Below are 71,608 nucleotides of genomic sequence, written 5' to 3'. Positions count from 1 at the left end.
TAGCCAGGAGTAACCCCTGAGTATCAAACAGGTGTGGCCCAAAAAAAATAAATAAATAAAGAGGTGGAGAATCTGCCAAAAAACAGAACTATAGGGGCCGGGCGGTGGCGCTGAAGGTAAGGTGCCTGTCTTGCCTGTGCTAGCCTTGGACGGACTGCAGTTCGATTCCCCTGGTGTCCCATATGGTCCCCCAAGCCAGGAGCAACTTCTGAGCACATAGCCAGGAGTAACCCCTGAGCGTTACCGGGTGTGGCCCAAAAACCAAAAAAAAAAAAAAAAAAAAACAGAACCATAGCCATTGCCAAGGAGTTCTGGGAGAGATGAACTGCTAATCACTGAAAGGGACCCCTAATGGCTTCCTAAATCATCTCATTCAATTTGGGGGTGCTGTCGGCCTCAGGATCCGTGTCTTGCTGGGAAGGCCGTTAGGTTAATCCGAATCCACAGACAGTTGACCAGCTCCTCTGAAGGAACCGACCAGACCCCGCTGCCGTCTCAGCATAGGCCCTTGAGCAGACCCCAGGGCCTCCCTGGCCCCATCAAGATGGCCTGTCAGAGCGTCCAGGAGGACAGATGGGCAGGGTGGAGGGTAGGGGGCACCTGGGCAGGAAAATTATAGCCCAGCTCCATGCTGCCATGTCTGCTGTATGCTCTCTCTATGTTCGACAGCTACTCTGCCATGGTCCAGACAGACATGGCACATGACCATGTATATATAAGACCCCTGAAAACACTACCAACCCCAACGCAACTTGGTCAATGTGTATGGGAGCACCACAGTTGGGCCTGTGTGACCCCAAGTCACTGAATGCAATAACCACAACAAAGGGAGGGAAAGATGAACGAATGAATGAATGAGGATTCATGAATGGCTAAGTAAATGAATGAGCAGGGAAATGAATAGTGAATGAAAAGGAGGCTGTGAATGAAACTGTAAAGGAGTGAGTTCCCCCCCCTCCCTCTCTCTCACAAGGTAACGAATGCTAACACCTTTGGCAAGTACACACATACACTCACACACACCACGGAGCCTCTTGTTCTTCCAAAGGAAAAAGATTATGTCCTGAGTATGAATCAGCAAATTTTTTTTTGACTGTTTTGTGCCCATACCCAACTGTGCTCAGGGCCGACTCCTGCCTCTGTGCCAGGAATCTCTCCTGGAAGGGCTTGGGAACCCATCAAGGGGAAAATGGGGATGGAACCCGGATCAACCACATGCAAAGCAAGCGCCCTCCCCACTGTACTATTATTGCTCCAGCCCCCTGCCTAATTCTAATGGTACATGGGATGTACCATAATTTATTTGTTCTTCACCCGATTTTTTTTTTTCCAGGGCAAACCACATATTGAATATCTCTGCCCACAAGCCCTGCAGGACTAGGAGTGCAGCTTGTAAAAAATTCCTAATGGGGCCGGAGAGATAGCATGGAGGTAAGGCATTTGCCTTTCATGCAGGAGGTCATCGGTTCGAATCCCGGCGCCCCATATGGTCCCCCGTGCCTGCCAGGAGCAATTTCTGAGCCTGGAGCCAGGAATAACTCCTGAGCACCGCCGGGTGTGACCCAAAAACCACAAAAAAAAAAAAAAAAAAAAAAAATTCCTAAGAGTTGGGGATACAGTTCATTGTCATATAAGCAAACATTGGAGCTTGTAAAAACCAAGCAGAGAAAAAGTCATCTTCAGAGCTCCCAGTGAGATTAAATCTCAGAACCCCACAGCTCTACCTACCAGGATCTCTCTCTCTCTCTCTCTCTCTCTCTCTCTCTCTCTCTCTCTCTCTCTCTCTCTCTCTCTCTCTCTCTCTCACACACACACACACACACACACACACACACACACACACACACACCATTTTTTTTTTTTTTTTTGGTTTTTGGGCCACACCCGGCATTGCTCAGGGGTTCCTCCTGGCTGTCTGCTCAGAAATACCTCCTGGCAGGCACGGGGGACCATATGGGACACCGGGATTCGAACCAACCACCTTAGGTCCTGGATCAGCTGCTTGCAAGGCAAACACCGCTGTGCTATCTCTCCGGGCCCATTCACACCATTTTTTAGCGGTGATGTACTTCGGGCACTGATTATCCTCTGGGTTTGCAGACAATATAGACAGTGTGATTTCCTACTGTGGGAAAAAGTGAGGGAACGGTGGAGAGGTCCCAGCAACAGGCTCGGGGTGCCCACTCTTCATCTAGGTCTTTCTATCAGCAAATGTGTAATTTTCCTTTCTTTTGGAACCTGCTGGGAAAGGAGAGGTCACCTGAATTTTACAGAAGAGGACTGGGGGTCAGAGGGAGGAGGTCATGAGAAGGCAAGAGAGGTGGCTCAGGGACATAAGTGATATTCCAGACATAAGTGATGTTCCAGAAAGAAAAAAAGTAAAAACTAAAAGGAGCCAGATAGTGCAGCAGGTAGGGTGCTTGGCTTGCATGTGAATGACCCAGATTCAATTCCCATCACTGCCTTGTGGTCCCATGAGCACTGCCAGGCGTTATCCCTGAGCACAGAGACAGGAATAAACCCTGAGCACCACCAAGTATGATCCCTTTGTGCAAAGTCATGTATAAACCCCGAGAACCACCAGGAATAATCCCTGAGCACAAAGCCAGGAATAACCCGTGAGTACCTCCAGGAATAATCCTTGATCAAGGGCAGAGCTAGGAATAAGCCTCGAGCACACCCAGGTGTGAACCTGGGCTTGCTGACCTGGAATCACTCTCTCTTTCGAGTTTTCACCTGATCTATACTGCAGTCATGTGGGAATCTTTGAAACGCATGAGTGCTTGTCTCTCACCCAAAGCAGCTGCTGTCATAAGCTAAAATAAATCACATAGGGAGGGCCTAAGAGATAGCACAGCGGTAGGGCATTTGCTTTGCAAAGCACCCAGGACAGATGGTGGTTCGATTCCCAGCATATGGTCCCCCAAGCCTGCCAAGAGCCATTTCTGAGCACAGAGCCAGAAGTAACCCTTGAGAGCCGCCAGGGTGACCCAAAAATAAATAAATAAATAAATAAATAAATAAATGAATAAATGAATAAAAATAAATCATATATATCATCAATCCAGGCTTCTAAACTCTGGGTGAGGGGTTGGAATGACAGGACAGCAGGAAGGATAGTACATGATGTGCCTTGCATGCAGTCAAGTCAGATTAGATCCTCAGTACCCCAATTGGTCACAAGTTTGCCAGGAGTAATTACTGAGTGCAGAGCCAGGAGAAAATCCTGAGCATCACTGGATGTGACCCAAAAAAAAAAAAAAAAAAAAAAAAAAAAAAAAGATAAAAATTTACAAACCTGAGTGATAGCACAGTGGATAGGGCATTTGCCTTTCATGCAGCCAACCTGGATTCAATCTCCAACATCCCATATGGTCCCCAAGCCTGCCAGGAGTCATTTCTGAGCACAGAGTCAGGAGTAACTGCGTGTGGCCCCCCCAAAAAAAGACTGTTATTTGTGGTACTCACTTGAGGGGGGGTTTAGGCCACACCCAGTAATGCTCCGGGGTTACTCTTAGCACTGTGTTCAAAAATCACTCCTGGCAAGTTTGGGGGACCTCCTGGATAGCAGGGATTGAACCCAGGTTAGCCGCATGCACAGTAAATGTCCTACCTGCTGTGCTATCGCTCTGGCCTTGTTCATAGGTAGTCAAACCCCAGCCTTGCCCATCTGATTTCTCTCTCTCTCCTCTCCACTTGGGTTGCTTCCAGATGTTTAGATATTGTGGCTAATGCCACAGGAATAGAGACCTGAAACCCAATCATGAATGACTTTGTCGTTTTGCCATTTATTCAATATAAAACAAAATAAAAGGTTAAAAAAAAATAAATACACAAACCGGAGCAAAGACTCCCCGCCAGGAGAGTCTTGCCCTCCCCGCTCCAGCTGGGGGAGCCTAGGTGAGACACAAGGCTAAGGAGAAGACGGTCTCTCAACGCCCCCAGCTGGCGGAGACGGGAACGGCCGAGACGTCAGTGCTGAGGAAATTCTAGGCAGTGGGCAGGTCTCTCGATCTCTCTGTCTCTCTCTGTCTCTATTTCTGTCTCTCTCTAGATCTCTTGGTCTCCCCCTTCCTGTCTCCCTCGGTCTCTATTTCTGTCTCTCTGTCAATCTCGGTCTCTTGGTCTCTCCCTTTCTCTCTGTCTCTATTCCTGTCTCTGTCTCTCTCAGTCTCTGTAACTGGGTCTGTCTCTGTCTCTCTCCATCTTTATCTCTCTATCTCTCTCAGTTTCTTCTCGATCTCTTGGTTTCTGTTTCCCGATCTCTGTCTCAGTCTCTCGGTCTCTGTCTCTCAATATCTGTCTCTCTGTCTCTCAATCTCTCTAGGTCTCTCTGTCTCCCGGTCTCCGTCTCATGGTCTCTGTCTCTCTCGGTCTCTGTCTCTCTCAGACTTGGTGTCTTCTCGATCTCTCGATCTCTATCTCTCGATCTGTCTCTCTCGGTCTCTTGGTCTCTCTGTCTCTTTGTCTCTCACACTCTTGGTCTCTCTGTCTCTCTCTCTTTGTCTCTGTCTTGGTCTCTGTCTCTGTTAGTCTCTTCTAGATCTCTCAGTCTTGGTCTCTCTCAGTCTCTCTCAGTCTCTCTTGGTCTCTCTGTCTCTCTCAGTCTTGGTCTCTCTCGGTCTCTCTCTGTCTCTCTCAGTCTCTGTCTCTGTCTCTGTCTCTCTCGGTCTCTGTCTCTCTCTCCCCAGTTTTCCACCCACCACCTCTGCCCGCACCCTTCCAGACACACTTATTTTATATTGTTGGTTGCTATATATGAAAACATTTCCATAAGATTATTATCATACTGATCCTACCCTAATCAATTATTGTGCCCACCCTAGGGTGTGATCTGGTCACAGTATATTGGGTTATCCCTTACTTGGTATTCTGCTCCCACCCTAGGGTGGGACCTGATTCTTGTCCATAAAAGCAAGGGTCTGAGGAAGGTGAGGGGATTCTACAGCCTTATCCACTGAATAAAGCTCATCTCCTGAAGCCTGACTGCCTGTGAGTTTTCTACCAGCCGCTATCCTGAATTCTCAGACTCGCCGGCTGAACAGGGTGGCAGACACATGGTCCGAGCTGGAGGAGAAAGACCTCATCCTCCATTCCACCATCTTCCAGCCCCATTCAGGGCTGACCTGCAACAGTTGGTTACAACGCAATGGAATTATCAAGTCTCATCAAGAAACGCCAATTAGTGATCATTGATCTCTGTCCCTGGTGTCACTAAAGTTATTGAGGATTTACTGGGGCGCAGTTTGTGCTAGCTGAGCCTTCTGTGTTACTGTTTAGGCTCACTGAGCTTGATGGGCTTCTGTGCAACTTCCCCATCAGATTTTCTGTGTCCTACTGGGCTGAGCAAAATTAAAAAAATTTGGAGGGTGCCTGAGCTAAGGGGCTGGAATGACCTGGTGGCTTGGCAGCTAAATGAGGTTCAGTTGCGGAGCTGGGCCTTTTCTGCATCAGAGGGTGTCAGGTGTGGCTGTGGGCTGCTCGGCCTTCAGGCAGAAAAGGGGAATCTCTCTGCCCTATTCCAAGAAGATCCCAAGGTTTTCAGCATGGACCAATCTTACCTGGGAAGAGTTGGAGGCATAGTTGTGGAGCTGGACCATTTTCCTGCTGGCAAGATGGCAGGGAGAGAGGGGTGCAGAAGTTTTTCATTTGAAAATGTTCTTTAAGAGGCCGGAGTGAGGAGCCAGAAGGACGGTGGTTTGAATCCCGGCATCCCATATGGTCCCCCGTGCCTGTCAGGAGCGATTTCTGAGCGTAGAACCAGGAGGAACGCCTGAGCACTGCCGGATGTGACCCAAAAAACAAAAAAAGAAAAAGAAAAAGAAAAAAAGAGGCCAGAGTGATAACAGCAGTTGGGCATTTGCCTTGCACACAGCTGAAGCCAACCTGGGACGAACCCAGGTTCGAACCCCAGCATCCTATATGGTTCTCCGAGCCTGCCAATAGCAATTTCTGAGTTCAGAGCCAGGAGTAACTCCAAAGCACCGCTGGGTGTGGCTCAAAAACAAACAAAAAATAAAATGTTTTTTAAGAGCCTGGGAAAACTGGAGAGATCGTACAATGGGGATGGTGTTTGCCATATACATGGCAGACCTGGGTTTGATCCCTGCCAGCCTTTATGGTCCTAGAGCCAGGAGAAAGCCCTAAGTATCACCAGATGTAGCCCAATAACCAAAAAATAATTTTTATTAAAATATAAAATAAATATATGTTATCCTGCTACTAATGAGCTCAAACAAGCCTTGAGGGCTCGTATGGGAAATGTTATGTTACTCTCCCACAGAAAATATTACTCTTTCCAATTCACCTACAAACATTTCAAGGGGCTTTTATGGTATGTTTGTTTTGTTGGTTTTGTTTTGTTGAAGATTTTGGGGCATTTGGGTCATACCCAGAGGTCCTCAGAGGTTACTCCTGGCTCTGCATTCAAGAATTACTCCTCCAGGGGCAAGAGAGATATCATGGAGGTAGGGCGTCTGTCTTGCATGCAGGACAGTGGTTCGAATCCTGGCATCCCATATGGTCTCTGAACCTGCCAGGAGCAATTTCTGAGCATAGAGCCAGGAGTAACCCCTGAGCACTGCCGGGTGTGACCCCAAAACAAAAAAACAAACAAGAATTACTCCTGGGGCCAGAGAGATAGCATGGAGGTAAAGCGTTTGCCTTTCATGCAGAAGGACGGTGGTTGGAATCCCGGCATCTCATATGGTTCCCCGTGCCTGCCAGGAGCAATTTCTGAGCATAGAGCCAGTAGAAACCCCTGAGCACTGCCGGGTGTGACCCAAAAACAAAACAAAACGAAAAGAATTACTCCTGGCAGGCTCTGGAGGACTGCTGGGTTGGCGATCCAACTCAGGTCAGTCATGTACAAGGCAAACACCCTCCCCACTGTACTATGACTCTGGCCCCAACATAATGATCTCAATCCCTTCTTTCTTTTTATCCCTTGTGATTCTACCTTGTAGCCATTTTCTTTTTCACTCTCTTTTTCCTTAGGATCCCTTAGGAATTAGGGAGACAGGCAATATCTTATAGAATAAGGGAGCTTGAGAGTGAAACAGGATCTTAAAGGTTATTGAAGGCTGGGGCCGGAAAGATAGCATAGCAGTAGGGCATTTGCCTTGCAAGTGGCTGACCCAGGACGGATGGTGGTTTAAATGCCAGCATCTCAGATGGTCTCCCATGCCCACCAGGAGCGATTTCTGAGCAGAGAGCCAGGAGTAACCCCTGAGCGCTGCCAGGTGTGGCCCAAAAACAAAAAACAAACTAACAAACAAAGGTTATTGAGGGCTCAGAGACAGCTTCATGTTAGTGCTCTTGCCTGGCAGACACAAGGCTGAGACTTTGATTCTCAGCATCTATACATATCAAGTGCAGTCCAGAGGCACTGCGGGGATTCAGGCACCACAACTAAAATCTGTGACCGATAAGTCTTCACAATAACAACAACAAAGAGAGGAAGGAGAGGGAAAGAACACAGGCACAAAGTTTAAGTATGCCTCTATAAAAATAAAAATAGTAAAGTCAACCCGTGTAAATCAGACACAGAGTGTATCATCGTTCGGAGATGACAAAGCAGGAACTTGAGCTGGGTGGAGCCACTGAAGAATGTTCCAGATGGAAACAGCTACGGGAGACAATGTGCCCGGATGCTTTGGAAAGGCCGGGTTGAAAATGTGGAATGATTGAGCAATGTTTCTGCAAAAGAGCTGAGTCACAGAATGGGGGCACAGGGTTTAGAGATGACGCAAGGTTTGGGGCTCCTGCCTGGCATGTGGCTGACCACAGGTTGATCACCAGCACTGCAGAGGGTCCTCGGAGCCCTGCCAGGACTGACTCCTGAGCACAGAGCCAGGAGGAAGTCCTGAAAGAATGACAGGGCCTGAGTGATAGCACAGTGGTAAGATGTTTGCCTTGCAAGTGGCCGACCTGGGATGGACCCAGGTTGATCCCTGCCATCCCATATGTCCCTCGAGCCTGCCAGGAGTGATTTCTGAACACAGAGCCAGGAGTAACCCCTGAGCACACACCGTCAGGTGAGGCCAAAACAAAACAAAAAACGAATGTATAACATCATTTAGTTAAAATATTCTGTAGCAGTGGTCCTCAAACTATAGCCTGCGGGCCACATATTGTAGTTGTTTCCCATTTTGTTTCTTCACTTCAAAATAAAATATATGCCAGTGTGCATAGAAATTTGCTCCTACTTTTTGGGGGTATTTTTGGGGAGAGGTTAGTTTTTGGGTCACACCCAGCAGTGCTCAGGAGTTACTCCTGGTTCTACACTCAAAGATCTCTCCTGGCAGTCTTGGGGGACCATATGGGATGCCGGGATTTGAATCACCATCCTTCTGCATGCAAGACAAAGCCCTGCCTCCATGCTATCTCTCCAGCCGCCTAGATTTTGTTTTACTATAGTCTGGCCCTCCAATGGACTGAGGGACAGTGAAATGGCCCTCTGTTTAAAAAGTTTGGGGACCACTGCCAGGGGCCGAAGTGGCAGTACAATGGATAATGTGTTTGCCTTGCATGTGACCAATTCGGGTTCAGTCCTTGGTATCTCACAGAATCCCCACACCCATTATACTAGTCTTTTTATGAGACATGTACGTTTGGTGCTTCTCTATCAAGTTTTACCCAGACAGAAAGTTTTCCTGGGGCCGGAGCTATAGCACAGCAGTAGGGCATTTGCCTTGCATGAGGCCGACCCAGGATGGACAGTGATTTGATTCCCAGCATTCCATATGGTCCCTTGAGAATGCCAGGAGCGATTTCTTTTTTTTTTTTTTTTTTTTTTTTTTTTTTTTTGGTTTTTGGGCCACACCCGTTTGACGCTCAGGGGTTACTCCTGGCTATGCGCTCAGAAATCGCCCCTGGCTTGGGGAGACCATATGGGACGCCGGGGGATCGAACCGCGGTCCGTCCTACGCTAGCGCTTGTAAGGCAGACACCTTACCTCTAGCGCCACCTTCCCGGCCCCATCCAGGAGCGATTTCTGAGCAAAGAGCCAGAGTAACCGGAGTGGCACCAAAACCTAAAACCAAAAGAAAAAGTTTCCCTAACACTCCTAGTTGACTAATTCATCCCTTCCTTAACATCCTATGCTATTCCTGGATATTATATGAAGATCCATACATAAACCAAGGTATTTTTCTGGAGTACCTCTCCTGTTTCAGTGTTTGAGTTCGTACCTAACTTTGCATTACTACTAACTCACAATAAGCTTTCATTTCATTTCGACAAATTTTCATTATTTCTAAATGTCCTTGGCTGTTGTCACTGTGACTTCTTCCAGAACTTCAACACTTCCTATCTGCTTCCCAAAAAAATTCCTTTGAAGGCCAGAGAGATAGTACAGTGGATAGAGCTATTTTGCTTTGCAGGAGTCAAAGTCAGGAGTTAGTACAAAGAGAAGAGTAAGCCCTAAGCTCTGCTGAGTGTGGACCAAAAACCAAAAACCAAAAACCAAAAAAAAAAAAATCCCTTTGGACTATTATTTTAAGAATTATAAATTCATGAATAAATCAATATGGAAATAATCTATACTCAAGTGGGGAATGGGCACTTGTTGGGGGTAGTGTATGTTGACCTTGGGGAAAATATAGTCTTTTTAAAGGGCAGAGGGTAAGGCCAAGCCTAGTTAGATCCCAGGCACCCCATATGGTTCTCAAGTTCCACCCACCACAAGTGATCCCAGAGCCAGAAGTAAGCCCTGAGCCCAAGTGTGCTCCCCACATGCTTTGATCCGGAATGTCTACTTGCACATCTCATGCACTATGTACAAAAGACTTCCCTATATCCCTGTAGGATCTCTGAAACAAAAATCAAGTGGCATCACAGAGATAGATAGAGATTTTAGAAAAAAAGGGGGCCTTGCATGCACCCTACTGGGTTTGATCCCCAGCATCCCATATGGTCCCGAGGCTTCCAGGAGTGATGGCTGAGCACAGAGCCAGGAATAACCCTTTACTCCTGAAAGGAAGGGAGGGCAGGAAAGAAAGAATTAGGAAAATGAAAAGGGCCAAAGAGGTAGTCAGGAGGTTACACAAGTGGAGTTCCCTGATCCTGGGTTCTAGAAAGTCTATTGTGGTTAATCTCCTTCCTTCCAAATTGCTCTGATCCTATTTCAGCCACCAGCGGGAGTCGGCCGGTAGAGGGCGCTCTGACACTCTCTTGGGCCCTTGTTGACGCTCACCAAGAGGAAAGAACGTCAGGCTGGGAGTTGAGTCTCCTGGAAACGCTTCACCGGGCGCCGCAAACAGAAAGTGGGCGGGTTTCCACTCTCCACCAATAAGAAGAAAACTTCGTCGCCTAGCAACAGACTCAGCCAATGGAAACGTTGCGGCTTGACCAATGGGAAGTCGTCCCCGATGTTTCCTCTCTAGGACGTCTGGTCCCGCCTCTTTGGTCTGAATGCATTCCAGGGGCGGGGCTAGGGCCAAAAATACCTGGGAAGGGGCCGTGCGGTGGCGCCTGCGGCGAGGCGTCTGTCTGCCTTGCACGCGCTAACCTAGGACGGACCGCGGTTCGATCCCCCGGCCCGGCCTCTCATAGGGTTTCCCCCACCCCAAGCCAGGAGAGATTTCTGAGCGCAGAGCCAGGAGGAACCCCTGAGTGTCAGCGGGTGTAGCCCAAAAAACAAAAAAGAAAATAATCTGTAGGGTCCCTGGCACCTTCCCATACACCCATTGGGGTCCCTGCAGCCCCGGGGCCACAGCCAGGGGTCACTCCTGAAGCCTTGGCACTTTTAGAATAAAAGCCCAAAACACCAAATATTATCCTCAGGGCTTTATGAAGTGCTAAGTCATGGAACGAGCTGGAGAGATGTGCAGGTTTTGGGGGCTTTATTTTGTTTGTTTGTTTGTTTGTTTTTTATTTATTTTTTAATATCTTTAAGCACCAAGACGTGCAGGTTTGGGGGGATTTATGTTTGTTGTTGTTTTATAACTATATTTAAGCACCCAGATGCGAAGGTTTATGGTACTGGTTTTGCATGCAGCCAGACCCCTGTGGTCCCCTGAAGCATTAGAGGAGAGACCCCATCCATCAGGGTCAGGGATAGGCCACAAACCCAAAAATAAATCACTAACCCCTGGGCCACCTCCCATGACAGTGACTCACAGAGCCCTTATGTTAAAATAGAAATAAATGCATGTACATCTCCTGACTTCATCCTCCACACTGAGTCAGGAAACTGAGGCAGGCAAGGTCTTTGAGTTTTGCCCAGTGAGGTTTAGAATTCGGGTCCAGGCAGCCCCAGCCCAGCTCCACTATCCATCAGGGTGACTTTTTGAGGCCATGCCCTGCTCCATCCTTGTATTTCACAATCGCAGTGTTCCAATCCCCTAAACCAGGCCCCATCAAAAACAAAAACAAAAACAAAAACTTTTCTGGAGCTGGCTGGAGAGATGCACAACGGGGCCGGGACTGGAACGGGTCTCTAGTCGTCATTCCCCCCCCCCCCCCCATTAGGGGCCTGAAATGGAACCTCATGCTGCAGAGGAAAAGGCAGGTTTTTGTTTTTTTGTTTTGTTTTGTTTTGTTTTGTTTTTGGGCCACACCCGTCGTTGCTCAGGGGTTACTCCTGGCTGTCTGCTCAGAAATAGCTCCTGGCAGGCACGGGGGACCATATGGGACACCGGGATTCGAACCAACCACCTTTGGTCCTGGATCGGCTGCTTGCAAGGCAAACGCCGCTGTGCTATCTCTCCGGGCCCGAAAAGGCAGGTTTTATTTCTGTAGAAGTTTAAGAATAGTACTGCTGGAGCCAGAGGTTAAACAAGAGGAGAGTCCTGAAACCACTTTTCCTCCTATTATTTCTCCTCCTCCTCCCACCCCGGACAAAGGGAACCTGGGACTCTCGGGTTCGAATCCCTGGCTGCAGGATCTATCTGATGCATCAGCCCCTAGAGGCCTGTCCCTTTAAGCTATGGAGGGGCGTTTCCCAGGGGCGGGGCCTCCCAGGCCACGCCCCCTTGTTAATTTCAGACCCAAACAGGAAGTGAGTCACCGGGGGAGAATGCGAGGGAGGGAGGGAGGGAGGTTGCTCGGGGCCTGACCGGGTGCCCTGCGGGGCTCAGGCCTTTGTGGGGTTGCCTGGCTCCCGAGGCGAGCGGAGCCCTCGGAGGATCGCGGGGAGGCCGCTGGCCTGGCACAATGGGCCACCTGGGTTCGACCTGCCCACCCACCCACCAGCTCCGCCAGGAGTGATTCCTGAGTGTGCAGAGCCAGGTGTCAGCCCTGAACACCAACCTGACAGGCTGGATCCTGTTCCTGTCATTGGTTGGAACCCCCACAATCGGGGGTTGGGGGTGGCGGGAGGTGGAGAATGCGTCGCTGTCTCTGGAAATGATTTCTAGGCTAACGTGTTTTCTCTTTCCTTGGTTTTGGGGCCACACCAGCTTCTGCCCCGCTTTACTCCTACTCTGTAGTCAGGAGTCACTCCTGGTGGGATGGCAGGGTTCGAGCGCAGGTCTAGCGAGACACACACATTCCTTGATGCCTTTGGGTCTGGCTCCAGGCCTCACTAGTACAGAATCACTATGGATAAGCTGATTCAGTGTCCGGAGACCTGAGGGTGCAGCTTCCTGAGCCCAAAAGGGCACCCTACCTCCAAGTATGCACTGCTCTCGCCCAAGCTTCCTCCAAGCTCTGAAGATGGCCCGAGGGAAAGACTTGGGGCTGGCCTCCAGGAAGCGGCGGGGAACAGCCAAGTTCCTGCTCTGCAGGAGCACCAGAGCAGACTGCAGCTGCAGGAGCCAGGTGCTAGGTTGGGCAACTCATAGTTGGGATGCAGACTGACCTTAGCACGAGTGAGTGCAAAGGAAACAAGAGTCGAAGGCTAGTGGCAAGCTCGGTGCCACCCTTTGGTACTCAGCCTCTACAGGATGCTAAAGACCATCTTGCTAGCATCTGACCAAACTCAATCTTTTTGGGTTTTTTTCTTCTTCCAGTTTGGGTACTACCCCTAGTGTAGATCCAAGAGTGATTTGTGGTATTGGGACTGAACCAGGTAAGTCTGCGTGTTATCCCTATAGTTTCTGGCCCCTCTAAGCTCTGCTCTCAACCAAGCCAATTGTTGACAGACTATTAAGATGCAGGAGAAAGTCTACAGAACTGGGTTTTGTTTTGGTTTTGGAGGGGATATTTGTGGGGAGAAGTGTTGGATCATACCTGATGATGCTCATGAGTTGTTGCTCCTAGCTCAGCATTCTGGAATCATTCCTGGAGGTGCTCTGGAAACCATGCGATGCCCAAGACAGAACTCAAGTGGGCTGTGTGCAAGGCAATCGCCCCACCCACTGTATTCTCTCCAATTCTACCCTTTTCTGTGTGTCCACTCACAGGCATATTAAACACACACAGCCAACACTCACACAAACCACATTCAAGTCACCAAGGAGTCATCAAGGGCCCATCAAAGGAGAAATGGATTCTCCACCAATGAGAGTACCCAAAGGCTGACTAAACATTTTGGGGGGCCCACACCCAGCAGTGCTCAAGGGTTACTCTAGGTAGGCTCTGCACTTGGAAACTCCTGGCAGATTCAGGAAACCATAATGGAATGATAGGGGTTGAACCCAGGTTGGCCACATATAAGGGAAACACCCGTGCTATTATGGCCCCTGTAACTAAACTTTTCCATTCCTTCTTCCCATTAGATCTACCTCAGATGGAATGAACCCCAAGAACTTAACGTGGTGGGTGCATCAGCATCCAAACACAACCGAATTCCTGCACATCTTCTTTCAGATCAAAAAAATAAAAAAAGAAGGTAGCTAGTGTGGCCTCAATCTCAGGGAAGAACTCTTCCTTTACTCTGGGGAGGAAAGATCTATCTGAACCCTTGCTGGAAGGTCTGTGCTAGACCCCTATCTCACCTGTGTGTTTCTTTAAGCCACCAGTTTTACCTATAGAAACCAGAGTAGCTGGTGCTGCTCTACCTGCTGTGTCCCCATAACCGCCAGAGAAGTGTGTGATCCCACCTCCACCATCCATGTCTTCTCACAGAGCTGCAGGACCAGGGTAGCAGTTGTGCCACTAAACTGAGTCTTGTAAGAGGGACCAAGCTTGAAAGAACTTAAAGAACCACCAATGCAATCACTGCTTTTATCAGGAGCCACAAATATAATGTTCCAGCTTCCTGTAGGGTGCAAGGCACTGGGCAGGAAATGAGGGTCTGGATTCCACATCAAAGGGCTTGTATGAAGATGCCCAAGTGAGTCCACAACCCAGGCCTGCTCCTCTCCAACTAGCTCACACCCAGGGAATGAGGTAGTCTGGTGGCAAGGCGAGCCAGCACCTCTGAACCAAGAGGAAGAACCCGCAGCTGCTTCGTGTTGAAATAAAAGGGGGTTCCAGGGCTGGAGACAACACAGCAGGAAGAACACTTGCCTTGCATGTGAGTGGCCAGAGTACGATCCCCAGCATCCTATATGGTTCAGTGCCACCACCAGGAGTAATTCCTGAGTGCAGAGCCAGGATTAAGTCCTCAATATCACTGGGTGTGAATCAAAAATAAATAAATCAAAAAAAAAAAAAATTAAGGGCAACACCTTTCAAGTCACTGCAAAATCATGGATCCCTCTCCAAAGATTCCCAACCTCAACCTAAATACCTATTAAATGGCAGGTGGTGACATAAAAGATTAACGGGAGTCGCGGATCTTTTAAGAAATCACTCCAGGGGCCTGAGACACAGCACAGTGATAGGGTGTTTGCCTTGCAAGCGGCCAACCCAGGACCAATGATGGTTCAAATCCCAGCATCCCATATGGTCCCTGTGTCTGCCAGGAGCGATTTCTGAGCAGAGCCAAGAGTACCCCTAAGCACCGCCAAGTGTGACCCACTCCCCCCCCACCAAAAAAAAAAGGTAAATTACACCAAAGAGGCCAGAGCGATATAGCACAGCAGCAGAGTGTTTGCCTTGCACGTTACTCACCCAGGAAGGACCTCAGTTCCATCCCCAGTCAAGGTCCCCCTTGCCAGAAGTAACCCCTGAGTGTCACCAGGTGTGGCCCAAAACAAAACAAAATCACCAGAAATGCAATGAGGAGGGAGATAGTACAGAGCTGCATGTGGCAGAATCTGGCCTGGCTCAATGCCCTGCATATTCCCCAGCACAGCTGGGTGTGACAGAAAAGGGAAAGAGATTCATAACATTTTTTGACATATAAACCTCATTGCCTTTTTTGTTTTTGTTTTTAGGGCCACACCTGATGCCGTTCAGGGGTTACTCCTGGCTATGCGCTCAGCAATAGCTCCTGGCTTGGGGGACCATATGGGACACCAGAGGATCAAACCACATTCCGTCCTAGGCTAGCGCTGGCAAGGCAAATGCCTTACCAATCCACGCCACCGCTCCCAGCTCCACTGTCTCATTTCTTGACCATCTTCCCACTTCCCATGCTAGGGTGAGGTAGCCTCACCCACCTTCTGCCCTAAAACACCCGAAGTCCAGGAGCTGTTTTGAGTTCTGCTCATACTTAGAAGCTTGGTTTCTCTCTGTAAGTCTGATCTTCCTTTGAATATAGCAAAAAGATGATTCAAGGGCCGGAGTACAAAGGTCTAGGTCTAGGTGCTTACCTCACAGCATGGCATTTATGGTGCAACCTTGGTTTGGATGCCAGAGGCAGCCTCTGGGCACCACCAAGTGTGGCCCACAAACAACAAAAAGGTTCTTGGTGATGACTCTAAAGGCAGAGCTGCAGGCAAGACCCCAGTTTTTGGTTTGTGATACTGATGAGTCTCTGGTGTGCTGGAAATACAGTGAAGAGGGGCCATTGTGACCTGCTCACTCTGCTCAAGGAAAAACTAAACACCAGAATCGAATCTTGAGGGGACCAAATTTGACCCCCAGCACCTTCTATGGGGGACCAAATTTGACCCCCAGCACCTTCTATGGTGCCCCAAGCTCAGCCAAGCAGGATCTCTCCTTCCTATCTCCCCCCCCACCCCCCCATCCTCACACCTTACACACGTACACACACACATTTTTTCAGTGAGACAGGGTAATCAAAGAGAGCTGAAGATTCCAGGCATTTCCAGCTTCAGATGATCCAGTCCTGTTCCCCCCAACTGCCACTTTCAAATGAAGCCTGGACAGTACTCAGGAGACACCCCCACCACCACACAGATGTGCACATTTCTGTAATTTGCTTTCTCTTGAGCGGCACCATGAAAAGCTTCAAAAATTGCAGCAAGCGCTGGGTTGTTTGAAAAGCTGCCCTGTCCCTCAGAGCAGGGCTCTCGCTCTTCTGAGCTTGAGAGCACTGGCAGTGAACAGGAAGGAAATCAGGGTTAAGTGACAAGTCCCATTTACAATCAAATGCCATGGAAAAAGCAGTAACAGATGCTCAAGTTTTTGAAAAGTTTAATGGAGCCAATAAGGCATATAAATCACGTTCTGGCAGACATTAAGACCTGCTTTCTCTTACCAAAAAAATGGCACATATATCAAATTTGACAATCGAGAATAAAGGGTACTTAGATTAGGATTCAGAGCACCGACTAAAACAAAACCAAGGGGGAAAAAATGCTATTCAACTTGGAAAGAGGAACTAGAACGATGATGTAAAGGAGAGATTAAATATGTTTTCCTCAATCTCAGACCTGTCGGGACAAGGGGCTTCTGGGCGCTGGTGAGCAGCGAGTCACACGACCAAACCCCAATTCCAGAATTTCAATTTACAATGACAGAAAAACAATAGCTTCAAATGCATCTCCTGGTAATAGTCCAAAAGAAAGCTTGAAAGTATTCATAATACATAGGCTTGTCTGCTTCAAATTGCTATAATCCTTTCTGCTATTATGTTCAAACAAACAAACAAAAACAACTGATCCACTTTTGCAAAAATTTAGAAATACCTCTTTCATTGCTAGGTTTAGTATAGAATTGTTTTTTGTTTTTTTAAATAAGGGCTATATCTATAATGAAGACAGAACTTCAGTTCTTCACACATTTTTAACATTCCGTTCACACCCCACCCTGTCAATGAATGTTAAGATTAACTTAGCGAAGTTTCTTCACAGAAAGGTATTATTAATGGCTGAAGAAATTGCAAACGTTTAACAAAGTGCTGTAATTACTGGGGGGGGAAAAACCTTACACTGATTTGCAATGGTCTTTTAAAAACAGGAAATAACTGATACTGGACTACGCATTTGCAAGGAAACATTTGTCACTGTCCTACTTGATATAGAGTATGAGAATAAATTACAGTACCTGGCAGGCCGACATCAGCTCATAAAAAGACTATCATTCAGTTTGATAGTAAAAATGAAGATGAAACATGCTCTAAAACATCGTAGCTACTACAAGAGGTCTTATATGTACTCAAAAGAAGACTCTAGTGAGAAGTTTTATTTAGGTCTACCTACATCTAGACTACCTCCATGCGACTCCATCTTTCCCAGAATGCACTTTAGGAAGGAGAGGGGCCGGAGAGGTGGCTTTTCTGTTATGAGATCACGTTGGTGGTACATATAGGCTGCCCTTTTTCTCCCTCCCATCCCATGGAAACCGAACCAAGTAGGGCATCAGGATCCTGAGAAGTGGGACCTGAAATACGGGAAAGCCTACTCTCTCGCTCTCTCCCTTCTCCCCAACACGGAGCTGGCAAGGAAGCCAGTTCTGAAGACCGTCCCGAACTCCCTGGTTTAGGGCCCCTCAGCCTACGAGTTCACGTTTACCATGAAGGATAGATCGTGTCCCGGCCTGGGGGGAGCCACTGTCCTCTAACTTGAGGATTTCACGCCTACGGGGAATGGGGCAATTTAAGAACATCGCTACTTTTAGAGCACTCACACACAGAGTGAATTCCATCAAGTTCCGTGTATTCTTTCCAGAGCATGAATGAGTTTGCATGACCATCAGAGCACCTCTTGACATCACCATCACCAGCATGAGGAACTGCTTGGGAACTAAAGACGGGGCACAGTTCAGGAATCCCAAGTTGCATACGGTTCCTCTACATAGGACCAGGTGCGGGGGTGCAGCACCACAGCCAGAAGGAAGCCTGCAGACTCGACGAGGAAGCCAAATCGTGGGTTGGAGACAATGTTTAGGTACCTGGCAATACTGTTGAAGCAAAATACTCAACACAGCAGGAGAAAGACCCCTAATAAGGGGGGGCAAAAGGAAGAAAGAAATAAAAAAAAAAAAAGGCATCCTAGAACCAAATAAACATCTGATATTTCCTTTCCCTTTGAGAATAAATACAGGTAAGGGGTAAGGTCACTTTTAGCCTTGGAACGGATATATACGTGTGCCTAGGATGGTCTCACTAACCGAGCTACAAGCGGATCTGATGTCTGTCCTCTGCTAGGATTCTCACTTTCCAAAGAAAGCCAGGGTGCCAGGGGGCATCTGCTGTCAACACCTAAGACTTCCTTGAGTGGCAACCGCTAAAGCAGTCACTTGTCTGAGACAGTGAACCAGGGGGAGATGGCCTCATGTTTCCTTTGCAATAAGAATAGTCTAGGTTGAGGATCAAGTGGCTTTCAAGCAGCAAGGTGGGTGTGAAAACTGTCTGCCGTTTTTTAGAGCATTCGGTTACGTTTATGGGTTGGTGAGTCTGTAATGACATCGCCACACTGGGCTGAGGTACGCTTTCTAGTTCCACCATTGTCCAAGTGGAGTGCCATTTCTTCTGATATGAAAGTGTTCAAATCGACATCATGTAGTCCGTTTCTCCTTCGACTAGCATTCGATCCACTGCTTACGTGGGTAGGAGAGCCTGGGGTACTCGAACGCACGCTTATACTAGCCATTGCACCACTAAGACCTAGGAAGAAGAAAACAGGGTTTAGAGTTGCTCGTTCTTCGACCCTCTTGAAAGCAACCCCCTTTACTTTCCACGATGGACTAGCATCAAAGGTATCATGGGCCTGTTTTGCTGGAAAAGAAGGGGTCACCAGGGAGCACTGGCAGTTTTATTCTGGAAAGAGGAGCCATTGGGTTTCGCTCTGACCTCTGATTGGCTACTACCAATATGTGCAGTTATCCGTAGTTACAATGTGGCCAGCACCAGAGTAGGCATAAAGATCTGTTGTGAAAGCCTTCTACTGCTCTGGTTAGATAAGGCTGCAAGCCCGTGATGGCCTGAAAATGAGTGGGTTGGGCACAGGATAATGTCGGCTACCCAAAGCCAGCTTATTTGGGGGCTGGAGCAATAGTACAGCAGGGGAGAGCATTTGCCTTGAGTAATTTCTGAGTGCAGAGCCAGGAAAACGACTGAGCACCACGAGGTGTAGTCCAAAAAGAAAACAAATGAACAAAAATAACTATGGTATTTCGAGAATCCCGAGATATCATCTGGCCAGTATACAATCGTCTGGAAAGGGGTCATTGTTAAAGGTCACAAAGCGTGGCTGCCCTTGAACAAATCAGGTCCCCATCTCTATGTGACAGATCTTTCAGAAGAACAGCCTGACTCTAGCATCTACAGTTCCCTGCCCTGGGACAGACAGGCTGAGGGCGAGGGCCAGTCTTGCTGTTTCCTTCACAGGGATGAGGTTTATTAATTCGAAAATAGATTGTTATGGGGCCAAACATGGTCAGCAATTAGATGCTCGGGATTAATTGTGAGAGGCACAAGAAAGACAGAACACAAACCAGAGTTGAATGAAAACTACTTAACCTCAGGGCCCGGGAACGTAGCTCAGTGAAGCCATCCATGGTGGAGTAACAGCCAAGGGTGCAACTCAATTAAAAACAAAACAGGGGCCAGAGAGATAGCATGGAGGTAGGGCATTTGTCTTGCATGCAGGATGGTGGTTGGAAACCCAGCATCCCATTTGGTCCACCGAGACTGCCAGGAGCGATTTCTGAGCGCAGAGCCAGGAGTAACCCGGAACGCTGCCAGGTGTGACCCAAAAACAAAAAAAAACAACCAGGGGCCAGCTATATAATACAGTGAATAAGGAACTTGTCTTGCATGGGGTCAACCCAGGTTCATTTCACAACACCTCCCACCTCCAAGAGTGATCCCTGAGCACTGCTGGGTTTGGACCAAAACACACATAATCATTGGCAATTGATTTTCCTATGAATTTCTTTATGCCATTCAGGCCTCATATAGAGATTTCACATATCACTTGACTAATTTACATAGTATGACAATAATGTTTCCTCAATAGTGTTTAAATCTTAAAATGTTAGATGGTACTCTTTAAGAGTCTGTTCTTTGTATGAAGCCATATGTAATTTAGTTGAAAAAGAATTTTTACATTAGGATACCAACTACAAAAATATACTCCCTACCAACACTGTTCTCACTCTGGACAGTGAACAGTCTCAAACACATGATCTCTGTACCCCTTTCCATGACTCAGTTTACTCATCTTGAGGTCGAAGATGCATCCTCCTTCCACAAAAGTGACCCAAGGAAACAGTTCTTAATCTATTCAAGGTTGATACATATTTTAAAGCAATAGTGGCTGGAGAAACAGCACAGTGGGTAGGGTGTTTGCCTTACAAATAGCTGACCAGGGGCCGGTAAGGTGGTGCTAGAGGTAAGTTGTCTGCCTTGCAAGGACTAGCCAAGGAAGGACCGTGGTTTGATCCCCCGGCGTCCCATATGGTCCCCCCAAGCCAGGGGCGATTTCTGAGCGCTTAGCCAGGAGTAGCCCCTGAGCATCAAGCAGGTGTGGCCAAAAAAAAAAAAAAAATAGCTGACCAGGTTCAATTCCTGGCATCCTATGGTCCTGGGTCCCACTTAGGAGTGACCTCTAAGCAGAAAGCCAATAGTTAAAGCCCTGAGAATAAGTATAAGTGTGAACCAAAAAAAAAAAAAAGATTTAAAGATAATGTTAAATTTTAATATTATTAAATATTAATATTTAAAATAAAATAGAGGCCTGAGAAACCTGGGTTTGACCCCAGCACTCCTTTTAGTCCCCAAGTCAGTCAGGAGTGATTTGAGTGTAGGGCCAGGAGTAAGGCTTGAGCATCACCAGGTGTGATCCAAAAAAAAATAAAAGCACTACTAACTAGTATTGTAACAGCCACCTTACTTCACAATTTAATTATCAAAATAAGTCTGTGGCATCTGCCTTATCTCCACTTAACCAAGGTTAGGCTGAACAAATCCCCAAGGTCACACAGCAGGAAGAAAAGCTGAGACTCATTCCTGTTTCTGGTGTCTGCTCTGGCTTCAGGGATCTGGAGCCCCATCTCCATCTCTCTGTACTTTCTTCCTCCTCCCTGCTCTTTCCCTGCTGGGGCTTCCCTGCTAAGGATCCCTAGGTCCTCCACTCCTCTGGGGATGCCTCCCTGATCCTATAACTCTTTTGGCTCTCACTGGCTCCCCCTCCCCCATCCGCTTGAAATAACTCACTGCTTCCTGTGCCCCAGCCAGTGGCCTTTCAGGTCTTCTCTTCAGTCCATTCACAGGTTGGGGTCACCTAAGGTGAAAGCCTCTCATCTGACACCTTTATCCAAGCGGGTGCCAAAGGACAGACATGGTTCTTGAGGTTAGAGGGTGCTGGTAGATTCCTGATTGTCTACTGGCTGGCTCAACCCTACTGGCTATTCAGAAAACTATAAAACGGAACTGAACAGCCCTGCAGAAGAATTAAAAATAAACAACTCAGGGGCCAGAGCAATAGCATAGTGGTATGGCATTTGCTTTGCACGCGGCCAACCCAGAATATACCGGGGTTCTATCCCCAGATTCCCAAATGATCCTCCGAGCCTGCCAGGAGTTATTTCTGAGTGCAGAGCCAGGAGTAACCCCCTGAGTGTGGCCGGGTGATCCCCTTCCCCCACCAAAAAAAAAAAACCCTCAAAGGGAAAGAAGTAACAGGCTAATTTTTTTTTTTTTTTTTGGTTTTTGGGCCACACCCGTTTGACGCTCAGGGGTTACTCCTGGCTATGCGTTCAGAGATCGCCCCTGGCTTAGGGGGACCATATGGGACACCGGGGGATCGAACCGCGGTCCGTTCCTTGGCTAGCGCTTGTAAGGCAGACACCTTACCTCTAGCGCCACCTTCCCGGCCCGTAACAGGCTAATTTTAAAGAGTACCTTTAGACACTTATTTCTTCTCAGCTCTAGTGAGAGGAACTTTGGTGCTTTAATATTTGCTCAATTTTGAATGAGAGAACTTCTAAGTCCTACCTTTTTTCAATTTGGCAGCTAAGAACAATCAATACCACACTGCTATATTTTTTTAAAATCTAACTCTCAGAAACAACAATCTTTTAAAGCTTTTATAATCTAAGCTCGCCAAAAAACTTCGTGTCAAAAAAAAAATTAAGATTAACAACCAAAAAAGGTAAGTATTTTAAACAGCCCAAATTTTATTTTATCAACCAATTATGCTTTCGAAAACCTTTGCTAAGCCACATAAACTATTAGGCCTATACAAATACAGAGAATCTAAACATGCCTTAGAAACAAAAACTGAGTTGGACAACCCACGGGCATACAACTTAAAGTCTACCAAAACACATTTTTTCAAAAGGACTAAGGAATACCAATTCACAAAAAAGGCAGAACAAGTAATGTTGATTGGACAGGGAAAAAAAGTCTCAGATGCTCAATATAAGATCAACTTAGCAGTTTCCAAGCTTCTGCATCCATTTTAAATGATCATTAGTACAGGAGTCAGGAGGGGGAGGGGAGAAGAGAAGATTAGGATGATTTCATCATGCTTGGAAAATGGAAAAGAAAGCTCCCCTAGGAGCTCAAAACAAAGTTACAAACCCGGTTATAGGAATTTTCAGTTACATGGTCGATTGTTAAAGGCAGCACATACCTATTACTTCCATCCCAAGTCCATGCATGCGCAGAGTGGTGAGGAAAAATCCTGTTCCACAATCCATTACGTGTCATTCCCGTGTCCCAGCACATTGTTATCACACACAAGAACAGAAAGCCTGAATGCAGAGCACCTCCCTTCCTCAGCAGAAGCCGTAGTTCCCTCTCTACTGGCTCTCAAGAGGGCAGAGACAGGGACTCAAAAGTAACACCATTGTGATCTGTTCCCCAGAGGTCTCATCTCCCCTCCTCACTACTTGAAACAAAGGATTTGCGTTCTGACTGGGCAACCTAAGGAACTGGCCGCCTTCAGTTTCAAAGGCAGTGCAGGAAGTCCACTACCCAACTGGAAAAATGGCCCTTTGTGTACAGCAAGGGTGTTCTGAAGTTTTAAGGAGCAAGCCCTGGCGTAGAAATGTGTGTTTTAATGTACTAAGGAAATTCAGTCATTGAAAAAGAGATTCTCTAGGAAGATGTTGGCAATTTTAAGTAGATAAGCACTCCCCACCCCAAAATGTAAATTGTGATACTGATTTTTTATTGAAGTCAAGCACACTAAATAAAACCAGTTACAAAGATACATGTGTCACACCAAGAAAACAGTTTTCCGTTACGCTGACAGCCAAAAATGTGTTCCATTTCTCAAAGACAGTTTTAATGCCATGGAAAATAATGTTCACAAAGTTAAAAAAAAAAAAGAAAGAAAAAAGAAAAGCAAAATATAGTACCATATATGCAATATGATCTGAACTATTAATTTTAATATTTATACATTGAAGAAAAGACTGGAAGAAAATGCACCAAACATTTTAACTGCATTTTATCTCTGTATTAGTGAGACAAGATACTTAGAGCTTTAATTTTAAACTGCTCTGTAACTATCCAGAGATAAACAAACTGTCTACAAAGCAGACTACATGGTCTCCTGATACAGCTTAGTTAAAAAAAAAAAAATAATTCCAACATAATTTCATAAAAACTGCAAAGTGAATACAATTTTGCATCATTTTTAATCCATTTCTTATGTTGAATGTTTAAGTGCTAGGCCCATAAATGTCAGTAGCAAACATCTAACTTTACAGAAAACACCAGTTTCTCATTTAAAATATTAACGCTATCTTAACTGCCTCCATTGTTCTTATTCAAGTGAATTTGAAGAGTACAATGTAGAAATTCCAGACTTCAGAGAAAGTTTAAAGAAGATTCATTTTCAGCAATTAAGAGATCAAACTGCTTTGATGAATTACTCTCTTACATATCCATTCCCAAGGAAGTTAAACATTTTACTGTTAAACTGCTAACAACTCTGGTCCTTCAGGCAGATGCAGATGGCAACATTCACATTTTTAAAGAGTCTGAAGTGTGCTTATTAAGAGTGTGAGCAAAAGAGGTGCTGCAAGTGGATGGAAAGAAATAAATCCCCCACACCTCACAAGTCAGATCCAATTATTCCTCTGCAAGAAAACATTTTCAGAAAGTTTCTTTTATACAATACCATTCATTCTCCAAAAGTCCATGAACTGAATATGTGTTAGGCATCAAAATCTGTTTCTATTAGGCTGTTATAACAAGAGTGGTAGGAAGAGAACAAGAACCAAATACAAAGTTCTCTTCTTTTTTGTCTGTTTTTGGGTCACACTCAGCAGCTCTCGGTGATTACTCCTGGTGGGCTAAGGGGATCTATCCCGGATCTGCTATGTGCAAGATAAGCACTCTACCCCACTATACCATTGCTCCAGCTCAACAAATTTTTTTCTTAAATGTACTGGGGGGGGGGGGGGAGATCTCAATTTTCTACAAAATCTGACCAGGAACATTATATAGACTTCAGGAAATTTGGTAACTTTCCTTGTGTATCACTCTAGTACACATGGGTCAAAAATGTTTTCAAAAGATAAACAATTTATTTGGATCAGGCTGCCTAGAATCTCAGCTTTCCAGAAAGTCTTTTTAAAAAATATCTTTCAAGTTGACACATAATCTAACATTAAGTCAGAAATTTTAGGAATTGGCCTGTTTTTCCCTATATAAAAATTTTTATCAGGCATTATACCCCTGAAGTAGGATTTAAAACCATCGCCTTTTTTTGTGGTTTTTGGGTCACACCCGGCAGCGCTCAGGGGTTATTCCTGGCTCCAGGCTCAGAAATTGCTTGCTCCTGGCAGGCACGGGGGACCATATGGGACGCCAGGATTCGAACCGATGACCTCCTGCATGAAAGGCAAACGCCTTACCTCCATGCTATCTCTCCGGCCCCTTTCTTCTTTTTCTTAAAAGTTTCTGTATGTACGTCAGATTGAGAATCCTATATTGTAAACAATGATTTAATCAAGATCTTCACATAACCTTGTTAGGGTTCAAAAAAGTCCTAAATTCTGCTAACACCACCTCAATCTGATTTTGCTGGGTTTCTGCTGAAGATCCTTTACTAAGCTTTTTATAACCTACACCCTTAAGTCTAGTCTTTAATTAAACAGGAAAAGCTCCAGAATGACAACAGGTTTTTCAGTGCTCACACCTTCCCAAATTTTTATTACAAGGTTAGCTCCAAACACATCATCTACAAACAAAACTGTTTCAACCAAAAAGACCAAGAAGGCTTCCAACTTCAACACTAATGAACTACTTTCCCCACCCCTGCTCAATGGCAAAAGAAGGGAGGGGAGGGGAGGGGAGGGGAGGGGAAGGGAGGGGAGGGGAGGATGATTTATTTAATCTCTGACCCAATTCAATCTCCTGCATCCCATAAGGTCCCCTGGGGCCTGTCAGGAGTGATCTCTGAGCACAGAGCTAGGAGTAACCCTGCAGCTCTGCTAGGTGTGGCCCAAGGACAAAAATAAATACACGTTTCTTGAAAATATCCAGTCAAGGGGCCGGAGAGATAGCATGGAGGTAAGGCGTTTGCCTTTCATGCAGGAGGTCATCGGTTCGAATCCCGGCGCCCCATATGGTCCCCTGTGCCTGCCAGGAGCAATTTCTGAGCCTGGAGCCAGGAATAACCCCTGAGCACTGCCAGGTGTGACCCAAAAACCAAAAAAAAAAAAAAAAAAAAAAAAGAAAATATCCAGTCACATCAACAGTTAGGCTGCTTGCGTTTGCCTAATTCCCTTTCAGACCCTGAACATGGGAAAGCAGACCCCATTCTTAAAACTTGTTTTCACAGGCCCGGAGAGATAGCACAGTGGCCTTGCAAGCAGCCAATCCAGGACCAAAGGTGGTTGGTTCGAATCCCGCTGTCCCATATGGTTCCCCGTGCCTGCCAGGAGCTATTTCTGAGCAGACAGCCAGGAGTGACCCGAGCACTGCCGAGTGTGGCCCAAAACAAAAAAAAAAAAACAAAAACAAAAACAAAAAAAACAAAAAACTTGTTTTCACATAAAATCAACTTAAAATTGGACAAAGTGATATCTTCAAGTCAACTGCCAACAGGTCTTATCATTCTACATCATACCCTGATGGAATCTGATTTAGTCAATGAATTTTACAGACAGAATCCAGGACAGTTGGCTACTATCAGTACTTTCAAGACTGTCATCAAAACTTCTGGAGCTTGGAGCCAAAGGGAGCTTGCCTTGCACATAGCCAGCCTGGGTTCAAACACCAGGTGAAACCTCCTCTGCTCCCCCAATGCAACTGTCAAGAGTGATTTCTGAGTGTAGAGCCAGGAGTAAGCCAAGCCCTAAGCATCACTGCATGTGGACCAAATCTCCCCCCAACCCCCCAAAAAAAGAAAGGAAATAAAAATTTTCTGGGGCCAGAGAGAGATAGTGGGTTATCGTATTTTCCGGTGTATAAGACGACTTTTGAAATGAATAAAAAGTCCACTGAAAATCAGGGGTCGTCTTATACACTTAGTATATCCCGAAAAATGTTTCAATATGCCGCTAAACGAAAATCGACTAAATGAAATAAGTCAGAGAGAGAGAGAAAATCGCAGAATGGTCTCACTCATCTATGGGCTTTAAGAAAAATGAAAGACATTCTTGAAATAATTTTCAGACACAAAAGAGAAAAGAGCTGGAAGTTACAGCTCACCTCAGGAAGCTCACCACAAAGAGTGATGAGTTTAGTTAGAGAAATAACTACATTTTGAACTGTCCTAATAATGAGAATGTATGAGGGAAATGGAAAGCCTGTCTAGAGTACAGGCGGGAGTCGGGTGGGGAGGAGGGAGATTCGGGACATTGGTGATGGGAACGTTGCACTGGTGATGGGTGGTGTTCTTTACATGACTGAAACCCAAACACAATCATGTATGTAATCAAGGTATTTAAATATATTTTAAAAAATCGAAAATCATCTGGATATTGACACGAAACGAATTTTCCAACTCGATGCTGCACCAATCACTGCAAGGCTGCTCGAACCACCTCTCTAACTCAGCCAATCCAAGCAGGCTTTTTATGCATGCCAATTAGACAATGTTCTGTACCCAAATCTACACTGCTCAGACAGGCCAGAGACAGAGAGGAAGTCTATTATATTATAGTATAACCTTCGGACCTTTGCTTGTTGTGATTGGCTCACTGTGGTACATACAGTTGCAGCACAGGAAAGTTCTGTCTTATACAGCGAATACAGGCCTAAACCTATGTTTCAACTGTAAATTTAGGGGGTCGTCTTATACGTCGGAAAATATGATAGGCATTTGTCTTACATATGGCTGATCTATAAAAAAAAACTACAGTATGGAAAAAAATTTTAAAAAAACTACAGTATGACCTATAAAACTACAAAGACCACCTATGAGCTGAGTAATTCAAAGCATGGCTTTGACTTAAACCACAAATGGGTGAAATGGTGACTGTACATCCAGCAGCTTCCTCTTCCATTGGGGTATCTCACACACACCCCCAGAAGGCAAGCCCCTTCTTACTCAAAGGACCATTTTCTTTTTCTTTTCCTTTTTTTTGGTTTTAGGTCACACCCAGCAGCACTCAGGGGTTACTCCTGGCTCTATGCTCAGAAATTGCTCCTGGCAGGCTCAGGGGACCATATGGGATGCCAGGATTCGAACCACTGTCCTTTTGCATGCACCTCACCTCCATGCTATCTCTCCGGCCCCAAGGGACCCTATTCTTTCCCCCCTTCATGATGACAAACACAAACCAGCGCGAGACCGGATGTTGCACCCAAGGACTTTTCAAGAATCAGTATTAGCTCCAGAAGTCAAAGCAAACTTTCTCTCCACCAGCAGAAAGAGACGAAATGGACTACAGCTTGGTTCGGATCAGCCCTCCCTCTGGAGTGCCAGGTAGATTCAGCAAGGCCAGACGCCAGCAGAGAGCCAAGCACAAGCACCCAATATGGAACAATCTGTCTGTTCCTCTTTTAATACACCTACTTAACAAATACAGCAGACTGTGCACCAGACTTGCCCTCCAGGAATAGTGGGAATGCAGCTCTGACCCAGAACACAGATCTCCCTCCATTCCTCTTACTAGGAAGACTCACATATGAAGATGGGAGAAACTTGGGACTCAAATAGGAGTACAGTGTACACATTTTTAAGTCAGACAAACCTAAGACTGCACATCCTCAAAGAGGCCCTTATTGACTAAGTTCTAGGCTTCACCCTACAGCCAGCCACAGGGAAACCAGAGCGATTTTTTTCTCTGTAATTTTTGGGCCACTCCTGGCTCTGTGCTAATGATCACTTCTGGTGGTTCCAGATCACATGCAGTTCTGGGTTATCAAACCCCTGTTGGCCTAGAGCAAGGCAAGTGTCTTAATCCTTGTACTATCCTTCCAGACCCAAAGCTATTTTATTTTATTTTTGGTTTTTGTGTCACACCCAGCAGCACTCAGGGGTTACTCCTGGCTCTACACTCAGGAATCGCTCTGGTAGGCTCAGGGGACCATATGGGATGCCAGGATTCAAATGCCGGCCTTCTGCATGCAAAGGCAAATGCCCTACCTCCATGCTATTTCTCTGGCCTGCAAAGCTGTTTTTTGGTTTGGTTTGGTATTGATTTGGTTTTTTTTTTTTTTTTTTGCGGGGGGGGGGTGGGTGTCACACCCGGCAGCGCTCAGGGGTTACTCCTGGCTCTATGCTCAGAAATCGCTCCTGGCAGGCTCAGGGGACCATATGGGATGCCGGGATTCGAACCACTGACCTTCTGCATGCAAGGCAAATGCCTTACCTCCAAGCTATCTTTCTGGCCCCCCCAAAGCTATTTTTAATGAAAATATTAAACTCTTAGAAAAGATAAACTGGTAAATGGGTCATCTCAGAACTGGAAGAAAAAAGCAGGAAGTTATTCCAAAGGCCCACGTTCCATCTCCCCACGGGGCCTTTTCTGAATCCCTGGCAAGCAGGTATGAGGAAATGTCTTTCTAACCCAAGCAGCTTACATATATCACATGCATGACATTAAATTGTCCACTTGTTTATGTACTGGCCTCAAGAGAAAAGGAACCCCTTGATTCATTTACATTCTCCCAAAGATTGCCCAGAATTTACAATAATATATATATATATAACCCTGCTGGATGATGCCATGAGAAAGACACATCCACAGCTCTTTAATTTAAAAGGATAAGCAATCTGGGGGCCAAGCAACTACACAGTGGGTAGGGCATTTGCTATGAAAATGACCTTTGCAGACCCTGGTTGGATCCTGGAGGGTGTGACTCAAAAACAAAACAAACAAGGAAAAAGAGGATAAGCACTTTGAAGCCTTGTAAGACAAAGCACTCTGGACATCCTGGGAGATCTGATGGGTCAACAAGGGTTCAAGTTGTTAGCCCAGGGAAATCCTGGGAAGTTTAAGCAGGTGAATCTGAGGAAAGGTCAAAGAAGTCAAAGTAGCTAAAGAAAAGTAATTGTGGAAAGTGAAGGCAAAAAAAAGAAAGGGGGGGGGGAATGAGAGCACATCCACTAGGCCACCCAGGTTCAATCACGGGCATCCCAGATGGTTCCCCAGAGTATGCCAGAGTAATGTTTGAGCACAAAGCCAGTAGTAACCTCTGAGTGCTGCTGAGCATGACCCAAAAAAAAGAAAACACCAAAAAAAAGTGCTCTAAAAAATCTTAAAAGAAAAAACCTGATTAGCAGAGGGCGATTCACAAAGGCAGAAAGAACCACAAGTGGTTCAGGTGACTACTGGTTTATCTGAAAAAGTCTCATAAAATATCAATTATTGGGGCCGGTGATGTGGAGCTAGAAGTAAGGTGTCTTGCAAGCGCCTTGCAAGCGCTAGCCAAGACAAGACCGTGGTTCAATCCCCCGGCATCCCATATGGTCCCCCCAAGCCAAGGCAATTTCTGAGCACTTAGTCAGGAGTAACCCCTGAGCATCAAAGGGGTGTGGCCAAAAAAATGTCAGTTATTCAGTTTAGTTATTTAAAAAAAAAAGACAAGGACAAACAAGAACAGGATTCAATTTAACACAAGCTAATGTACTTCTCTGATTCTTCGTAAACCTAATATCCAGGTGACTGTCCAGTGGTACACAAAAAAATGAGCAAAAAATGCAGGAACAACAGTAACAACAAGGGGCCAGAGATAGCATAGAGGTAGGGCGTTTGCCTTACATGCAGAAGGACGGTGGCTCGAATCTGGGCATCCCATACGGTCCCCTGAGCCTGCCAGGAGCAATCCCCTGAGCCTGCCAGAAGCAATTTCTGAGCGTAGAACCAGGAATAACCTGAGTGCTCTCAGGTGTGACCAAAAACAAACAAACAAAGAGTAACAACAAACTTTAGTTCCTATTCTTCAGTACTCCAGAATCCTTGACAACTGACTATGGACTTATCACAGTCATTGGGTAATGCTCTTACTCACTGTCACACCCTCATTTATCTGCAGCAAGTAATCAAGTATCTCATGTCTATGATTTGTCTGCAAATAAAGAACATTATTTAGGTCTCTATCAGAGCTTAGAGTGCATAAGCATTTAAGGAACTGATAAAACACTGGAAGGGGAATTGCCCTCCATAAAAGATATGTCATTGGAGTTCTGTGGAAAATAAATTAACACAACTCCTTCATAATCCCAATCCTTACTCCAAATTTCTTTTTCTGAGGGGGGGCACATCCAGCAGCGCTCAGGGTTTACTCCTGGCTCTGAGCTCAGAAGTAACTCGAAGCAGGGGCCAGAGAGATAGCACAGTGGTGTTTGCCTTACAAGCAGCCGATCCAGAACCTAAGGTGGTTGGCTCGAATACCGGCGTCCCATATGATCCCCAGTGCCTGCCAGGAGCTATTTCTGAGCAGATAGCCAAGAGTAACACCTGAGCACCGCCGGGTGTGGTCCAAAAAAAAAAAAGAAAGAAAGAAAAAGAAAAGAAGAGGAGAGGAGAGGGGAGGGGAGGGGAGGGGAGGGGAGGGGAGGGGAGGGGAGGAGAGAGAGAGAGAGAGAGAGAGAGAGAGAGAGAGAGAGAAAGAGAGAAAGAGAGAAAGAAAGAAAGAAAGAAAGAAAGAAAGAAAGAAAGAAAGAAAGAAAGAAAGAAAGAAAGAAAGAAAGAAAGAAAGAAAGAAAGAAAGAAAGAAAGAAAGAAAGAAAGAAAGAAAGAAAGAAAGAAAGAAAGAAAGAAAGAAAGAAAGAAAGAAAGAAAGAACTCGAAGCAGGCTCAGGGGTCTATATGAGATGCTAAGGATGGAACCCGGGTCAGCTTTTTGCACGACAAACATTCTACCTACTATGCTATTGCTCCAACCCCCAATCCAAAATTTCTTGAGTTTACAATCTCCTGGGTTAGATCGACAGTACAGCAGTGTGTTTGCTTTGCACATAGCTGACCAGGTTCGATCCCCAGCATTCCATGCCATTCCCAAGCATGGCCAAAAATGATTCCTAAGTAGAGCTAGGAGTAACCCTTGAGCACTGCTGGATGTAGCCCAAAACGTACATACGTACGTCCCCAAATAACAGAATAAAAGAAAATCTCCAGTGTAGAATACCAAAAACTTTACTCGAGGCTCTGCACTCAAAATCACTCCCACGAGGTGCTGTGAACAGTTTTACCACCTTTTTTTTTACCACAACAGAGAAGATCCTAAGGACAAATGGTTACAGCAGTTACTAATGTCCATTTCACGGTAGTCAACACTACACTATTACTAGAAATCATTACAATTACTTTAAATGCTCAGACTAGTGTTCTTCCCCCAATTCTCTGAAGTTCTCCAAAGTCAAAAACAAAAAAATTCTGTACAAAGCATGTTTCTTACGGGGGTGGAAGGCCAACACTAGAAATGAGGACATTGAGTCTCCAATGTATTTTGAATTAATGCTACTTAAGTTTATTGAAGGAAAGGATTACTTTGCTAACAATAGCTTTATAATTAAAACTTTTCAAACCCTTTTTTATACTCAGTCAAAATTACAAATAGTCTTCCTAAAAACTCCCAAGGTATGAAAAAAAACCACATTAAACAAATTCAATTTAGGGAAATGCAATGAAAATTAGAGCATATAAAAGCTGTTAGGGAAGCTGGCTTAACTTTTTTACAATGTATATAACTACATTAATAAGAGTGGCATTTATGTTTCTTAAATGTTTTAATTTACGGCAGAACATGATACAGAAAACATACCAGCAGTACGGAATGAATCATGATTTCAGAATAAAGAGGATTTTGAGAGGAGGCAGCTATACCAACTACCATGTGTAGCCTGACAAACTATGTACACTTCTATTTCCCAAAAGATGTGAACCTCTTTAATTCCATAAGTTCAAAGTACTGTATCTATCAATTTCATCACGGACACTCCCACAGCAAAATGAACTCAGAATGGGGGTTTGAGTGAAGGGATATGACCCACTTTGGAGCCTGAGAGACAGGCCCACCTTGCCTTGCACAGTACTGATCTGGGTTCAATCCCTGTCATGTCACATGGTCCCACAAATCACACAAGGAGCAATCCCTGTGCTCAGAACTAGGAGTAAGCCCTGAGCACCACCAGGTGTGACCCACAAAAAACAAAACAAAATAGGGGTCGGAGAGATAGCATGGAGGTAAGGCGTTTGCCTTTCATGCAGAAGGATGGTGGTTCGAATCCCGGCATCCCATAGGGTCCCCGGTGCCTGCCAGGGGCGGTTTCTGAGCATAGAGCCAGGAGGAACACCTAAGTGCTGCCCAGTGTGACCCAAAATCCAAAAAATAAAATAAAATAAAAATAAAAATAAGGGGCCCGGAGAGATAGCACAGCGGCCTTTGCCTTGCAAGCAGCCGATCCAGGACCAAAGGTGGTTGGTTCAAATCCCGGTGTCCCATATGGTCCCCCGTGCCTGCCAGGAGCTATTTCTGAGCAGACAGCCAGGAGTAACCTCTGCGCAATGCTGGGTGTGCCCCCACCCGAAAATAATAATAATAATAATAATAAATGAAATAAATAAGTGACTGTAAGTCCACTCTCGATCCTACCTTTTTTTTTTTTTGTTTTTTGTTTTTTTGGGCCACACCCGGTAACGCTCAGGGGTTACTCCTGGCTATGTGCTCAGAAGTTGCTCCTGGCTTGGGGGACCATATGGGACACCGGGGGATCGAACCGCCGTCCGTCCAAGGCTAGCGCAGGCAAGGCAGGCACCTTACCTTTAGCGCCACCGCCCGGCCCTCGATCCTACCTTTTAAAATAACTTTAAAAAGACAAAACTTTGGGCCAGAGCGGTCTAGCGGTAAGGTGTCTGCCTAGCCCCATGCTAGCCTAGGACGGACCGCAGTTCAATCCCCTGGTATCCCATATGGTCCCCCAAACTAGGAGCGATTTCTGAGCGCATAGCCAGGTGTGGCCCAAAAACAAACAAAAAAAAAAGTTTTGTCAGCCTGTTTTCACAGTAGTTTTCAGTATGGGTCTGACAGAAAACAACCTATAATGCATTCATTGCAATGATACAGGAGCTTTTATACATATAGCTATTTTTTGTACAGGCTAGTTTTAAACAGCCTACACTATAGCCCCAAAAGGTTGATTTTCGACAAAACTATGGCCTAACTCACTAGTCCTAGTTACTTCTATAGTTACTTCTATCTGCACTGTCATTTGTGTTCTGCAGACAGAGAACCTCAATAAAATCTTATCTTCAGCCAGGGCTTCTGTTGTTTTAACTGAACACTGTCACATCGATGCACCTCTCCCAGTTCTACTTGGAAGTCCGTATTAGGGATCAACCAACCACACTCATATTCTCTAACTACCCCAGACACTCCAACTGCTCAACTAACTCTGTGTCATGAAAGCCTTTTTACGGCAGTTCTAGCCTGGATATGGTAGTGATCCAGGTCTCTCTGGCAGTCCTGGCTAGCAATGCAAGCGTCTAACTAAAAGACAACTGACACAAGAAAGGTGATTATTCTTTCATCTGTACACTCCTACTTAGGTCATCTCTGTCCTCTACTGGCATTTTCAAGTTAACTCAGGACACTGAGTGAGTTCCTACATAAGATCTAGCCCAGTAGCGCACTGATCTTAATTGCTGGTCACGGACTAGGCATTCCAAGAAATGTGAGTGTTGCAGAATTAAGACAGATCCTCCTCCTTGACTAGGAAAACGAAGAAAACACAGACGATTAAAGTGTATACAAATGCGAATGTTGCATAAGGTTGTGCTATGCAGCAACACCAATAAATAAGCTCAGATTGACTCTTTAAAAACTTCTTTCAGAACTAGCTAGCTAACGTCCAAACACTGCCCGCTAGTTCTAAGCTTATATTCTACTTAAACATGTCTAGAGCAAGTGATTACTGTAGTAGACAAGATTTAAAAACGAATGATAATATATAGCTGGACCTAACCCTACGTGTGAAAATGGGTCCACAGGCACACCCTTAACCATTTTTTCCAAAGAAAGAGGTTTAAACGGCTTTACCATGCAGAGCTATGGCTTCCCGGAAGGGTTGCAAATCAGTCTCTACAGATGAGCTAGTTTCTGTTGAAGCAGCTCTGTTAGGGGACACTACAGTCAGTCTTGGGGGAGCTCTAGAGTTTCGGGGTGGAGGAACTTTCCCACACAGGAAGCTGATCAAATCTTCTCTGCGAATAGTTCTTCTGCGCTTTTTTACCCAAGCCAACACATCCTTATTGCGCCGCTGGTAGCCAATCTGAATTCCAATATCAAAGCTTCGCTGATGGGTATCCACGCTTTCTGTCCGGGAAAGAAAGAAACAGGATAATCAGTGGAGCCATGCTTCTGCTAGTCTGCTCAAGAAAACCACCAGCAAGGTACCGAACATGGACACCTAAGCCTACCACAGTAATTTTATTAAACAGAACTGTATTTCATTCATGTTTGAAATTCGGAATCCACACATCCCAGTCCCAGAACCTCTGCCTAGCATTTTTGGTGGCCACAGGAGAAATGGTATTGAGCGCTTGTCTTGCATATAGCCAACCTAGGTCCAATCCCTGGCATCCCATGAGGTACCGATGACTGTGCCAAGAGCAATTTCTGAGTGTAGAGCCAGGAGTAACCCCTGAGTATCACCAGATATGGCCCAAAACCTAAGTAAATTGTTCTTGTTTGGGGGACCGACAGCCAGCAGTGCTCAGGGGTTACTCATGACTGCACTCAGAGATCACTTCTGGCAGGCTTGGGAAGCATATGGGTGCTAGAAATCAAACCAGGGTTGAAGCCTCCAGGGCAAATTCCCTACCTGTTTATCATCAGGACTTTTTAAGTTTTGTTTTGTTTTTAAAATAAAACAAGTCTTGGGCCCGGAGAGATAGCACAGTGGTGTTTGCCTTGCAAGCAGCCGATCCAGGACCAAAGGTGGTTGGTTGGTTCGTATCCCGGTGTCCCATATGGTCCCCCATGCCTGCCAGGAACTATTTCTGAGCAGACAGCCAGGAGGAACCCCTGAGCACCGCCAGGTGTGGCCCAAAAACCAAAACAAAACAAAACAAAAAAAAAACAAGTCTTTTGGGCCTGGAGAGATAGCACAGGACCAAAAGTGGTTGGTTCGAATCCCGGTGTCCCATATGGTCCCCCGTGACTGCCAGGAGTTATTTCTGAGCAGATAGCCAGGAGTAACCCCTGAGCACCGCCGAGTATGGCCCTAAAACAAAAACAAAAACAAAAACAAGTCTTTTTGTTTATTTGTTTGTTTTGGTTTTGGGTCACAACTGGCAGCACTGGGGTTACTCTTGGCTCTACGCTCAGAAATCGCTCCTGGCAGGCTTAGGGGACCATATGGGGTGCCGGGATTGGAACCACCATCCTTCTGCATGCAAGGCAAACACCTTTTACCTCCATGCTATCTCTCCGGCCCCTAAAACAAGTCTTGACTTCATTTTATTTGCTTGTTTTGCTCTTGGACCACACCCGCAGCACTCAGGGTTACTCCTGCTCTGCGCCCAGAAATTGCTCCTAGCTTGGGGGACCATATGGAATGCCAGGAACCAAACCGGAGTCCATCCTGGGTCAGCCACGTGCAAGGCAAACGCCCTACTACTGTGCTACCACTCCAGTACATAGGGCCTTTTAAGTTTTTAAAGGGGGTTGGGGGACAGATAGTACAGCAGCTGACCTAGTTCCAATCCTGGCACTCCAATGTTTCCCCAGGTCCTTCCAGGAGTGATCCTTAAGCAGGTGGTGTCAACAAACAACCCACCACCACCACCACCACACAGACCAGCAGGACGTATGTTTATTGTTCCTTAGGTTATTTTTTTTTTTAATTTAGCGCAGTCATACCCAGCAGCACGCAAGAGACCTTGCTAGGGACAGAACTTGAACTTTATATAAACAAAGCGTGCACTCAAGCCCACTGAGCTCTCTCCAGTGCAGGACTATCCAGTGCTAATTTAATTATCAATCTTAAATTTTTTCTAAAAAAATAAACTTATTATGTCTTTAGAACTTTGTACTATATCTTTATAATTTTATGTGTTAGCTTTTGATACACTAATGGGTAAATTATGTTAGTGATTACAAAACCTCATCCAATTAAGGAAAACAAGCGTTGAGATCTTACTGTCCCTTTTTGAAAATGTGGAAAACAAAGTGAACACTGAGTGCTCTACAAAACTGCAATTCCACTCAAAAATCTCCAGTTCTAGGGGCCGGGAAGGTGGCACTAGAGGTAAGGTGTCTGCCTTGCAAGCGCTAGCGTAGGACGGACCGCGGTTCGATCCCCCAGTGTCCCATATGGTCCCCCAAGCCAGGGGGGATTTCTGAGCGCATAGCCAGGAGTAACCCCTGAGCGTCAAACGGGTGTGGCCCAAAAACCGAAAAAAAAAAAAAATCTCCAGTTCTGGGGCCAGAGAGATAGCATGGAGGTAGGATGTTTGCCTTGCATGCAGGATGATGGTGGTTCATGGAGGTAGGACGTTTGCCTTGCATGCGGGACGATGGTGGCTCGAATCCCGGCATCCCACATGGTCCCCCAAGCCTGCCAGGAGCGATTTCTGAGCATAGAGCCAGGAGTAACCCCTGAGCGCGGCTGAGTGTGACCCAAACACCAAAAAAATAAAAAAATCTCCAATGCTTAACCACTATAAGCTAAACCACCCTCCCCCATCCAACTTTTCAGAAAGAGTGAAATCCAACAAGATTTCAACCCCCTAAGCACAGCCATGTGTGACCAATAACAATACAGAAATGATGAGATCTTCTGGGTTTTAAATATGAGTATCACATCATTCAACAGATAATAATACCACAGATCAGTGCATCAAAATAAGTTCGACACTAAAAAGAAACTCAGCTTGGGAAAGAGTTGAAGAAACAAAACATACAGCGTGCATGCATGCAGGTGCCCCAGGCTTGGTCCCTGGCCTCACCTGACCCTGGGAGTGCTGCCAAATGACCCAGGAGTATCCTAGCCCCACAATAAAAACAGTAAATGTCAACTCACTGAACAGGAAACAGCAGCATTTTGGAAATGAGAGAATATTAAATGACCAGTGAATGTTCAACCAAGCAGGGGAAGACTTCATATATTGCCTGAGGTATGTTTTCCTTTCTGCTTCCAGTTCCTAATAGCTGGTCCCAATTCATCACCATCCCCCAAGACTTCAACCTAAAGCTCTCAGACCCAGTAGAAAGCAGTCTCTAATACTGAAGCAAATTTTCAGCAAGGTGATCCCTGCTAGTCAGCGGTTTAGTCAAGTTGAAAGAAATGAATTACATTCTTCCAATTCATTTTCATTTGCACAATCATACTATGTACATAGTTGCAAAATGTGCACATTGTTACATCTTTAAGAAGATAAAAAATGGGTCCCTTTACCCCTGGATCGTTCATAAAAACAGTAACTCCCATTTAATACCAAGAAGCATTCCTCCATTACGTCTGTTAACCATGTTCTTTTTATTTTTGGTTTTGGGGACACCCAGCGTCGGCGCTCAGAGGTTACTCCTGGCTCTTCGCTCAGAAATTACTCCTGGGAGGCTCAGGAGACCATATGGGATGCCGAGGATCGAGCCTGGACCTAGCCTGGGTCGGCCACGTACAAGGCCAACCCCCTACCCGTTGTGTCATCACTACAGCCTGTAACATGTTCTTAATTCTTTGTATGTTCTTTGTATGTGATACTTAAAGCTGACTGAATGGAATATAATCAACAACTGAGGAGTTGTGTCTCAGGATAGAAAACCAAGGCAATCTGCATAACTTAAAAAAAACAAGAGCATTGGGGCCAGAAAGATAACATGGAGGTAAGGTGTTTGCCTTTCATGCAGAAGGTCACTGGTTTGAATGCCGGCATCCCATATGGTCACCCGTGCCTGCAAAGAGCGATTTTTGAGCATGGAGCCCAGGAATAACCCGAGTGCTGCCGGGTGTGACCCAAAAACCAAAAAAAAAGAGCAGAAGCAAAATTTTCTAAGGAGGCTGTGCAGTCCTCCTGATGAAAATAAATGGAGAAGGGGGCAACAGACAAGACAGACGTGCACTGAGGAAAGCACTTTAAAATCAGAAGTCCATGGGGCCAGGAAGGTGGCGCTAGAGGTAAGGTGTCTGCCTTACAAGCGCTAGCCAAGGAACGGACCGCGGTTCGATCCCCCGGCGTCCCATATGGTCCCCCCAAGCCAGGGGCGATTTCTGAGCACATAGCCAGGAGTAACCTCTGAGTGTTAAACGGGTGTGGCCCAAAAACCAAAAAAAAAAAAAAACTAAAATCAGAAGTCCAGAGGAGAAAAGATAAGGTACTTGTCTAGCATGAGATCAACACAAATACCCCATTCACCTTCAGGACCACATATGGCTCAAGTATGGGTAAGAGTGAACTCAGAACATAGAGCCAGTAATAAGTCCTACTGAGTATAAATGGGTGAGGTTCAAGAACAAAAATAAATTAGAAAGGGAACCAAACTATTCAACATCCATTCAAACACTTTTGTTTTAGTTTAGTTTTTGGGCCTCACCCGGTGACATTCATAGGTTACTCCTGGCTATGCACTCAGAAATCGCTCCTGGCTTGGGGGACCATATGTGACACCAGGAGGTTGAACTGTCTGTTTAGGTCAGTCGCGTGCAAGGCAAACGCCCTACTGCTGCGCCACGGCTCTGGCCTCTCAAACACTTTTATATAGAGATCATTCTGTTAAGAGTATTTATCACAACTTTAAGAAAGCTGCTTCTTCTATAGATATAAAAAGCATAAGACTAATTTTTCCACCATCCCACTAGTAGAACAAGTGATACACTGTATTGATAACTCATTACGTTATAAACAAAGCAAGCATAAACTCATCCTGAAAATAAACAGCATTCATAAGAGGATAACAGAGGACTTTCCAATCTCATAGTCTGAAGTACTGAGATAAAGCCAATTATTACAAGGGTACATAAACTCTGATGCAACCTGTTAAAACCATTTCTAGACCTTGAATGACTCTACAAGAGCTGGTGGGACAATTTGTCTGTACATGGCTGACCCAGGCTTTACTCCCAGATTTGCATCTGATATCCTCAACACAGAGCCAGGAGTGATCCCTAAACCCAAAGCCAGAAGAAAGCCCTGAACCACTAACAGTGGATGTAGCCACAAAAAAAAAAAAAAAAAAAATTGTTAAAAAGGCAAGCTGGGGGGCCAGAGAGATAGCATGGAGGCAAGGTGTTTGCCTTGCATGCAGAAGGACGGTGGTTCTAATCCCGGCATCCCATATGGTCTCCAGAGCCTGCCAGGAGGAATATATATATATATAAAGTAAAATAAAATAAAAAAGCAAGCTGGGACCAGAGAGCACAGCAGTAAGGCATTTGCATTGCATGTGGCCAACACAGGATGGACCCAGTTCGAATTTCGGTATCCCATAAGGTCCCCTAAGTCTGCTAGGACCGACTTCTGAGTACAGAGCCAGGTTAATCCCTTAGCACCGCCAAGTGTGACCCCCCCCCCCAAAATGGAAAGACAAGCTGGAGTGGCCAGCACAATAGCGCAGTGTTAGGGTGTTTGCCTTGCATGCAGCTGACCCAGAACAGACCTGAGTTCGATCCCCAGCGTCCCATTTGGTCCCCCAAGCCAGGAGCAAATTCTGAGCACATAGCTGGGAGGAGCCCCCGAGTGTCACTGAGTGTGGCCCAAAAATTAAAACCAAAAAAAAAAAAAAAAAAAAAGGCAAGCTGGAAACATTTTACAAAAAAGCCAGCTGTGTCTATCCCACAGTACCACATAAAGAACAAAGTGGGAAACACAGGTGAAACTAGTTCCCAATCCCTACTTGAAAAACTGCTTCAAAGATAATGGCAGGAAAATAAGAAAACTTTAAGGAAAAAATGAGGGAGCCGATGAGATAGCACAGTGGTAGGGCATTTGCCTTGCATGCGGCCAACCCAGGATGGACCCAGTTCAATTCCTGGCATTCCAAATGGTCCTCCCAAGCTTGCCAGGAGTAATTTCTGAGCACAGAGCCAAGAGTAACCCCTGAGCATTGGCAGGTGTGACCCAAAAACCAATCAACTAATAAATAAACCTTAAAAAAAAAAAAAAAAAAAAAAACGAGGGCCCGGAGAGATAGTACAGTGGTGTTTGCCTTGCAAGCAGCCGATCCAGGACCAAAGGTAGTTGGTTCAAATCCTGGCGTCCCATATGGTCCCCCATGCCTGCCAGGAGCTATTTCTGAGCAGACAGCCAGGAGTGACCCCTGAGCAACGCTGGGTGTGGCCCAAAAAAACAAAAAAACAAAAAAAAACAAAAAAAAAAAAGAGGGAGTGGGCAAAAAAAAAAAAAAAGGCCGAAGCGGTGGTGCAGCAGTAGGGCTTCTGCCTTGCACGCGGCCAACCCATGACAGACCACGATTCGATCCCCTGGCCTCCTATATGGTCCCCCTAAGCCAGGAGCGATTTCTGAGTGCATAGCCAGAAGTAACCCAAGCATCACTGGGTGTGCCCAAAAGCAAAAAGTTAGAACTATTTATTTGGTTAGAAGACAATATACTGGGGGCCGGAGAGATAGCATGGAGGTAAGGCATTTGCCTTTCAAGCAGAAGGTCATCGGTTCGAATGCCGGTCTCATATGGTCCCCCGTGCCTGCCAGGAGCAATTTCTGAGCATGGAGCCAGGAGTAACCCCTGAGCACTGCCGGGTGTGACCCAAAAACCACAAAAAAAAAAAAAAAAAAGAAGACGACAGTATACTGGGGCCGGCGAGGTGGCATTAGAGGTAAGGTGTCTACCTTGCAAACGCTGGCCAAGGAAGGACAGTGGTTCAATTCCCCCTGCGTCCCATATGGTCCCCTCAAGCCAGGGGCAATTTCTGAGAGCTTAGCCAGGAGTAACCCCTGAGCATCAAACGGGTGTGGCCCGAAAAACCAAAAAAAAAAAAAAAAGAAGACAGTATACTAAGTTGTTAAACTATTTAAAATTTATGCACCAAAAACCATTTCACCACAAAACTCTGAGTCTGGGACTGGAGCAATAGTCTATATAGCAAGGAGGGTGTCTATTTTGCACACAGCTCACCCAGGTTCAAGCCCTGGCGTCCCGAATGGTCTCGAGTCAGCCAGGAGTGAACCTTAACACAAAGCCAAGAGTAGTAGTAAGCCCTAAACATCGCCAGGTGTGGCCCCAAAACAAACAAAATCAGGTACTTTGTAAACACCAAGATTTACAGACTATGGTTCCCCGAGCCAAGAGTGATTTCTGAGTGCATAGCCAAAAGTAATCGCTGAGCGCCACCGGGTTGGGCCAAAACAATTTTTTTTAATTTAAATTAAAAAATAAAATAAAATAAAATCTCTCCGGGCCCGAAAAAGCCCAAGTTTAAGGTTAAAAAAAATCGCCAGGGACTCAATGTCAATTTAACCTTTAATCTAACACATTATTTTCTGGTCATATTTATTTGCCTATTCAAGAAACAAAATGAGGAGCCAAAAAGATAGCACAGAGGGAAGGGCATTTGCCTTGCATGCAGTCAACCAGGGTTAGATTTCCGGCATCCCATATGATCCCCTGAGCCTGCCAGGAGCAATTTCTGAGCTCACAGCCAGGATTTTGGGTGTGGCCAAAAAAAAAGAAAAGAAAGAAAAATAATGATTTACAAGTCACAATAAACATCCCATGTGTCCCATTAAGAAATACTTTTATGGGCCCAGATACATAGCACAGCGGCGTTTGCCTTGCAAGCAGCCGATCCAGGACCAAAGGTGGTTGGTTCAAATCCCGGTGTCCCATATGGTCCCCCGTGCCTGCCAGGAGCTATTTCTGAGCAGACAGCCAGGAGTAACCCCTGAGCACCGCCGGGTGTGGCCCAAAAACCAAAAAAAAACAAACAAAAAAAAAATATATATATATATATATATTTTTATGTCAGCAGATGAACTGAGTCTAGACATTTCAGAAACCTCATCCTACCTCCACTAAAAGGGAGCAAGACAAAGAATAACACTGGTATTGATTAAAGTCCAGATCCAGGGGCCTATGCTCAGCAGTAGAGTGGGTTGCCTTGCCTGCAGCAAACCTAGGATCAATGGTAGTTCGATTCCCTGGTGGTTTGATTCCCAGCATTCAATATGGTCCTGCCAGGGTTATTTTTGAGTGCAAAGCCAGGAGTAACCCCTGAACATTGCTGGGTGTGACCCAAAATAAATAAAAATAAAAGTCCAGATAAAGAAACAACTTTTTTTTTCATTCTTTTTGGGCCACACCAGAGGCGCTCAGGGGTTACTCCTGGCTCTATGCTCAGAAATCACTCCTGGCAGGTTCAGGAGATTATATGGGATCCCGGGAAACAAACCCAGGCTCATCCCGGAACTGCCACATGCAAGGCAAATGCTCTACCACTGTGCGTTCTCTCCACCCCAGTTACAGAAACTTCTGGCAAAAATTGTGAGATTTCTTTTGTTTGTTTGTTTTTGTTTTTTTTTGGGCCACACCCGGCAGTGCTCAGGGGTTACTCCTGGCTGTCTCTCTAGGCCCAAATTGTGTGATTTCTTTCTCACCAAAACAGTTATCTTTCAGTTTCACAAAGAACTGAAATTGAGGTTCCAAGGGCCTGACCCAAACGTGTATAAATAGTGGAGCTCCTTCTGAACAGTCCATCCTAAGTAAGTCACCTCTTGTTCCCCCCCTTGGGGATCTATGACAAACCTTAAGATCGTCTTGGTAAATCAAGGCAACACTTCCAGAAACATTAACCACTAAAATAAAGCTTCCAGAATAAATGGATACTAACCAACTGGCTAAGGAGTGGGTGAGTGGAAAGGGCTAAGTACTGCCAGAGAGATATACAAGTCTCTTGTTCTGCATGATTCCCACACCCCTTATAGTCTTCCAAGCCTTCCAGAAGTGATTCCTAAGCCCAGAGCCAATAACTGAGCACCTCCAGGAGTGATAAGCCACACCCCCCAAAAAATAAATTTGGGGCCTGTCAAAATATATACTTCCATTGACTTAAGAAAACTCCTTGTATTTCTTAATTTTTTTTGTTGCTTTTGCATTTTGGATCACACTGGTGATGCTCCAGGCTTACTCTTGGCTTTGCACTTAAGGAGTAACTCCTGGCAGACTAGAGGGACCACCTGGGATGCCAGAGATCAAACCTGGTTCAGCATCACAGAAGGCCAGCACCTCCCCTTTGAAGCACTAAATTCAAGCTACTTCAGGATTGACTTAGTCTTCACTGATAACAAAATAGAGCCTAGAACTAGGAGAGAATCAGAGACCACGGTAATTGGCATCCACCTAGTTCCCATCTGCTCCGGCAGAAGCCTCTTCCAGGGTAGAAGAAGACTGATCTGAGCAAGCCCAGCTGTGGCTGCAATACTGAAAAGCACGGAACCCAAGTCCAGCTCACACCCTATGACAGCTATTTGCTGGTAGCTTCTGAAAAAGAAATCTTGTAGCTATGTTTTCATTTCAGGGGATGTTTTTTATGTTTGCTATGGGGCCACTGCAGTGCCGGAGGGCCACTCATACAGAGAGGCAGGTGGACCAACAAGTAGGGTGCTTGCCTTGCACACAGCCAACCCAGATTCGATCTCCAGCATCCCATACAGTCCCCCTGAGAACCAACAGTGACCCCATAATGCAGAGCAAGGAGTGATCCCTGAGCACTGTTGGGTGTGACCCAAAAACAAAACAAAAATAAAATTCAGTGAGCCAGAGAGGCAGTGCATGACAGAGCATGTGGCTATGGATACAGATGTGATACTGGTTCAAAATCTGGCACCACGTATGGTTCCCTGAGTACCACCGGTGTAGACCATCCCAAAAAAGTAAATAAAATTTAAGGGCCCAGAGGACAGTACAGCCTTGTATGCAGTTCACCCAGGTTAGAACCCCAGCACCCCATATGGTTTCCCCAAATAACCACCAGGAGTGATTCCTGAGTACAGAACCAGGAATAAACCCTAAGTACAGTCAGGTAAGGCCCAGAATCCAAAAAATATTAAAATTTAAAGGGTTTCTAACTTTACATAATCTACAGTTTTTTTGTTTTTTTTTTTTTTTGGTTTTTAGTTTTTGGGGCCACACCCAGCGGTGCTCAGGGGTTACTCCTGGCTGTCTGCTCAGAAATAGCTCCTGGCAGGCACGGGGGACCATATGGGACACCGGGATTCGAACCAACCACCTTTGGTCCTGGATCGGCTGCTTGCAAGGCAAAAGCCACTGTGCTATCTCTCTGGGCCCTAATCTACACTATTTTGTGGGTTTTGTTGGCCTGGTTTCTGAGCCACAGCTCAGAGCATATGGGCCACTGCTGAAGGCGGTCAGGGAACTCACCGTCTGATACCAAGGAACAAATCTGGATCTCCTAATTCAAATCAGGCATTCTGGCTCAGTGGGAGGGCACCTGCCTTGCATGCAACCAACCCAGGCTCAATCTCTTGCTTCTCGTATCATAACACACCAATGGGGTATACCCATTCTGAGTGCAGAGCCATGAGTAAGCCCTGAACAGGAGTGTGGCTCCAAAACTGGAGAGCCATCTCTCTAATCCAAAAATATTTTTAAACCAAGTCTAATAATTCAGACAGTTTTGGTAGTAAAAAAAACAACACAGACCAGGGGCTGGAGAGATAACATGGAGGCAGGGCATTTGCCTTGCATGCAGAAGGACGGTGGTTCGAATCCCGGCATCCCATGTGGTCCCCCAAGCCTGCCAGGAGCGATTTCTAAGCATAGAGCCAAGAGTAACCCCAGAGCGCTGATGGGTGTAACCCAAAAAAGGAAAGAAACACAGACAGGCTCCAAAGTCATATTATAGTCAGATGAATTCTAAATATTTGTTCACAGATAATATAAGCAGCTTTCTCTGCCTTTTTCTTTCATCACTCTCCTCCACTTAACACAAAATTCCAATTATGTCCAGTCAAATCACTTTCAGTTCAGACAGGTTCAAAATAAACAAGTATGGTCTCCCAAGCGTCCCTTAAAGCAAGTGCTGTCGGGGCCGGGCGGTGGCCCTGGAGGTAAGGTGCCTGCCTTGCCTGCGCTAGCCTAGGACGGACTGCGGTTCGATCCCCCGGCGTCCCATATGGTCCCCCAAGCCAGGAGCGACTTCTGAGCGCATAGCCAGGAGTAACCCCTGAGCGTCATCGGGTGTGGCCCAAAAACCAAAAAAAAAAAAAAAAAAAAAAAAGCAAGTGCTGTCAGGTGTGGCCCAAGAACAAAACAAAGTAAAAAAAGACAGTAAGGGAAGACAACACAGTGTAAAAAGAATTTGGCAGGACAAAGAGAAGACAAAAGTATAAGGTATTTGGTTTACTTGGCTTGACCCTGGTTTGAATCCCTGCCACTTGAGCAGTACCTGGGATCCCTCCTGAGCACAAATCCAGGAAGGGCCTCTGAGCACTGCCAGGTGTGGCCCAGACCCCACTGCATTAAGGTGTCTCAAAATAAAAACTGAAAACTACTTCATTCGTATTTTTCCTACCTGCCAACTATCTTTATATTTATCATTTCAGGGAAAGAAAACAAAAAAAAAGCATTATTTCAACATAAACAAAAAAATAGTGATGAATAAAATGAATCCAAATTTCTTTCATCTTCAACAATGTCCATAGCCAGAAACGTCTGAATAACTAGAACCCAATCACCAGCACAATGTAAACGCTCACTCTACTCTGAGTCCCTGAAGCAGGACACTTAACTTCCTTCAGCTGGAAAAAAGCAGAATCTGGGAAAGCTGGATCAACCTTTAGGAAAAGTCTTAGTTTGAAACTGCCTAAAATCCTACCTTGGGCTATAGAGACCAGAGAGCAGGGAAAGCACTTGCCTCACACACAACTGTCCAGGGTTCAATACGACACCCAAGTGCTCTCCCCAGAGCTCTCTCAGGAAGTGTCTCTGAGTCAGGGCCAGGATCCCTGAACACACCCAGGTATGGCTCCAAAACCAAAAAAATTTGAACGTGGACATTCTAATAGTACATTAGACGCCGATCTCCAACAAATTCACAGCTAGAATTCAGGAAGGCCTTGAACAAAAGTTGTTCAAGGAGAAAATGAAAAACGTCTTTAATATAAACAATATCAAAGAAAGCTCTCAGTATATAAGACTGCAAACATAAAGGCAAAGGGGCCGGGGGCCAGAGCGACAGCACAGTGGGTAGGGCACTTGCCTTGCACAGGGCTGACCTGGGTTCAATTCCTGGCATAACATATGGTTCCCTGAGCCTGCCAAGAGTGATTTCACTGGATGTGGCCCAAAACTGGCCCTCCAAAAAAAAAAAAAAAAAAAAAATGTGGAGGTAAAATGAAGCCTGGGTCCATGGAGAGTATAGCAAAGCACATGCATGCCACTGATCTAAATTCAATCCCCAGCACCAAATATCGTGCTCCAAGTGACCTGGGTGTCACCCAAAATCAAAACAACCAAAAAAGAAAATGAAATCGAGCTTCACCTACAAGCAGCAAGAAAACCCTAACTAACAGCAGCTGAGAACAACTGCAAAAGTGGTGAGCAGTGGCACCATGAGGTCTCAGTACTGGCTCCCATAGAATCCCATAGAATCCCATAGAACAAGCACGGCTACATGCTTTGAACACAAGCTGACAGCGAGACGCCCGAGAATAGCCCGACCTGAAGGGCAAGGCCACCCTCTTCACTGAGCAAGTGGGCAACGCAGAAAGACTCTAGGAGAGGGAGAATACTTCCCTCAGGAAGTCAGAGAACATAGAAGACACTCAAACAAGGAAACGAGGGTGGGATGGGGAAGTGGCTTTAAAGTAAACAGACTCCACTAATTACCCTGCTTCCCAAAGAAGCACCATCCTACACGAGATGACAGACTTCAGAAGATCCCTAGTGTCAATTGCAGATACTATCAAAATAGACCAACTCACGGACACTATACAACTAAGTACTGAACAAGCACATCACCCACTCTACATTTATTATAACATAAAAACAAAGGGCCGAAGCACCAGTACAGCAGGTAGGGAGCTTGTCTTGTACCTGGGTTCAATCCTCTGGCACTCCAAGAGGTTCCCAGAGCCCCACCAGAATAATCCCTAGTGCACAGCCAGAAGCAGAGGCCAGGATCCTATTCAGTATGGGCTTCTCCCCACCCCCCAAAAAAAAGAAAAGAGAAAATGGGGGGAGCATGGATCAGCAACCATTATTTTGCTTTCTCGTTTCCATAAAGAAGGAGCCTGTCTGGCCATATTATATCTACAGAATTCCCACTCTACAAATCCTTCTAAAGCACATTATAACAAAAGGAGCGAGAGTTCACATCTTCAAAAGCCCAGGGGCGATCAAAAGAGCCCTCTGCTACTTTTCTACCTCTGTTCTCACCTTCCTATGTAACTCATCTGAGAAGTTATCAAGAAGCTAGTAAAATGCCAACCCCTCCCCAGGAGCCATTTTAGTTTAGCAGGATAAGTGCGTCATCATACAAAACATAAAAGCATTTCCCCCACTTGAAAGAATCCCCCCCAAAAAAAAATCCTGCCCCCTCCCCGTCTGTAAATGACACTGACCGCTCACTCAAACTACAATGTACCACCACTCAATGTTGACAGGCATAGCCTAATTTTACTGGTGCTCCTTAAGGTGCCCAATTTTTCCTATAGCCAGCTCTGCTCTGCGATCAGAAAAGAAAAAAAAATGTGAGGATAGACTCCTGAGGATTTGCCACATTCTACATAAATCAGCTCAAAATGTTGCTATACTAAATAGAGCAACTATCAATGCATGTCAAGTAAAAAGGGATGTATTTCATTTTGAAGAAAACTGCGCACAGCGCACAGCGGGCCCAGGTTCAATCCCCAGCATCCCAGATGGTCCCCCAAGCACTGCCAAACCTAACCGGAGCATCTAACCCGACCATGATGGGTGTGGCCCCAAAACAAACACAAAGCAAAAACCACTTTGCTTACTTCAAGAAAAGTCTCATTAAGTTTTCTAAAGAACCCTAGTGAATCAAGTAGAGATACTTTTAGCAGAATTTAGGAGCTGTCTTACAGTTTGTATCAAACAAATTTATTTCAAGGATCACAATGGGGCAGCTGGAGTATATAATATATCGAATAGGATGCATGCCTTGCACACACAGCTGACTCGGGTTCAATACATGGCACCTCAGTTTCCAGAGTACCACCAGGAATAATTCCTGAAAGCAGAGCCAAGAGTAATCCCTGAGCAGCAAAGGTGTAGCCCAGGGCCACAACACCTTGTGGCCCTGCCCTAGAGGAATCTTTGTTTTGTTTTGTTTTAGTTGTTTGGGTCACATCCCGCAATGTTCAAGGCTTACTACTGACTTTGCACTCAAGGATCACCCTGACTTTGCCTCCTGCGGCCCCCAGGTAAATTGAGTTTGAAACCCCTGGTGTAGCCCAAAGAAAAACAAACTCCCAAAAGTGTCATAATAGGGCCAGAGAAATTATATGGGAGCAAGGGTGCTCATCTTGCATGCAGCTTAACCCCCAGTGGGTATGAATCTGAATAACCACACCAGGAGTAATTTCTGAGCACTGAAAAACAAAAATGCCAGTCATGAAACATACAATAACACCAAAAATAGACAATAAGGAAAACTGTGCATCTTTTGTGTGGCTTAAGCCTCCCCTTTCAAACACAAAGTAACTGCCACAAGGGGCAGGAGAGTTCCACAGAAGCAGAGACATTACTGTTCCTTAAGGGCCAGAGGCAGTAGAGCAGGAAGGGCAGCCAACCCAGGTTCAATCACCAACACCACATATGGTAACCCGAGCACCACCAGAAGTGATCCCTAAGCCCAGAGTAAGTTAAGAGTTAACCCTGAGCACCACAAACAAAAATAAAAATCTGGGGACTAAGAACAATAGCACAATAGGTAGGACGTTTGCTTTGTACTTGGCCAACCTGGGTTCGATCCCGGGAATCCCATAAGGTCCCCAGAGCCTGCCAGGAGCAATTTCTGAGCGATGAGCCAGGAGTAACCAAGTGGCGGAAAAAACAAATAAATAAACAAAATCTGCAACAAGCAAATGGAAAATGAGCAGAGCAGGACATTATCTCCATATGACAGATGTTCCTCACCAACACTAGCCACTGACCTTACTTTTCAGTTTCTGTTGGGCACTGTACACGTATTAAATAAACTCAATTAAACGAGCTCAATGAGGCACAGTGGTAGGGTGTTTGCCTTGCACACTGACCCGACACACCTGGGTTCGATCCCTGGCATCCCATATGGTCCCCCGTGCCTGCCAGGAGCCATTTCTGAGCACAGAGCCACCCTGAGCGCCACTGGGTGTAACCCAAAAACCAAAAAATTAAACAAAGAACAAATGAGCTCAATGGATTGTGGCTCCCTGAGCACCACCAGGAGTGACTGATTCCTGAGTGTAGAGCCAGAAGAAACCCCTGAGGCACCATCCAACAACTATGTACTGTAAGGTTCGATTTATGGCACTATGGAATTAGAATAACCATGTATAAGACAATCACATCAACAGAGGGCATAGTGTGGGTGAATGATTACAAACTGTGTTTAAAAAAATGTCTGTTAGGGGCCGAGGGCGTCTGCCTTGCGCGTGCTAGCTTAGGATGGACCATGGTTCGATCCCCCGGCGTCCCAAATGGTCCCCCAAGCCAGGAGCAATTTCTGAGCACCTGGCCAGGAGTAAACCCCTGAGAGTGAGTGGGTGTGGCTCAAAAACAAAAAATAAAAAATAAAAAGCCTGTTAAACAATGTTAAGTTTAAACTCAACCACATATTAGATCAAGTTAGGATTTTACCACAGTGATTTTTACAAGTGTGATTTCACGGAAAAACTATATTCTGACTGAAGTAACAAGTCAAATTCCTCTTTCTAAATAAAACCAAGAGCTATCTAGAAGAACTGTTACTCAAAAACACTCATGCACTTACAGATCTTCATTTAAGGAACTTGGCTACAAGCAAAGAAAAGCCAAAGTGAATCATGTTTCTCTCCGTTTAGTTAAGCCTGGACTATGAGTTCTCCAAAACAAATATACTATTCACCAGTTTCAGCTTATGCTCTCAAATTACTGGGTTCCCTCCCCCCATGCAAGGCCTAACCAATAAACCTCACAACGACGGGGGGCTGTTTCTCCTAAGGAAAGCTGCCATCCTTTGCATTCTTTTTGTTTGGTTTGGGGGGGGGGGGGTTGTTTGTTTGGGGACCACACCCAGCAATGCTTTGGGTTGATTCCAGGCTCTGAAGTCAGGAATTACTCCTGGCGGGTGTTGGAAAGGGATCTAAGTTCAGTGTGCAAATGTCTGACCCACAGGTCATCCTTTCATTCTTCTGCAACCTGGGGTCCTCAAACTTACAGTCCCTCAGACAAAGTCTAGTTTAAAAAATTATGAACAATAGTGGCCCACGGGCCAGTGTGAGGACCCCTGCCCACGACTGAGGAGAGGAGGGGAGTTTGAGAGTGCATATGTCCCACACACACAGCAGCCCTGAGCAAGTCGGCTGCTAAGCAGCACAGGCAGGGGCAAAAACAGCCGGCAGGGCAGGCCCCACGTGGCCAGCTGGCCGTAGTGTGAAGAGCCTTGTAACGAAAATCTTCGAAATGCGGTTAACTGCAACCCATTTCCACCCTTTTTTATGAATCTGAAAGGCACAGCTTTGAGAGGTCTGAAAACATTGGACTACGGTAGTCCTCAGACTCCAGGCTTTTACCCTGGGAAAATCTGCCAAACGCAAAAACCCCAAAGGCTCATCTCAAGACGGAGGCAGTCTGTAGAACCCACTAAGATGGCAGCTCACCCGCTTTCCCGTCCCGTGGGAAGAAGAGCTGGAAAGAGAGATCTTGGCCGACGGAGGCCCTGCTCACAGCGGGGCCAAGAGAGGCGCCCCAACCCGGGCCAAACAAACTGCAGAGGCACCTCACTGTCAGCCCTACACCCACCACCCAGTCAGTCCCCCTTCTCAGCAGCCCCAGGGCCACCCAAGTTTCCGATCCTCATCTGTCTGGCCCCCACTGGGCGCTTGCAGGCACAAAACTGAGGGCGCTGTCAAAGCAGCTGAGCCTGCTCTGTGGGCGCTGACAGTCGTGCCCTATCGGGGACACTGCAGCCGAAGAAAGGCACGGTGCGGCGGAAAGCAGCAAAGGAGGCCCCCTGGGTCCCCCCCTTGATCCCCACACACACACCGTCAGCCGCCCCGTCAGTCTCCAGCGATCCCAGGGGGGTGGGGGGCGCGCAGAGGGGCCTCCTTACCTTTGTAGAGATTGGTGACCGCGGTGGCTGCGTTTTGGAAAGGGACCCAGAGAGAAAGTCCAGGTTGCTGACACACTCGGTCTGGCGGCGGCGGCGAGGTGCGGGGAGTGGGGGGTGCAAGACGGGACAACAAAGAGACGCAGACAAGAGAGGAGAGGAGAGGAGGCAAGAGGGGGAGAAAAAGAGAGCAATGTTAGAATGCGATTGGGGCGCCCGTCACCCCCACAACGGCCATATTAGCTCTCGCCATTTTGTTCCCGAGGCTTGGGGGTTGGGAAAGGACTAGGGGTGCCCACTGCCGGGTCGGACCAACCCGGGGGACACCTGGCACTGGGGGTGTGTGTGGGGGGGCCGGGGATGCAGACAGCTTGGGGGGGGCGCGTCCCCGATACCACTCAGCCTCCGCCCTACCCCGGGCAGGGCAGGGCCTGCAGGGGCCGGGCCACAATGGAGCCGCCCCGCTGCCGCCGCCCTTCGCCATTTTGTGCCAGGGGTTGGGGGGCCCTCCCGGCCAAACCGGGGGTCCCTGCACTCCCAGGAAAAAGAGAGGAGGCCGGGGAAGGGGGGCTCGGGAGAGGGGACCGCTTAGGGGGCTCCCCACCCAGGGGGTGCAGCGGTGGGCCCCAGGGTTCTGAAGAACCCCAGGGGAGAGGGGAGGAGACTTGGAGAGCGATATGGGGGTGGATGGGGGGGCTTTAGAGGGGGGTCTTGGAAATTTTCGGGGTTCGGGGTGGGGGCCCTGAGGGGGGTGTCCAGGCGGGGTGTTGGGGTGCGAGGGGAGGCAGATCCGATTAGCATAGAGGTGAGGAGATGTGGAGATCTATACAGGGAGAGATGGGGGGAGTCTGGGGAGTCTTGGAGATTTCGGGGTTCGGGGTGGGGGCCCTGAGTGGGGGGGTGTCCAGGCGGGGTGTTGGGGTACGAGGGGAGGCAGATCCGATTAGCATAGAGGGGAGGAGATGTGAAGATCTATATAGGGACGGATGGGGGGAGTCTTGGGAGATTTCGGGGTGGGCCCTGAGGGGGGTGTCCAGGCGGGGTGTTGGGGTGCAGATCCGACTAGCAGGGAGGGGAGATGTGAAGATCTATATAGGAAGGGATGGGGGGAGTCTGGGGAGTCTTGGAGATTTCGGGGTTCGGGTGGGGGGGGGGCCAGGCGGAGACCTGGGGGAGTCGAGGCGCCCTGGCCCAGCACCCCGAATAGGGGATCGATATGGGAATGGGGGGGACTCTAAGCTTAGAGTCTTGCAGATGTGGAGGTTCGGGGTGGAGCCTGAGGGGGGTCCAGGGGGGAGAGGCGGCGACGGGAGGTGGAGGCCGGGCCGAGGGGACCTGACCCTGCACCCGAGGGGGCCCCGCCCGGCCGCCATCTTGGGGGAGGCGGGCCGGGGCGAGGGAGGGAGGCCGAGGCCGAGGCCGAGGGAGGGGAGCGGAGCGGGCCGGGCCGGGCCTGGCAAGATGGCGCCTCCTCGCCCGCTCACCTTTGTAGAGCTGCGCGACGGCCGTGGCCGAGTTCTGGAAGAGGTGCCAGAGCTTCTGCTGCTTGTGCTCGGGCTGCGCCGCGCCCGCCGCCTCGTCGCGCAGCTCGGGCGGCAGCTGCTCGTCCTGCTCGGCCTCCGCCTCGGCCAGGCACTGGCGCTCCCACTGCGAGAACCAGTGCTCCGGCCCGTGCTCCTGGATGGCCGCCGCCGCCGCCTCCGCCGCCTCCGCCGCCGCCGCCGCGCCGCCCTCCTCCCGCCGCCGCTCCTCCATGGCCCGCGCGGGCCCGGCGACGACGGCGACGCCTCCGGGACGCCGCTCCCGAACGCCCGCCCGCCCGCTCGCTCAGCGCTCGGCACCCCGGCCCGCCATGGCCAGGCCGCCGCCGCCGCCCGCCGAGCCCGGCCCGGCCCCAACGCTCAGGCCCACGAAGCGCGTCCTGCTCGCCCCAGCCACCTCCGCCGCCTTCTCTGCCTCTGCCACTGCGGCCGTCCGGGACGTCCCCGCCCACATGCCGCCCGCCCCGGGCGCCGCCCCCTCGGCCCCGGCGCCGCCGCTCATTGGTCCCGGCCCGCCGCTTCCGCGTGCCGGCCTCGGGCGCCGGGCGTCGCCATTGGCCCGGGCCCGCGTGACGTCAGTGGGGGCGGGGAAAAGACGGAGGGCGGGGCTGTCAGGCAAGCTCAGGGCGGAAGTACGGAGGGAGGGAAGGAGGGAGGAGCTGACGGGGCTGCGGGAGACGGAGGGGGCCAAGAAAGTTAAAAAAAAAAAAGCGATGCATCTGCGCAACTGCGCATGCGTCCTCCTAAAAAAATTAGACGGGGAGGGTGAAGTGCGCATGCGCTCACGAAAGTCAAGAAACGGAGCGGATGATATGCGCATGCGCTCGCCAGTAAAACTAAAAATAAAAAACGGACCGAGTGAGGTGCGCATGCGCCCCCGTAAAATAATAAATAAAAGCTGAGCGGATGATGTGCGCATGCGCCCACGTAAAAATAAAAACAGCGGATGAGGTGCGCATGCGCTCCCGTAAAAAATAGAAAGCCTGGGCGGATGAGGTGCGCAAGCGCGCCTGTCCGGCCTCGGAGTCACGTGACGCGGCGCCGGGACCGCACCCCTTGGGGGCTCTTCCGGCGCTTTGACAGGCCAAAGGGCTGCCAAAACATCGAGCCTAGGCTCTCCCCCGTATCTCCTACGGCCACCTGCTTACTGCACCCACCCACCCTCACCGCATCCCTGAGGGAGGAGGAGAGGAAGTCGAGATCCATGGGAGCAAAAGTTGCTTTTTTTATTATTCGGTTGACTCCTCAAGCAGTGCTCCTGGGCCTTCCTGAGGCGCTCGGGGATCCCCCTCTGGGGTGCTGGAGAGCGACCCCCCGTGCAAGGCCTTCGCCCTCCCCCAAACCCCATTTGCGACCAAGTTTGTGACTTGACTTTGATGTTGGGCTTTGGGGGCCACACCTCGCTGAGCTCGAAAGGTTGATCCTGGGGCCGGGCGGTGGCGCTAAAGGTAAGGTGCCTGCCTTGCCTGCGCTAGCCTTGGACGGACCGCGGTTCGATCCCCCGGTGTCCCATATGGTCCCCCAAGCCAGGAGCAACTTCTGAGCGCATAGCCAGGAGTAACCCCTGAGCGTTACCGGGTGTGGCCCAAAAACCAAAAAAAAAAAAAGAAAGGTTGATCCTGGGTCTGCACCCCAGAAACCTACTCGTGCTCCTGGGACCCTATGGGGTGCCGGGGACCAAACCTGGGTGGACCTCGTGCAAGGCAGACACCCTCCCGCTCTGCACTCAGAATTCACTCCTGGCAGGGTCGATGAGGAATCGAGGATCATATGGGATGCCGGGATTCGAACCACCGCCCATCCTGGATGGGCTCCTTGCAAAGCAAACAAACGCCCTACCACTGGGCTATCACTCCGGCCCCCAGACTTGCTTTATTTTAACGCCCCATTTCCAGCCGGGCAAAGCGAGTCTGGAACATCGAAGTTGCCTGTTTGAAGACCCTCAACCCCCTCGGTCACCCAGACTGAGCCGAACCTGGCCCCTAACCCCGAACAGATCCAGACCTAGCCTGCCTCTGCCTGCCTCCCTGAGCCTTGCAGGAGGAGGCCCCAGGGGGTGTGGAGCACGGAGCACGGGCAGACTGGGCCGGACCTCTGCTGAACCCCGCTGAACCCCGTTGTCCAGGCGACCAGGGTGGCCCTGGGCTGAGCCTCCAGCAGCTACAACACGTCATTGGGCAGTGACCTCACAGACCACAGACGCTCACCTGGCTGGGCCAGGCCTGGTTGGACCGGGTCACTCTGTCCCCAGGGTATGCCAGATCAAAGGCATCCCCATCCCCTGAGGGGTCCCTTTCTCACAGGATCCAGGACCCATCCCGAAGGCCTGCTCACCCCAACTTTGGGCTGGACTCCCTGTTAGCCAGACTGCCCCTTCCCTTTCCCTGTGGCTACCCCATGGCATTTGTTCTGACCATTGATCTCCTCTTCCTCCTTCTCCTTCTTCTTCCTCCTCCTCTTCCTTCCTTCCTTCTCTTCCTCCTTCCTTCCTCCTCCTCTTCTTCCTTTTTCCTACCTTCTCCTCCTCCTCCTCCTCCTCCTCCTCTCCTACGTTAGCCAGCTCGGGAATCGCAACTGCCCCATCAAAATCTGCACCTCAAACTTTTTAATGTTAATGTCACTCAGACAGTTGGAAGGCTGGACTATAGTAAAAAAAAAAAAATATATATATATATATATATATATATATATATATATATGAACAAATTCCTATGCACACTGCATATATCTTATTTTGAAGTAAAGAAACAAAACGGGAACAAATACAATATGTGGCCCACGGGTCGTAGTTTGAAGACCACCTTAAACTTTAAGGCACTTTGCATGTAGTAGACCTAGGTTTTACCAGTACCACCAAAAGAGACTATCATTACAAACCCAAAACCCTTAAGAAATAAAATTTAGGGACCGGAGAGATAGCATGGAGGTAGGGCGTTTGCCTTTCATGCAGAAGGATGGTGGTTCGAATCCCAGCATCCCATATGGTTCCTTGTGCCTGCCAGGGGTGATTTCTGAGCCTACAGCCAGGAGTAACACCTGAGCACTGCCAGGTGTGACCCCCCCATCCCAAAAAAAAAGAAAGAAAATTAATTCTGTGGTGATTGCAATTAGAAAACATGGAAATCTTGAGATTTTTCTACAGTGAAACAAAATGCCCTCCACCAAAAATAAAAGATAAAATGTTTCAAAAGAAAAAAGTATCATATATCATATTTTTTAAATAAATATCTCAGAGATAATACAGGCATTTTAGCCACTTGCCTTGCATATGACTCATGCTGGTAAAATCTCTGTCACCACACCCAAGCACCCCCCATGTCTGTCATATCTGAGACAGAAAATAGAACCTCAGCACGGCTTGCTATGATTGTCTTCCCCTCGCCTCAAAGTAGAGTCTGGCGTTTGTCTTGCACACAGCTGATCCCGGACAGATGGTGGTTCAAATCCTGGTATTCCATATGGTCCCCTGAGCTCCACAGGGTATGACCCAAAAATCAAAATAATAAACAAAACAAAATAAAATAGAGCCTGATTACAAATGTGGATTTGGGGCCAGAGCTATAGCACAGCAGGTAGGGTATTTACCTTGCATGCAGCCAACACAGGTTCTATCCACAACATTCCATATGGTCCCCCAAGCCTGCCAGGAGTGATTTCTGAATGCAGAGCCAGAAGTGACTCCTGAGCGCCACCAAGTGTGGTCCAACTCCCCCCCCTTACCAAAAAGTGGATTTAACTGAGTGAGGTTGAGTGTGTGTGTGTGTGTGTGTGTGTGTGTGTGTGTGTGTGTGTGTGTGTGTATATACTTTGCACAGCCACGTGGACTCTACTTCCATCGCTGGCAGCCCATATGGTCCCCTGAACCTCCTAGGAGTGATTCCTGAGTGCAGAGCCAGAAGTAAGTCCTGAATACTGCCGGGTGTGGCCCAAAAACAAAACAAACCACACACAAAAAAAAGGAATTAGGGCTGGGAAGGTGGCGCTAGAGGTAAGGTGTCTGCCTTGCAAGCGCTAGCGTAGGACAGTGGTTCCATCCCCCAGCGTCCCATATAGTGCCCCCAAGCTAGGGGCGATTTCTGAGCGTATAGCCAGGAGTAATCCCTGGGCATCAAATGGGTGTGACCCAAAAACAAACAAATAAACAAAAAAAGGAATTAGACAATTGTTCACTGCTAACAGACTGCCAAAGAACTGAGTTAGCCAGTGGTGTGGAAATGGGCCTGAGAAGGAACCTAGGGGGCTGGAGAGATAGCATGGAGGTAAGGCGTTTGCCTTTCATGCAGGAGGTCATCGGTTCGAATCCTAGCGTCCCATATGGTCCCCCGTGCCTGCCAGGAGCAATTTCTGAGCATGGAGCCAGGAGTAACCCCTGAGCACTGCCGGGTGTGACCCAAAAACTCCAAAAAAAAAAAAAAAGAGAGAAGGAACCTAGGGACAGTGGGGGAGTGGCACTTTGGTAGAAGCAATGTGGTATAATGTTTAGTTCTTTTTTGGTTTGGTTTTTGGATCACACCCTGCAGTGCTCAGGGGTTACTCCTGGCTCTACGCTCAGAAATCGCCCCTGGCAGGCATGGGTGACCATATGGGATGCTGGGATTGGAACCACCAACCTTCTGCATGCAAGACAAATGCCTTACCTCCACGCTATCTCTTTGGCCCCAATGTGGTGTAATGTAATGGCTCTATAGTCCTAAAACTTATTAACACTTATAAATCATGGTACGACCTTTTTTTTTTTTTTTTTTTGGTTTTTGGGCCACACCCAGTAACGCTCAGGGGTTACTCCTGGCTATGCGCTCAGAAGTTGCTCCTGGCTTGGGGGACCATATGGGACACCGGGGGGGATTGAACCACGGTCCGTCCAAGGCTAGCGCAGGCAAGGCAGGCACCTTACCTTTAGCGCCACCGCCCGGCCCAAAATTGAGGCTTCTTTTTTTTTTTTTTTTTTTTTTTTTTTTTGGTTTTTGGGCCACACCCATTTGACGCTCAGGGGTTACTCCTGGCTATGCGCTCAGAAGTCGCTCCTGGCTTGGGGGACCATATGGGACGCCGGGGGATCGAACCGCGGTCCGTCCTAGGCTAGCGCAGGCAAGGCAGGCACCTTACCTTTAGCACCACCGACCTTTTTTTTTTTTAATTGTGGATGCAGTCTTTGATTTCTTACATCTTTGTCAAATATGCAAATATAACTTTAGAGGCCAGAAAGATAGCACAGCAGTAGGGTTTTTGCCTTGCTAGCACCCAGTTCATAATGAATGGTAGTTTGAATCCTGGCATCCCATATGGTCCCCTGTGCCTGCCAGGAGCAATTTTTGAGCGCAGAGCCAGGAGTAATCCCTGAACGCCACCAGGTATGACTCTCCTCAAAAAAATAGCAAATATAGAGCCGGAGAGATAGCGTAGAGGTAGGGCGTTTGCCTTTCATGCAGAAGGACGGTGGTTTGAATCCCAGCATCCCATATGGTTCCCCTAAGCCTGCCAGGAGCAATTTCTGAGCGCAGAGCCAGGAGGAGCCCCAGAGCACTGCCAGATGTGATCCAAAAACCAAAAATAAATAAATAAATAAATATAATTTTAATATGTATTCCTAAACATATTTTTGTTTTGCTTTTGCTTTTTGAGCCACACCCAACAATGCTTAGGGTGACTCTACACTCAGGAATCACTCACGGCAGTGTTCAGGGGACCATATGAGATGCCAGAGATCAGACCCAAGTTGACCTCATGCAGGGAAACCCCCTACCCTTTGTCCTAGTCCTCACCCACCTAAACACTTTTGAATGTAAAAGATAAAGTATGCAGTTTTTTTGACACCTATTATTTTCCACTTACTGATGATTTTTGTCACACCAAGGCTTACTCAGGGCTCTGAGCTCAGAAATTACTCCTGGTGGTGTTTGGGGGACTATATGGGATGCTGGGGATCAAACCCGAGTGGGATTCATGGATTGAACCCCTATCTGCTTCACTTACTATCTTTCCAGATCTCAATTTTGTGGGTATTTTTGTTTGCTTGTTTGCTGTTTGGGCCACACTCCTCGGCACTCAGGGGTTACTCCTTTCTCTGAGCTCAGAAATCACTCCTGGCTGACTCAGGGGACCATATGGATGCCGGGGATTGATTTGTGTCTGATCCGGTTGGCAGCGTGCAAGGCAAACACCCTATCACTGTACTATCACTCCGGCTCCCCAGATCTCAATTTTGAACATCTTTTTTTGTTTTTATTTGGTGTTTGGGCCACACCCGGTAAATTCGCACCTGGCAAGCTCAGGACCATATAGGATTCTGGGGATCAAACCCTGTTGATCCTGTCGTGTGCAAGGCAAATGCCCTACACACTGTGCTATCACTCCAGCCCCAGTTTTGAACATCTTTTCAACAATAGAAATGCCTCATTTCTTAAGTATCCGATGAATTTTGTGGGGATTTTACTTTTTAAGTTTTGGGGGTTATTTTTGATTTTTTGGTTGGTTGGTTTTTGCTTTTCATTTTTGGAGAGGCAACACCCAAAACCTTTGTTCAGGACATACTCCTGGCTCTGCTCAGGGACCATTCCTGGAGAGGTGAATTCAGGAAACCATATAATGGTACCAGGGATCAAACCTGGATCTGCCATGTGCAAAACAAGTGCCCTATCCATTATGCTATCACTCCTGTTCCATATTTGGACACTTTATAGTCTACTTAAAGGTTCCCTACTAAATGTATACTTTGTTTTTAGTGTTATTTTTGGGCTTTGTTGTTATTGTTTTTGTTTGGGGGCCATGTTAGATGACACCCAGCTATTTACCCAAAACAAAGGCATTCCCCACTTTCCTCTTTCTTTTCACCAAGCCCTTTGACTTGTAAAAATCCACCAGGGTGGGCCCGGAGAGATAGCACAGCGGTGTTTGCCTTGCAAGCAGCCGATCCAGGACCTAAGGTGGTTGGTTCGAATCCCGGTGTCCCATATGGTCCCCCGTGCCTGCCAGGAACTATTTCTGAGCAGACAGCCAGGAGTAGCCCCTGAGCACCGCAGGGTGTGGCCCAAAAACCAAAAAAAAAAAAAAAAAAAAAAAAAATCCACCAGGGTAGGTATTTTTGCCTTACACTCAACCTTCCCTCCCCACTCCCCCGTGAACTTTGTACTGGGTTACTAAAGAAAGGTCAGTCTGGCTTAGTGTGCAGAGGGACTATGAGATGAGAAACCACTGACTTCTTGACTCTTTCCTGACTGGCTTGGTTTATTAAATCCTTGTGCTACCCTTCTTCAGACCAGTTCACCTGAGGTTGGAAATACAGTGTGTGGGTGATTTCACAACATGGGATTTTTTTTTTTTTTGGGTCACACCCGGTAACACTCAGGGGTTACTCCTGGCTATGTGCTCAGAAGTTGCTCCTGGCTTGGGGGACCATATGGGACACTGGGGGATCGAACCGTGGTCCATCCAAGGCTAGCGCAGGCAAGGCAGGCACCTTACCTTTAGCGCCACCGCCCGGCCCCCATGGGATTTATTTTTACAGGGCCACACCGCTGATGCTTGGGTTTCTCCTGGCTCTGCCCTCAGGACTTATGCCCAGCAGTGCTCAGGGGGCTCAGATAGGATGCTGGGGATTGAACCTGGGTTAGCTGTGTGCAAGAAAATAAGAAAGGAGTTAGGGGGCGGTGAGGTGGCGCTAGAGGTAAGGTGTCTGCCTTGCAAGTGCTAGCCAAGGAAGGACCGAGGTTCAATCCCCCGGCCCCATATGGTCCCTCCAAGCCAGAGGCAATTAATGAGAGCTTAGCCAGGAGTAACCCCTGAGCATCAAACGGGTGTGGCCCCAAAAAACAAAACAAACAAAAAAAAAGAAAGAAAGAAAGGACAATAGTTACTGATAACAGACTCTCAGCCCAGAGAACTGAGTTGGCCAATGAGGGTCAGGATGGGGAGACAGTGGGGAATGGGAAAGAATCTAGAGATTGGGGGAGAGGGGAGTAAGCACTGAGTATCACCAGGTGTGGCCCCCAAAATAAATAAACGATAGCGCAGCAGTAGGGCGTTTGCCTTGCACACAACTGACCCAGGACGGACGGTTCAATCCCCAGCGTCCCATATGGTTCCCCAAGCCAGGAGCAATTTCTGAATTCATGGCCAGGAGTAACCCCTGAGCATCACTGGGTGTGGCCCAAAAACCAAAAACCAAACAAAAAAATTAAGATGCTGAGACATAAAACATTTACTGAAGGGCCGGAGAGATAGCATGGAGGTAAGACGTTTGCCTTCCATGCAGAAGGACGGTAGTTCGAATCTCAGCATCCAATATGGTCCCCCGTGCCTGCCAGGGGCGATTTCTGAGCATAGAGCCAGGAGGAACCCCTGAGCGCTGCTGGGTGTGACCCAAAAACAAAAAACATTTACTGAAAAGTGTTCAGAACTCTCAGATCTCATGGTAAAGGATGGACATATTTCCTCAGAGTTTCCCAAACTGAGCATATGATGGAAAAGTCTATAATAAACAGCCTATTATTTCACTGGGGCAAAAAGTCAGGGTTCCAAATAGCACAGTGGGTAGGGAGCTTGCCTTGCATGTAACCAACCCAGGTTCCATCCCCAGCATCCCAGATGGTCTCCCGAGAGCCTGAGCGCTTACCCTGAGGGCAGCCGGGTGTGGCCCAAAAACCAAAAACCAAAACAAGTCAGCTTAAGGACTACATTCCCCAGCCTCCCTTGCTCAGGAGGAGAAGCTGATGAAATAGTAAGAGGAAGTCACTGGGTGGGGCTTTCCGGAAAGTTATTCAAAGGGGAAGTGACATTGCTTGCCCTCTTGTTCTTGTTACCGTCTCCTGGCTGCTGCCTGGGACGCATAGGAGGTAGCCAGAACTGCAGCAGCCTTCTTTGATTATGAGATAGCCAAATAGAAGCTATGAGCAAGAGAACAAAAAGGAGGAAGAGCCCAATGAGTCGGTGGCAGTTCCTGCTCGAATCCTGCGGGAAAGAGCAGGAGGAGAGAAGAAGGAATCTCCCTAGTGGTGTTCAGGTCACCAGGGCCCCCTCCTGGCCAATGAGGCTGGTGGTTCAATAACAGGGACCTGAAAATGAGGTGCTTTGCCAGGGGTTCCCATGGCCTGGAAAGCAATCCCTTAACCCTTGTCCTGTCTGTGCTGTCCCCAGATTTGTATTCGAGAGCAACAAAGGCGCCCCTGTTTGTGTGGGACACATGGTCACATCTGTCCCAGCAGCCAAGCACAATTCCTTGTGGCCACATATTGCTCCTGGCAGTTCACAGGGTGCCAAGGTCATGGCATGTGCTGTACTGTGCAGAGATGAGGTTGTGGATTTGTCCCTAAGCCAGGGTATTATTTTTTTTTTGGGGGGTGTCACACCCTGCAGTGGTCAGGGGGTTGTTTTCTGACTCCAAACTCTAGAATCGTTCCTGGCAGGCTCGGGAGACCCTTTGGGATGCCAGGGATTGAACCTGGGTCAGCTGCGTGCAAGGGAAATGTGCTATGATATCGCTCCTGCCTCTGATCTTTTTTTTTTTGTGATTTTTGGGTCACACCCAGCAGTGCTCAGGGGTTATTCCTGGCTCCAGGCTCAGAAATTGCTCCTGGCAGGCACGGGGGACCATATGGGACACCGGGATTCGAACTGATGACCTCCTGCATGAAAGGCAAACACCTTACCTCCATGCTATCTCTCTGGCCCCCTGCCTCTGATCTTAACAGTCTCTGAAGGACTGGCCCCAGCCACCAGCTTTCTGGGGGTGGCTCTTTTTATTTATTTATTTATTTATTTATTTATTTATTTATTTATTTATTTATTTATTTTGGAGGTGGGGGAGAACACAGCATCTGGAGAGATCGTACAGCTGGGCAGCTGGGAGAGCGCTTGCCTTGCAAGGAGCTGGTTGGGGTTCAACTCCTGACATCATACAGGGTCCCCTGAGCTCCACCAGGAGTGATATCTGATTGCAGAGCCAGGAGCGAGCCTTAAGCATTGTCAGGTGTGCCTCCCCACTTCAACTCTCTCTCTTTTTCTCTTTCTCTCTCTTTCTCTTTCTCTCTCTCAAAAAATTGGAAAAAAATAACAGCTAGAGAGAGAATAAGCAGGTCAGGCACTTGGCTTGTGCATGGTTCATACAAGATGAAGTCTCACACCAGGCAGTGCTCCAGTTACTCCTACTCTGCACTCAGGAATCACTTCTGACAGGTTCAAGTGAGGGACCATATGGGATAACGAAGATCAAACCCAGTTTGGCCACATACAAGGCAACCACCTTTCCTTTTGGGCTATTGTTTTTTTTTTTTTTTTTTTTTTTTTTTTTTTTTTTTTAGTTTTTTGGGTCACACCCGGCAGTGCTCAGGGGTTCCTCCTGGCTGTCTGCTCAGAAATAGCCCCTGGCAGGCACGGGGGACCATATGGGACACCGGGATTCGAACCAACCACCTTTGGTCCTGGATTGGCTGCTTGCAAGCAAACGCCGCTGCGCTATCTCTCCGGGCCCTTGTTTTTGTTTTTGAGATGGAACCAAATCAGTCATGTGCAAGGAAATTGGAAGTTGCCTTCAGCCTTGTAGCATCTTTCTGCTTCCCCCACAGCTGTTCTGTCTCTGTTTGGGGGGCCACACTCAGAGACTATGCCCAAAGCAAAAGTACAAACCAGTGCTCAATCACTGAGTCTCATCCTAGCCACGCCATTGGACTGACTTTTCTTGATTTGTTTCTTAGTTTGGGGGCTACTCCTGTTGGTTCTCCAGTGATTCCTGAGCACCCCAAGTGTAACTCTTCCCCCCAAAAATGTAAAATTTTAAATGAAAAAATAAAGTAGCCAATCCAGGTTTCCCTGGACCAACTGTGACAACTACCCACGAATGAGCCAGGAAGGAAAGTTCCCAAGGGCTTCACTCCAAATCAGAGCCCACTGAGGGCACCACCCAGGCCCTCAAGCTGTCCTCCCCACCCCACCCCCTTCCTCTCCTATCTGGATACTCATGTGTAACTGATGAGGGGCTGTTGTGGCAGCTTCAGACAGAAAAATGAAGGACCCAAGTGGGGTGGGAGACGGGCTGCAGGTGCTTCTCCACCTGCTCCCTCGATCTCCTTCTCCTCTGGCCCAGGTGTGGCTGTGTTAGTGATTAGTGCAAATTACCTGAGTTTAGGTGCCTTTTGATTTAAGTAGCACCTTTCCACTGAGGATTACCAAACCCCACTTAAGTCTCCCTCTGGGGGGCCAGACTCCTGAGAGAAAATGAGGAACAGAGAAAGCAAATAAATCCCAGGCTAGAAGGTTCCAACTGCGGGGCCGGGAAGGTGGCGCTAGAGATAAGGTGTCTGCCTTGTAAGTGCTAGCCAAGGAACGGACCGCGGTTCGATCCCCCGGCGTCCCATATGGTCCCCCCAAGCCAGGGGCAATTTCTGAGCACTTAGCCAGGAGTAACCCCTGAGCATCAAACGGGTGTGGCCCAAAAACCAAAAAAAAAAAAAAAAAAAAATTAAAAAAAAAAAGAAGGTTCCAACTGCCAGGTGGAGGTTTGCCATGGAGGAAAGCTCAGCTTCTGCAAAATATAGAACTAAAGCTGCAGCAACAGCACAGCAGGGAGGGCATTTGCTTTGCATGTAGCTGACCCGGGTTTGATCCCCAGCATCCCATGTGGTCCCCCAAGCCCGCCAGGAATGAATCCTGAGTGCAGAGCCAGGAGTAACCCCTGAGCACTGCCGGGTGTAACCCAAACAAACAAACAAACAAACTACAGAATTTCTCAGTCCTTCCAGAAACTAAAGATTCATGACATGCAAGACCGCTGGGACCATCTGCCCTCAGGAATCACTTCTAAAGGCTCAGGGGACTCTTTGAGGTGTCGGAGAGTCAACCTAGGTCAGCCAACTACAGGGCAAACACCTTCACTGCTGTATCTCCCTGGCCCCCTGAGAAAGTTCTTCACCTTTGTTCTCAATGTAAAGCATTTCTGAAACCATTCTGAAACCATCCGTGACCATCCTGGGCCCACTGAAGTCACTGGAAGTCTGAGCTGAGCATGCACCTCAAATACTAACTCAGGAAAGCTGCCCATATAGAAGGTGAACCCAGAGGCACTGCCGGGTGTAACCCAAACAAACAAACAAACAAACAAACAAACAAACTACAGAATTTCTCAGTCCTTCCAGAAACTAAAGATTCATGACATGCAAGACCGCTGGGACCATCTGCCCTCAGGAATCACTTCTAAAGGCTCAGGGGACTCTTTGAGGTGTCGGAGAGTCAACCTAGGTCAGCCAACTACAGGGCAAACACCTTCACTGCTGTATCTCCCTGGCCCCCTGAGAAAGTTCTTCACCTTTGTTCTCAATGTAAAGCATTTCTGAAACCATTCTGAAACCATCCGTGACCATCCTGGGCCCACTGAAGTCACTGGAAGTCTGAGCTGAGCATGCACCTCAAATACTAACTCAGGAAAGCTGCCCATATAGAAGGTGAACCCAGAGGCAGGTGTTGGGGAAACTGGCGCTTGAACTGCGATAAACACCAGTCTCATTCTATTCTCAGAACCATCTCAGGCTCACACTGTCCCTGGGGTGTCTCCGTGCACTCTAGCTGTGTCTGAATTATCCTTGCCTGGGGAAACCCTCTTTCGTTTGTTTTTAATATATATATATATTGGGTTTTGGATCACACCTGGTGGCGCTCAGGGGTTACTCCTGAACTCTGTGCTCAGAAACCACTCCTGGGGGGACCATATAGGATGCTGGGAATCAAACCTAGGTCTGTCCTGGGTCGGCCGAGTGCAAATTAAACGCCCTGCTATTACTCTAGCCCAGTGTCAGAGAATTTGAAGATCATTATGGACGATGCAAAATTCTGCCTAGGGAGGGGCTGGAGAGAGAGCACAGTGGTAGGGCATTTGCCTTGCACACGCCTGACTCAAGAAGGACCTAGGTTCGATTCCAGGCATTCCATATGCCTGCTAGGGGTGATTTCTGAGCAGAGCTAAGAGTAACCTCTGAGTTACTTTTTTTTGGTGTGTGGCCCAAAAAAACAAAACAAAACGAAACAAACAAACAAAAAATTATATATATATATATATATATATATATATATATATATATATATATTGGTCTAGGGGCCATAGCACAGCAGTAGGGCATTTGCCTTGCACACAGCCAACTCGGGATAAATCAGATTTCAATCCCTGGCATCCCATATGGTCCACCGAGCCTGCCAGGAACGATTTCTGAGAACAGAGCCAGGAGTAACCCCTGAGCGCCACCAGTTGTGGCCCAAAAACTAAATTAAAAAATTCTGTCTGGGGGCCGGGCGGTGGCGCTAAAGGTAAGGTGCCTGCCTTGCCTGCGCTAGCCTTGGACGGACCGTGGTTCAATCCCCCCGGTGTCCCATATGGTCCCCCAAGCCAGGAGCAACTTCTGAGCACATAGCCAGGAGTAACCCCTGAGCGTTACCGGGTGTGGCCCAAAAAAAACAAAAACAAAAAAAAATTCTGTCTGTCGGGGGCTGGCGACATAGCATGGAGGTAAGGTGTTTGCCTTGCATGCAGAAGGTCAGTGGTTCAAATCCCAGCATCCCATAAGGTCCCTCCAAGCCTGCCAGGAGCGATTTCTGAGCGTAGAGCCAGGAGTAACTCCTGAGTGCTACTTCGGTTTGGATTGGGGCCAGAAAGATAGCATGGAGGTAAGGCATTTACCTTTCATGCAAAATGTCATTGGTTCAAATTCTGGCATCCCATATGGTCCCCCGAGCCTGCCAGGAGAGATTTCTGAGCGTAGAGCCAGAAATAACCCCTGAGCACTGCCAGGTGTGACCCAAAAACAAAACAAAACAAAAAAATTCTGTTTGTCAACACAATGAGGGTCTGGAATTTACTCCTTGGGTTCAGACCCTGCTGCCATGATCACCACTACTTTCCTACAGACTGATTTGCAGCAAGCCATACAGCCCCTGTACCTCCCTTTCATCATCAATCAGAAGGGGTGATCCTAATGGTACCACTCAGAGCCTATGAAGATGAGATGCAGAAGCCCATGCAATGCTTGGGAAACACCCGTACTGGTAGGGAGCCGGCATCGAACCAAGAAAGAACCAAGATGCTGGAGCATTTCTGCAAACTGGCAGCAGGGCCTGAGCATCTTCCCCTCAGCTTAAGCACTGGGGCTTGTGCTAGTGATGCCAGAGACCAATTTAATCAACAAATTAAGGATCCTAGGGCCTGGAGTGATGGCGCAGTAGAGCATTTGCCTTGCACGCAGTCGATCAGGATGGATGGTGGTTCGAATCCCAGCATCCCATATGGTCACCTGAGCCAGCCAGGAGTGATTTCTTTTTTTTTTTTTTTTTTTTTTTTTTTTTTTGGTTTTTTTGGGCCACACCCGGTGACGCTCAGGGGTTACTCCTGGCTATGCGCTCAGAAGTCGCTCCTGGCTTGGGGGACCATATGGGACGCCGGGGGATCGAACCGCGGTCCGTCTCCTAGGCTAGCGCAGGTAAGGCAGGCACCTTACCTCGAGCGCCACCGCCCGGCCCCCCCAGGAGTGATTTCTGAGCAGAGCCAGGAGGAACCCCTGAGTACCGACAGGTGTGACACAAAGACAAACAAACAAACAAACAAAAAATGAAGGATCCTAGTAGGAAATACTATATAGCAGGGAGGGTTTTGCCTTGCATGCTGCTTTGATCCCCAGGATCCCATACAATCCCCTAGGCCTGGCAGAAGTAATCCCTGAGTGCAGAGTCAGGAGTAAACCCTGAGTACCTAGGTGTGACTCAAAAACTAAAACCAAAATGAAACCAAACAAAAAAAAAAAAAAAAAAAAGGAAAAAAATAGACAAAGGATGCTGTACGAAATGTATTAATGGCTCTCATACAGACCTCTAAAGATAACTTCAGGACCAGAGCGCTAGTACAGGGGGGAGGGCATTTGCCTTGCATGAGGTCAACCAGGGTTCAATTTCCAGCATCCCAGGTGTTTCCCTGAGCCCACCAGGGATGAGTCTCTGAGTGTAAGGTCAGTAGTAACCTCTGAAAACAGCCAGATGTGGCCTCAAAACAAAGTCAAACAAATAAATACATTGGGGTCAGAGCAACTTGCTTTGCATGTGACTGACCTGGGTTTGATCCCTGGCATCCTGTATGGTCCTCTGACCCCCATCAGAACTAAGAATCCTAGTAGGATATACTATATCCTGTATAATACTATTACCGGAGCAATAGTACAACGGATAGCATTTGCCTTGCACGTGACCAACCCGGGTTCCATCCCTGGCATCCTCTATGGTCCACCAAGCCTGTCAGGAGTGATTTCTGAGTGCAGAGCCAGGAGTAACCCCTGAGCACTGCCAGAGTAAACCCCCTTCAAAAAAAAAAAAAAAAACCCGAGGTGCTGGAGAGATAGCATGGAGGTAGCATGGAGATGTTTGCCTTGCATGCAGGACGGTGGTTCAAATTCCGGCATCCCATATGGTCCCCCGAGCTTGCTAGGAGCGATTTCTGAGCGTAGAGCTAGGAGTAACCCCTGAGCGATGCCCGGTGTGACCCAAAAACAAAACAAAACAAACAAAACAAACAACAAAACGAACACACCAAATTCGAAGAATCAACAGAAGCAAAGCCTTGACGTAGATGTGGATGTTTCCAGAATGTAACTGTGAACCAAGGTCTCTTTGGTGGCAAAGATTGTGTTTGGAGACAAAGACAAATGTTGACTTGGTCAGAAAAAGCACAATGGGCTTGGGGGAGGGTGGTCTGGGCCACCTCAACAAATCCCGTCATCGGAGCAAAATTAATCCAAATTCCAGAGGTTGCCCAACAGCCTGGCTGAGGTCAGTGGTGCCTAATGATGGTGCCCAATAATTACCTTGACTAATTAGAGCAAAGGTTCTGGAGTCAGTTCTATTCCTGGACCCTGAGTCAGCAGTGACCCAGAATAAATCACTTCGCTATATTTGTGTCTTAGATCCTCCCAGGGGAAGCATCCTTGCCCAAGCCCTCGGGGCCATTCCCCAGGCTGCCTCAGTGAATATTTGGAAAACAGGGTAATTTGCAGAGATGTCAGGTTGTATAGAGACACATAACCCCTGTATGTTCTGTAAGTCGGGTTCATGAGTTTAATTAGTCAACTATGCTCCTGATATTTCCTCTTCCTTCCCTAGCGCCAATCCCCCGAGCACTGTCAGGAGTGATTCCCTGGGTGCAACAGAGAGCGTGATCACTACCAGGTAGCGCCCCAAAGCAACAAAGCAAAACAAAACCAATTAAAATATGAATAATAAAAATAATAAGCTAAATTTGAATTCCAGCTAGGCCCTGATTAATTTTTAGTTACTTCTTTTTAGTTTTTGGGCCACATCCGGCAGCACTCGGGGTTTACTCCTGGCTCTGTGCTCAAAAATTGCTCCTGGTAGGCTCAGGGGACCATATGGGATGCCAGGAATCAAACCTGGGTCTGTCCCAGGTTGTTTTCATGCAAGGCAAATACCCTACCACTGTGCTATCACTCCAGCCCACCATGAGTAATTTTTAGTTGGAGTATGACTTGAGATTTTTTTTTGGGGGGGGCACATCTGGCAGTGCTCAGGGATTACACCTGACTCTGCACTCAGGAATCACTCATGGCAGTCTCGAGGGACTATATAGGATGCTGGGGATTGAACTGGGGTGGGTCGTGTACAAGGCAAATGTACTACGACTCATAGTGTCATGCCAGCCCCATGACTTAGGATTTTTTTTGTTTGTTTGTTTGCTTTTGGGCCACACCCAGTGACTCTCAGGAGTTACTCCTGGCTATGCGCTCAGAAATCGCTCCTGGCTTGGGGGACCCTATGGGACGCCGGGGATCGAACCACAGTCTTGGGTTAGAGTGTGCAAGGCAAACACTATACCACTTGCGACACTGCTCCGGCCCCTTCTCACTCCAAGTGTGTGTGTGTGTGTGTGTGTGTGTGTGTGTGTGTGTGTGTGTGTGTGTGTGTGTGTGTGTGTGTGTCCTTTCATCATCCAACTCATCCTCTCTACTCTGCCCTTTCGCTGGGGTGTTCTCAACACATTTAAGACCCATTTGAGACAATTGGGGGACAGCCCTGTAGTCGCCCAAGAGCTCTGGAAGTCAGATGATCCCCCAGCCTGCCAGGAGTGACTTCTGAGTGCAGAGCCAGGAGTAATCCCTGAGCTCTGCAGGATGTAGCACCAAGAAAAAAAAACCCAAAACAAACAAACCAGAGATGCTTGCAGAGGGGCTGGGAGTTTGGTGGGTGAATTGGTTCCTTCCCTGGACAGTATCTGGTTGTCTTTCGCCCCCTGCTGTCTTCTTTGGGTAAAACCGTCAGTGCCATTAAGAATTCTTGCATCTATCTTCAATCTATCCCCAAACTACGGCCCACGGGCCACATGCGGCCCACTGAGAACATTTATCTGGCCCTCTGAATATTTTTGACACTGCTGCCTGTCGGTCCTTCTTAGCTGCCGACTTGTCCCAGGTCTGCAGTGTGCATGTGTGGGATGTGAGTCAGAACTCTCCAACTCACCTCCTCTCTGTCTCTCTCTACTTCTCCTCTTAGATCTAATTTCTTTTTTTTTCTTATGGTTTTTGGGTCACACCCGGCAGTGCTCAGGGGTCACTCCTGGCTCTATGCTCAGAAATCGCTCCTGGCAGGCTCAGGGGACCATATTAGATGTCGGGATTCGAACCACCGACCTTCTGCATGCAAGGCAAACACTTTATCTCCATGCTATCTCTCCGGCCCCTCTCTCTCCCCTCTGAGACATCCTAATATCAGGAACCGTGTATTCAAAATACCAGCCCTCTTTGGCAGCACTTATGTCTGTGAACAGACATTTTCTAGAATGAAACATCTGAAATCTGGGGCCAGAGAGCTAGCATGGAGATGAGGGTGTTTGCTTTGCATGCAGGACAGTGGTTCAAATCTCAGCATTCCATATGGTCCCCTGAGCCTGCTAGGAGTGATTTCTGAGCATAGAGCCAGGAGGAACTCCTAAGCGCTGCTGGATGGGACCCAAAAAAACAAAAACAAAACAAAACACAAAAAAAGAAACATCTGAAATCTCCAACCAAGTCTAGACTAACCGAGGCACGCTTGCATCACTTGCTATGACTAGCAGTGACAAATACGGAACCAGACAATGACCATCTTGTTAGTCAAAAGCAGGTCCAGAGTTCCCACTGAAATACTGATAAGTTTGTTGATTTAACTTTACTTGTTTTTCATTTTTAATATTGTATTTGTTCCCATTTTGTATTTTTATTTCAAAATAAGGTATCTGGGGGCCGGGAAGGTGGCGCTAGAGGTAAGGTGTCAGCCTTACAAGCGCTAGCCAAG

General features: G+C 47.5%; 1 protein-coding gene across 1 annotated transcript; it reads right to left on the bottom strand.

Annotated features, from left to right (window-relative positions):
- Nucleotides 1–17,817: 17,817 nt before the first annotated feature.
- Nucleotides 17,818–53,519, bottom strand: HAPSTR1 (HUWE1 associated protein modifying stress responses). The gene is made up of 4 exons (XM_049768509.1): nucleotides 53,249–53,519; nucleotides 51,768–51,848; nucleotides 34,574–34,849; nucleotides 17,818–18,784 (listed from the first exon to the last, which is right to left on the bottom strand). The coding sequence occupies exons 1-4, from the start codon at nucleotides 53,517–53,519 to the stop codon at nucleotides 18,540–18,542; spliced, it is 873 nt and encodes a 290-aa protein (XP_049624466.1). The 3' UTR covers nucleotides 17,818–18,539.
- Between the last annotated feature and the right edge of the window lie 18,089 nt (nucleotides 53,520–71,608).

Source organism: Suncus etruscus, chromosome 2 (genome assembly GCF_024139225.1).
Source record: "Suncus etruscus isolate mSunEtr1 chromosome 2, mSunEtr1.pri.cur, whole genome shotgun sequence".
Lineage (NCBI taxonomy): Eukaryota > Metazoa > Chordata > Mammalia > Eulipotyphla > Soricidae > Suncus > Suncus etruscus.
Note: the sequence above shows the minus strand (reverse complement) of the source record. Positions and strands in the feature narration are given on the sequence as shown.

Coding starts and splice junctions, on each gene's coding strand:
- HAPSTR1 (XM_049768509.1), bottom strand. CDS start 53,519: ATGGAGGAGCGGCGGCGGGAGGAGGGCGGCGCGGCGGCGGCGGCGGAG. Junction 51,849..53,248: donor CGTCGCGCAGCTCTACAAAG/GTGAGCGGGCGA, acceptor CGCCGCCGCCAG/ACCGAGTGTGTCAGCAACCT. Junction 34,850..51,767: donor GGTCACCAATCTCTACAAAG/GTAAGGAGGCCC, acceptor TTTCCCGGACAG/AAAGCGTGGATACCCATCAG.